This window comes from Maniola hyperantus, chromosome 27 (genome assembly GCF_902806685.2).
Source record: "Maniola hyperantus chromosome 27, iAphHyp1.2, whole genome shotgun sequence".
In the NCBI taxonomy this organism is placed as follows: domain Eukaryota; kingdom Metazoa; phylum Arthropoda; class Insecta; order Lepidoptera; family Nymphalidae; genus Maniola; species Maniola hyperantus.
The window spans coordinates 5,670,005-5,742,093 of record NC_048562.1 but is presented as its reverse complement, the minus strand read 5'-3'; the positions used below and the strand labels follow the sequence as shown (position 1 = coordinate 5,742,093).

The 72,089-nt window shown below is 37.7% G+C and overlaps 2 protein-coding genes and 1 long non-coding RNA gene across 3 annotated transcripts; all 3 read right to left on the bottom strand.

Annotated features, from left to right (window-relative positions):
• Positions 1 to 17,600: 17,600 nt before the first annotated feature.
• On the bottom strand, positions 17,601 to 23,354 carry LOC117994606 (uncharacterized). Its single transcript, XM_034982539.2, has 8 exons — positions 23,317 to 23,354; positions 22,786 to 22,855; positions 21,939 to 22,044; positions 20,913 to 21,020; positions 20,232 to 20,348; positions 19,067 to 19,206; positions 18,610 to 18,693; positions 17,601 to 17,738 (listed from the first exon to the last, which is right to left on the bottom strand). The coding sequence occupies exons 3-8, from the start codon at positions 21,994 to 21,996 to the stop codon at positions 17,601 to 17,603; spliced, it is 645 nt and encodes a 214-aa protein (XP_034838430.2). The 5' UTR covers positions 21,997 to 22,044; positions 22,786 to 22,855; positions 23,317 to 23,354.
• Positions 23,355 to 24,543: 1,189 nt separating this feature from the next.
• On the bottom strand, positions 24,544 to 54,776 carry LOC138404338 (uncharacterized). The gene is made up of 14 exons (XM_069508047.1): positions 54,773 to 54,776; positions 54,616 to 54,710; positions 54,084 to 54,122; positions 52,534 to 52,595; positions 52,229 to 52,447; positions 50,031 to 50,083; positions 49,123 to 49,151; positions 29,786 to 29,885; positions 28,405 to 29,293; positions 27,685 to 27,883; positions 27,061 to 27,256; positions 26,292 to 26,510; positions 24,859 to 25,682; positions 24,544 to 24,549 (listed from the first exon to the last, which is right to left on the bottom strand). The coding sequence occupies exons 1-14, from the start codon at positions 54,774 to 54,776 to the stop codon at positions 24,544 to 24,546; spliced, it is 2,934 nt and encodes a 977-aa protein (XP_069364148.1).
• A 483-nt stretch (positions 54,777 to 55,259) lies between these two features.
• On the bottom strand, positions 55,260 to 58,425 carry LOC117994729 (uncharacterized). The gene is made up of 3 exons (XR_004675405.2): positions 58,364 to 58,425; positions 56,742 to 56,819; positions 55,260 to 55,362 (listed from the first exon to the last, which is right to left on the bottom strand). It is a non-coding gene; the product is annotated as an uncharacterized lncRNA (long non-coding RNA).
• Positions 58,426 to 72,089: the final 13,664 nt, after the last annotated feature.

The following is a 72,089-nucleotide window of genomic DNA, read 5'->3' as shown; positions in this document are numbered from 1 at the left end:
AGCGGAGTCTTAGTAATAGGGTCTCGTTTTACCCGTTGGGTAGGTACGGAATCCTAAAAATTGCGCAATTTTTAGTCAATACTTCTCAAGTCAAAATTAATTATCTCATAACGAATTCCGCTGAAGGAATTGAGCTACCGCAGGCACACGAATATTTCCTTAGGTTTTGCAATAAAATAATAAAAATAAGAAATATTCCCGCCGCGAAGTTAGTGAAATATTCATAATACTGAAGGCCTGAAGGCTGGCGATATTGATTTTTCAGTGCTTGAATCCAATTGGCTTTAGATGAACACGCCTATTGAAAAATACAATGATAGATAAAGAGTAGTCTGCCGGTTTTTTCGTTTGGATGTGGCATGCAGAGGCATTGGCGCCGATTCTGTTGTGTTTCTCTAAACTAAATTAAGAGTATCTGCATCTTTTTCTTTTTATTATTGCTAAAAAAGGACGGAACATGAATTTTACATTTAGAGACTAAATTTTAGTGCACACTACAAATTTAAACGATACGCTCGCGACTGGCAGCTAATGTCACGAGGTTTTGACGGCTCTAAATTAAACTTAAAACTGTCAAACTGTGTCTGTCCTTTTCATATTATATTAGTAAGAAGAGGATGTGAATACTCTAAAATTTAGGTGTGCTCAGAATCAGTAGGTACCATTATTTGCTCACTTTTAAAGCACAAGTTTAAAGAATCTATTAAAAGTGTGCTCCTAAAAAAGCTAATATACAGTCGAAGAAGTGAATAAAAGAGTTCGGATTTGACTCGCTCCAGCAATGCACGGGGCTCAATTGCTTGTACAGTATGGTATAATAATATTGTAAATTGATCACTTGAAAAGAGCAACCGCCGAGTTTCTTGCTGGTTAGTCTCGGTAGGAACGGCATTCCAAACAAGTGGTAAATTAAACTAGTTGACGATTCAAAAGCACTTGTAAAAGTTTACTTGAATAAAATTTATTATATTCTATTCTATTCATGTTTAACCCATAGCTGCACGGCTAGCATGGGCCGAAGATAAAAATTATATCCCCCGATTTTATCCACTGCACAGGAGATAACATTAACTTCTCCACCCCTCAGAGCACGGCAACAGGGGAGAGGAGAAGTTTATCCCCGTTTGACATTTCACGGGGACTCGGGGGACTATTTATCCACCGTCTATAGCATGGGGCCAAATAAAAGAAGATAAACTGTCCTTTTTTGACATTTGAGAGGGATAATTTTATCCTCGAGATTTGAGGTGGGTATAATGCTCATAGAACTTTAACTCAATTATTAAAAGATCAAAAAACATGTCTCGCGCTTTTTTTATTAGTTTGAAATAGAGAATTTAGAACGAAAATAACATGAGCACGTAATTAGTGATGGAAGTAATCCCTTTGAATTTCCCGACGCTGAGTTCCGACACTTGTTTCGGATGGACAAATATTATGTGCTGTACTTGTGCGAGCAGCTTAATGAAGCACTAAAGCCGATTAATTCGATGGATGGATTCATAAAAGTAAGTACCTAAGTACTTACCTATTACCTAAAACCATCTTGTGCAAACGAATAGGTACCTACTTAGGTAGGTAGTAGGTACCTACAAATAGGTCCTACATGCGGCTATTATCTATTTATTCTACGTCCTCACATCTATAAGACTCTTGGCAGATGGTAGTTACCAGTGAGATACAAGTCAAGGTCATGGGATGACTATTGCCCGCGACTTCATCTGTGTGGATTTAGGTTTTGAAAATCCTGTGAGAACTATTTGATTTTCCAGAATAAAAAGTAGCCGGTGTCCATCCTCGGGATGTAAGCTAACTCTGTAGGTACTAAATTTCATCTAAATCGGTTAGACTGTTGGGCTGTGAAAAGCTAGCAGACAGACAGGCAGACACACTTTCGCATTTATAATATTAGTATGGATTATTGGAAATATAAAATAACACAATGACTCATTATAATAAAATCATTTATTTGAACAAAATAGGCAGGAGTCTAATTTAACAAAACAATTCTTAAATTAAAATACACACCTATATCATAGTTAAATACATAATGATACACAAACACAATAACACTTTACAAATTATAATGGTTCATCATAAGTGTTTTGTAAGAGTAAATATGTTAGCCTATTATACTTTATAGACTATTTCAGTATATCCTCTTACTCTTAATTTATTATTATTGAAAATCATTAATGTATAAATTGTATGTTTCAGAATTCCAATGGAACAACCAAAGGACAGACTAGAAAATGTAACAAATAAAGAAATCTCACATATCTATGGATCAAACCAGACTGCTAACTGTTGCCCGACAATAAAAGGGAAAAAGGGATGGAATAATAAATACATATTTGCATTAAAATATATTTCTTTAAGTACCTATTACCTAAAACCACCTTGTGCAAACCCATCCTTATATCTACTACTACTACTAGGGTTCTGTAGGGTACCAATGGGACCCTATTACAGTCTCAGCTCTCCATCTGTCTGTCTCCTGAAACGTAACAGGTTAAAGTTGAAATTTTGTACTTATTTCTATTGCTGCTATAACAAAAAATAAGTTTCTTCAAAAAATAATTTTGCTTTAAGTACTCTTTCTGTGTGATTGAGTAACAAACACAAACTCTTAGGCATAATATTAGGAATACCAATTAAAACAATGCTTATTTGGATGTACACAAATCTCTGATGTTAACTTAACAGATCTAAAAGTAGTGCTATTATCCTTAAGAAAAGGAAGTAACAAGTTTAATGTTCAATCAAACCACACTGCCATAGAATAACTTCCTATATTCATAACTATTTACAAATTACAAAAATGTACATATCCTCTACTTACTTTTTATTTATTTATTGGCATTTATAGGAAAACTACTCGGGGCTATTGGTTTTATAAAGTACCCACTGTGTACAAAGTGGGTTAAACGACAGTCTCACCATAGTCCACCACCGACACTTCAAAGATTTCCTGCCATAAGATAAAAAACATTGGCTTGACATGCTTATAAAGAAATTAGGTTAGTTTAATAGCTCAAACCATACCAGCTTAACCAATTTTAAGTGATATTGAACTCTTCTCAGTGCAGTGTGCTAAACTGTTAGTTTTATCATCATCTCAAACAATAATGAAAATATTTTATGTTGATAAGATGTGTACCTAACTTACCTATTCCAATAGGTAGGTACCTAAAGTTATTTTGAGTTTGTTATAAAAGACACACATTTAATAGAACTAAATTAATACACGCATCTCTCTGGCTGGCCCATTATGGAGTCTTCAGGTCCAATTCCTGTTGAGCATTTATGCCCAACAGTGATAATTAATATTGAACACTTATGTGCTCATATATGTGACCGACGGCACTATTGAGACATTTCCCGGTGGTCCTACATCCCGAGCTGCCTCATCATACTTGTCAGTCAGTGGCCAGTGCCCTTCTTCAAGTACATATTTCCATGTCTGCAAATAAAACAACAATTTATGCATTTCTTTGTCGCTAACAATATCAATATATTATCACTTCAATTTTGTGTACTGACTAACACAAATTGTCTTTGTGATACTTACTGTGATAGCTAGGAATTTCAACTATTCGATTATTTTTTAATTTGGATAATTCAAAAGTGGAGTTAGGTTAGGTAAACACAAACAATAACAAAGATAACAATACTTACGTGCATAATCTTCTGTGAATGTTTTTTAAACTATTTTACGGCTCCGGCTTCTAGCTCTTTTAAAATAAAAAGCAGCCACAGACGAGTTACGAGTAACGAAAACGAGCAAAATCAAAAGCACAGATAAAAAATAATAACACTTTGACATTAACCGAGGACTAGTCTTTCCCCGCCTTATCACCGGGGATAATTATATCCAACCCTGTGCCCATGCTCGGAGAGTGGAAATAACTATCGGAGGGGATAAAAATTTTATCCTTTCCTCGGGGAGAAAATTTCCCGGCCCATGCTAGGCCTGCTGGCTTACTTCAGGGCACGGGTCTCCTCTCAGTATGAGAAGAGTTTTGGCCATAACCACGATGGCCAAGTGCGGATTGGTAGACTTCACACACCTTTGAGAACATTATGGAGAACTCTCAGGCATGCAGGTTTCCTCGCGATGTATTCACATAGCTTCGAAGAGGAACCACTATAGGCTCTCACGGTATTTCCAATTTATTTATTTATTTATTCAGATACAAGTTAGCCCTTGACTGCAATCTCACCTGGTGGTAAGTGATGATGCAGTCCAAGATGGAAGCAGGCTAGCCTGGAAGGGGTATGGCAGTTTTTAATAAACCCATGCCCCCTTGGTTTCTACACGGCATCAATACAACGCTAAATCGCTTGGCGGCACGTCTTTGTGGTTAGGGTCAACAAGCCACGGCTGAAGCCTCCCACTAGACCAAACCCGGGACCTCATACTAATATGAGCCCTTGCCCACGGCGACTTTTTGTAGCGATACAGTAGCGATGCTGTCGCGCGTCCGCATCGATACAGTCGCGAAGCGGTCGCTAGCTGTGTGCTCTCGCCCACGGTCTCAGATTCAGTCGCGATGCAAACGCGATATTGTCGCGCTTCTGTGTCGATGCAAACGAGAAAAAATGTTGCACTGATGCTCGGTTCTCTATTCACGCGCCACCCTCCCTCCGTTCTTCCCCCGATGTCATCCGACAAAGTCGCGCGTTTGCATCGATACAGTCGCGATGCAGTAGCACGTTGCAAATGCGACTAACACGCGTTAGTAGTGATGCTGGCGTGCGTTTAGTAAACGCGCGACAGCATCGCTACAAAAAGTCGCCGTGGGCGAGGGCTCTAAGACTACAGCGCTTAAACTGCGCCAGGGAGGTCGTCTTTGTGGTATAAATTGGCAGGCAGTCTGCCATCTCTAATCTACCGCATCCAAAACTTTTCAATCATCCGAGTTCTTCCCACCACGCCCCTCCATAAGCCCCGCCCACCCGGGTGGGCGTGCCCACATCCGTACATAAAGAACATAAACTGTTTGTATGTATGCCATCACATAGCTACATAACTGTCTTGCCTGTGAAAAGTTTACCTTTTGTTTTGTTTTTCATTGTAGTATATTCTAGTAGTTTTGTATTGTATATATACATTCCTAGCTATAGACATTGACCGAGTGACTTTGGGGTCTCAAGGTGCTGGAATGGTGACCTCGCACTGGAAGGCACAGCGTTGGAAGACCCCCCAGGTGGACATCATCAACCGATAGACTGATGTCTTTGTCTGGTGGGAGGTTTCGGCCGTGGCTAGTTACCACCCTGCCGCCAAGCGATTTAGCATTCCGGTACGATGCCGTGAAGAAACCAAAGGTGGCTTTAATAAAAACTGCCATACCCCTTCCAGGTTAGCCCGCTATCATCTTAGACAACATCGTCACTTACTACCAGGTGAGATTGCAGTCAAGGGCTAACTTGTATCTAAATAAAAACCAGTCAAGTGCGAGTCAGGCTCGCACACTGAGGGTTCCGTACTACAGTCGTATTTTTTCGAGAATTTGCACGATAATTCAAAAACTATGATGCATAAAAATAAATAAAAATCTGTTTTAGAATGTACAGGTGAAGACCTTTCATATGATACCCCACTTGATATAGTCACTCACTTCGAAAGTTGAAAATACTAATTATTAGTTCATGACCACAATTTAATTTTTTTTTTGTGTGATCTAACCCTAAATTCACGGTTTTCAGATTTTTCCCCAAATACCAGCTATAAGACCCATCTACCTACCAAGATTTCATGATTCTAGGTCAACGGGAAGTACCATGTAGGTTTCTTGACAGACAGACAGACAGACAACAAAGTGATCCTATAAGGGTTCCGTTTTTCCTTTTGAGGTACGGAACCCTAAAAATAAAAAAAAGACGTCCACTGCTGGACATAGGTCTCTTGTAGGGACTTGAACACGCCACGGTCTTCCGCCGCCTGAATCCAGCGGCTCCCTGCGACTCGTCTGATGTCGTCCGTCCACCTATAGTGGGGGGTCTTCCAACGCTGCGTCTTCCGGTGCGAGGTCGCCATTCCAGCACCTTGGGACCCCAACGTCTATCGGTTGTACGAACTATGTGCCCTACCCATTGCCACTTCAGCTTCGCAACCCGTTGAGCTATGTCGGTTACTCTAGTTCTCCTACGGATCTCCTCATTTCTGATTTGATCACGTAGAGAAACTCCAATTATTAAAGCAATTTTTGTTGTGTATTTAAAATTATTTTTGAGATTCCTATTCACTCTCGCTTTGAAGGTATTGGGAGGGTTGATGATGACGAAGAAAACTGTCAAATAGAAAAAAAAAACCATCCACGTGCGAGTCAGGCTCGCGCAACGAGGGTTCCGTACTACAGTCGTATTTTTTCGACATTTTGTACGATTATTAAAAACTATAATGCATAAAAATAAATAAAAATGTTCTAGAATAAGTTTGGTATTTTTGTTTTTTGTAATTTAATAATATATAAGTAACTATAAAATAAAATAAATAAGCACTTAAATCCGTTTATATAATTTATATAATAAAAATCCGTTTTAGAATGCATAGGTGAAGACCTTTTATATTATAGGTACTCCACTTGATAGGTTTAGTTATCTTACTTCGGAAATTGAAAATACTAAATATTAGTTTTTTTTCTGTGATGTAACCAAAAATTTACGGTTTCATATTTTTCCCCGAATGTCTGCTATAAGACCTACCTACCTGCCAAATTTCATGATTCTATAGGTCAACGGGAAGTACCCTGTAGGTTTCTTGACAGACCGGCAGACAGACAGACTGTCAAATAGAAACCTTCTCAAGTCTTAGCGAAGACAACATTGACCTGTGTGGTATCGATCAGCCAATAAACGTGTTGTTCGTGTAAAATATTAACACTTGCCCCACGGGCAAAGATAATATATACAAGTAAGATCGCTAACGTCATACATTCATTTAAAGCTTGCGTAAAACTCCTTTAAGTCGCCGGTACCTTGTAGGTCAACTCCTTATAGTGTGATGGCATTATTGTGCAAGCTAAAATGTGAGTTATCGAATTTATTTAGTGGCATCTATCGAACAGCTGATGAAACTCAATTTTATTTAGAGCCAACTCAAATTTTACTCAAATAATAAACGAAATCCAAAATCACAGGCAATCATCAAAGGGTCCGCTATCAAGCGTAGGTCAGCAGTTTGGCATCATCAAAAATCCAGGAGCAAGCACAAGTAACCGGGTTAGCAGAATCTCGGAGTCCATATAGCAGAAACAATTCACAAACGAAATAGGGAAAAGAAATAAAAGCACTCATAAAATTGTAACACACCGTCAAATTCAACCGTCACCAATCCAAAGGCAAAATAATAATTTTATTTTCAAGTAACAAGTCATTTTGTTACGCCATCTACTGGAATTTTGTAATACTACTTCAGCTATCCAAAGCAAAATGCTATGGATATCGTAAAGTTCAATGAGTCAATAATTAAAATTAAGAATTAACTTTTTCCGATGGTGATGTTGTGAAAATTTTGTATTTTGTTACTAAATATAAATAAATTTGATGAACCAGACAAGTAAAATATGATATTTCGTCAAATCCATAAAAAATATATTTCATACGAACCAAGTGACGCCATCTAGTAATAGTCTTGAACTAGTGACAATTTTAAATAGAGAGTTAGCGATCTGTACTTGTTTAATATATTATCTTTGCCACGGGTCAGCTCGTAAACACGGGTAATGGCGACCTCAGGGGCTTGTGTGACGAACGAGAGAGGAACTACTAGAAACTTCTACAATCTAGTACAGTAAAAACTTTTTCTTTTTTTAATTTATTTATACTTCCGGTGCTAGGTCGCCATTCCAGCACCTTGGGACCCCAACGTCTATCGGTTGTACGAACTATGTGTCCTGCCCATTGCCACTTCAGCTTCGCAACCCGTTGAGCTATGTCGGTTACTCTAGTTCTCCTACGGATCTCCTCATTTCTGGTTAAAATTATACCATAAAGATTTTATACAAATTACAGATTTTCTCTAATAAAAAAAATATTTATCGTCAAAGTTTGAAAATATACAGTCGGTCCCATCTGTACGTGGATATTTTTTATTCCTCATTTTATTGCCCAAAGTTAAATACGTTCATTTAACTTTGGATGTTTTCGTTATATTTAATCTATATCTATTACTTGCATAATAATTAAGCTCACTCAGAAAGAGTTTTAGTCACAACTAGTTATTATGCTCGCGACTTCGTCCGTGTGGACTACAAAAATTTCAAACCTCTATTTCACCCCATTAGGGGTTGAATTTTCAAATTATCATAATAGCTATCTGCATGCCAAATTTCAGCCCGATCCGTCCAACAGTTTGAGCTGTGCGTTGATAGATCAGTCAGTCAGTCAGTCAGTCATCTTTTCATTTTATATATTTAGATAAATATATGATAGCCGTGATAGCCTGGTGGTTACGACTACGCCACCTATTCAGGAAGTCGAGGGTTCGATCCTGGCCACACACCTCTAACTTTTCGGAGTTAAATGTGCGTTTTAACATACAACAGAAAACATCGTGAGGAAACCTGCATGCTTGAGAGTTCTTCATAATGTTCTCAAAGGTGTGTGAAGTCACAAGAGTGTGCCCAGCGTGGTGGACTATGGCCTAAAGCCTTCTCATTCTAAGAGAATACCCGTGCTCTGTAGTAAGCCGGCGATGGGTTGATCATGAAGAAGGGGGTGAAATAAGGGTTGAAGTGTAGTCCACGCGAACGAAGTCACTGGCATAAGCTAGTTAAATTTAAAGGTGTGTGGGTTCTTGAAGAAGGCACGTGTGTGCCCAGCGTGGTGGACTATGGCCTAATCCCTTCTCATTCTGACAGGAGAACCGTGCTTAGCAGTGAGTCTAAATGTAGTAGTCTAAGCATGCTAAATGTAATAATTTTCTCACTTACTAACGTTTAGTTTAGCGTTGGTTCTATACACTATTTAGGTGGTAAGTGAGAACATAAACACAAACATACATGTTTATGCATAGACGTTGGAGCTCTGGCGTAAGGCGGCGCAGTTCAATTTAAATATACATCGTACTGTACGTGCTTGCTCATTACTGTATCTACAGGTTGATTATTTAAACACTTTTTTTTTTTTTTATTCAGATACAAGTTAGCCCTTGACTGCAATCTCACCTGGTGGTAAGTGATGATGCAGTCTAAGATGATAGCGGGCTAACCTGGAAGGGGTATGGCAGTTTTTTATTAAACCCATACCCCTTTGGTTTCTACACGGCATCGTACCGGAACGCTAAATCGCTTGGCGGCACGGCTTTGCCGGTAGGGTGGTAACTAGCCACGGCCGAAACCTCCCACCAGACCAGACCAGAAATTTAGAAATTATAAAATTCCAAACCCCTGCCAGGAATCGAACCCGGGACCTCCCACTATTAAGACCACAGCGCTCACCACTGCGCCAGGGAGGTCGTCATGTGTCACACTAATATATTTTGAGTGAAGTGAAACTTACGGCAGGTCATGACGTGTACCGTATGTCAGACGACTTATAGTATAGGATCCCGCTATAGAACGACCTTCACCGAGCTGGTTAAAGGATGAAACGTATTTTATATACAATTTAATATGTCAATTAATATATTGCATATGGGGGGTCTAAAAAATTTCAGTCCAGGATGATTAATTAATAATTAAATTTTTTTTTTTAATAATTCACAAATTCCATACCAGTCGAAAGTATGAAGCCCATGGAATATGCAAACGTTAGGTTAATGAAGTAATGTATATTTTCATTTAACTTTAATTCATTAACGCGGTGCAAGTTACTAGTATCGATTTTCCTGTTTATACCTGCCTACCCGGGGTAAAAATAACGTTTGCATATTCTATGGGCTTCAAACTTTGATTGGTATGGAATTTTTCAATTAAACAAACCGGTGAAATGATTAAAAAATTTTTTTTTTAAATTATTAATTAATCATATACCTACTGGACTGAAATTTTTTAGCCAACCCATATGCAATATGTATATTTATTGACTATATAAATGTATATGTATAAATGTAATAACATTACTTTAAAAATAATATTTTGAAAGACATAAATGGAAACCTTGGAACTAACGGGGTTTTAAAATCATTCTAAAAACAAGTGTTTTCATTTCCTGTGTTGTGTTTTTTAGTGAGATGTTAGGCAACTCAATACGCAATAACCCCACTATTTAGGGTCAAAAATACTATTTATTATTAATTTACACAGGAAAATCAATCCAAAGTTTAGCCCGCTTCTATCTTAGGCTGCATCATCGCTCAGGTGACATCAAGTGAGTTCCAGTCACGGGTAAAATAAAATAAAGATACGGATTCCGAGCAACCTGTATAATAAGAGCTGAGGACACGGTATCGAAAGTAACCGGCGAAGGTAAAGTGCTGTATTTTGTACGAAAATTATAGCACTGTGAGGAAATAGGGAGGAGAACTTACTACTTTATCGATAATGTCAAATTATATTTATCGATACGTCACTACCGATAATAGGTATAAATGCGAAAGTGTGTTTGTTTGTTGGTTTATTGGTTTTTCAGTTTGTTGGTTCGACCTTCAATCACGTCACTACGGAGCAACAGATCGATGTGATTTTTAGCATGGGTTAAAGACTTGGAGAGTGACATAATTATGTTACTTTTATCCCGGAAAATCAAAGAGATCCCACGAGATACGCTTCGACGTATGATGGCGTTCCTCTCACTCACCACTGCCTCATAGATTATTGAAAACTAGAGAGTTTTTATAATCTATGAGACTATGGTGAAGTGAGACCAAAACTATCTCCGAAACGTTGTATTGTGGTGTTACGTATTGAAATTAATTATTTATTTTATTTGAATACCCCCCCATACCCCTTCCAGGTTAGCCCGCTATCATCTTAGACTGCATCATCACTTACCACCAGGTGAGATTGCAGTCAAGGGCTAACTTGTATCTGAATAACAAAAAAAAAAATGTCGAGTGACGAAAATAGCAGCAGTAATTTAACTCCGGAAACTATTAATGCTCAAAGTGTAATAATCGATTTGCTCCCAGAATCTTCTAAAGACATACCGGTAGGTACCTATTTAGGCATACGAAGATTATGATTTTATTGTCTTGCGAAATGTGAAAAAGTAGAGTATTAAACTTGGGGGTAACATTGTCTTAGTCTTGGGCACCGCTAAGCCCCTTGCTTCACTCAGAATTCTAGATGCAACACCTTCGCTACGCTCGGGAGTTACTCTTGAATACCTCATTATGCTTGGGATTCTCTCGGCGCCCGTGACGAAAGACATTCCATTACCCCCATGTTGAATAATCTACTATTGTTTTTGCTACCCAGGATACCTGTAATACTCCTTCCAGATTATCCACTACTATCTTAGACTGTATCATCACTTACCACCAGGTCAGATTGCAGTCAAGGGCTAACCTGAATTTCAATAAAGAAATATTTTTATCGATAAAAGATAAAACTCACTCTACCATCTCTAACCTAATAGTCACTAAGTGCAGTCTCGGATCATAACGTCGATAATGTACAACACTAATTATTATTATTATATCGATAATGCATTGTGCATCACTACAGTCCGTAAAAGGGTGCTTTTCGACGAATAACTTGTATGTTTCATTTAAAATGTGTTCAAATATATAAAAGGAAAAGCTGACTGACTGACTAACTGACTGATGTATCAACGCACAGCTCAAACTACTGGACATGACATGAAATTTGGTATGCAAGTAGTTATTATGATATAGGCATCCGCTAAGAAAGGATTTTTTGAAATTCAACCCCAAAGGGTTACCCCCTTTACCAGGGGTTAAAAATTTGTGTTGTCCACGCGGACGAAGTCGCGGAAATAAGCTAGTTTAAAATTTGTTTAAATATGTTCAAAAGAGATTTTTTAGCATTTTTTAAAAATAAAATAAAATAAAATAAAATCTTTTTTATTCGAATAAACTTTTACAAGTACTTACGAATAGTTGGATGCATCTACCACTGGTTCGGAATGCCTTTCCTACCGAGAAGAACCAGCAAGAAACTCGGCGGTTGCTCTTTTCAAATATTATATTTAAGGTTTCGTACCTCAAAAGGAAAAACGGAACCCATATAGGATCACTTTGTTGTCTGTCTGTTTGTCTGTCTGTCAAGAAACCTACAGGGTACTTCCCATTGAAAGAAATTGAGACATTAGGGGAAAAAATCTGAAAATCGTGAATTTGTGGTCACACAAAAAATTAACTAATAATTAGTGTTTTCAATTTTCAAAGTAAGATAACTATATCAAGTGGGGTATCATTTGAAAGGGCTTTAAGTTCCTGTACATTCTAAACAGATTTTTATTTATTTGCATACATAATAGTTTTTTATTAATCCTGCAAAATGGTCAAAATACCCGAGTACGGAACCCTCGGTGCGCGAGTCTGACTCGCACTAGGCCGGTTTTTTTTTCAATTTACTTACACATTTTAAACAGTTAGCAATTGTTTGTTTATTTTAAGTCCTTAAGGCGCAGACTAATAAAGCCAACTATAAAAATATTGTAACTCTCAAAAGCTATAAACAGTGTGTATTAAACCCATTGATATACAAAAATGCACAGATATTCTTACCGTGTACAACCCGTTTACTAAAAAAATGGACCTGGCGTCGATTAAAAATTTAAAAAACCGGCCAAGTGCGAGTCAGGCTCGCGCAATGAGGGGTCCGTACTATAGTCGTATTTTTTCGCCATTTTGCACGATAATTCAAAAACTATGATGCATAAAAATAAATAAAAATCTGCTTTAGAATGTACTGATGAAGACCTTTCATATGATACCCCACTTGATATAGTCACTCACTTCGAAAATTGAAAATACTAATTATTAGTTCATGACCACAATTTAATTTTTTTTGTGTGATCTAACCCTAAATTCACGGTTTTCAGATTTTTCCCCTAAAGCCAGCTATAAGACCCACCTACCTGCCAAATTTCATGATTCTAGGTCAACGGGAAGTACCCTGTAGGTTTCTTGACAGACAGACAGACAGACAGACAACAAAGTGATCCTATAAGGGTTCCGTTTTTCCTTTTGAGGTACGGAACCCTAAAAAGCCCGTGATTCTTATAGAGTTGAGCCAGCCCGCTCTGGCAGTTTATTTTTGTACATCAATCGCGAAATTCAATACTGAAAGTGTAAAGTGGCAAATTGTGAGGTAAAAAAAGTGATAAAGTATAAAGTGGAAAAGTATAAGGTGGTATCAGTATAATAAATATTAATTACGAGTAGATTATGTTTTATTTCACTTTTAACTCTACATAGTATAAAATAAAGTCACTTCCCGCTGTCTGTATGTATGAACGCGTAGATCTTTTAAACTACGCAACGGATTTTAATGCGGTTTTCACCAATACATAGAGTGATTTAAGAGGAAGGTTTATAGGTACAGTTTAATATTGGTTTGTGTTAATTTGTTGATATATGACGATATTTGAACAAAATGCCGAAAGAAATCAAGCTTCCATCGAAAATTAACAAATATTACGCGCAACAAAACGAGACAGAGGTGGCGGTGGTCGCATTTATAATATTAGTAAGGAAGTGACACTACATAAGTATCTACATTGCCACCCATGCGAAGCCAGGGCGGGTCGCTAGTTAATAATAATAAAATAGTCGAAGATCCCCTGAGATCACAAAATGTAGGAATTTGTCGGAGTAATCTAAAATGGTGCCGACATCTTCGGTATTGTGTATCAATGGCAGTGGACCTAAATGTTTCAGTCGTCTGCAGTAGGCAATAAAATGCAGCCGAAGCCTGTATTATTTAGTAGTCCGTGTCCAGAATATGAGCCGATGTTTTGGCTATAGTTTCGACGAACACAGGGGTTGTAATTAGATTGCCTTCATCACAATAAAATTAGTTTTATCGCTGTCCAAATCTATACCTAAAGAAAAAAAATCGACCAAGTGCGTGGCGGCCCACGCGCAATGTAGGGTTCCGTAGTCACAATCCTCGAAAAACAGATATAACTCCTTAACCTGTGAACCCTACTTAGCCATGATAGTTTTCCTTTAAAATTTATTATAAAGGTATACTACTGCTGTGAATTTTTTCACGTTCCTATATATACTACCATTTGGCTGATAAAGGGGGGGGGGGGGGGGACACACTTGACTCTAATAAAAATTAGCACTTTAAAACATCAAAAAATGATGTTCCCACACCTACAGTATTTTTACGGACATGGCGAAACTATAAGGGTTCCTTGTTTACTACGGAACCCTAAAAGGACATACTTACCTACTTTTCATTTTTGACCAAAAGCCCAAATATGAATTTTCACGGATATAGCTGGAAAAGTAATGGACCCTTCAAATGGGTAATGGAGGCTTCCTGAACTTTTGAACTTTGGAAACCAAATTAAAGCTGTTATCTCGAGGTACTCTCTCTGTTAATCTGGATAACTTAGCAAGCAAGGGAAATAACGATTGCATGTTAAAAAACACTAAAGGACTTACTGTTCGACCTATGTAGGGTGACCATAATGTACTATGATTCTAAGGCGCCATCTCCACAGGCGAGGGGATCGCAACGAGTAAGAACTACTATCATCGGCGATAGTATATTTAGTAGATTTTATACTCTGTGCCTAGTTTTTCATATGCGTACTATGCCTGTGTGTTGTGGACATCAGTGGCCCTACCGCGGTTGTTTGACAGCTACAATGTCACGATCGCAATCATCTCTGATTGGTTAACGCTCGCTCACTATTGGCCACAATGTATTGTTGCTCATTGTTGCAACAAGAATCGCACAAATTCAGCCAATCAGAACAATTGAGATTGCAATAATGATTGATGCAGGTTTTAGACAATCGCCCCGCTGATCAAATGGAAGGAGTTGGTACTGGGGTGCTCCAGCCCAAAGGTGAGAGCAGTACTCCATGTGTGGGCGGACTTGCGCTTTGTAGAGTAGGAGCCTGTACCGCTTAGTTCTGTTGAGCACCCCAAGATTTTTTGGGGTTTGCTATTTATAAGATTTGTATCGAATTTGGTGGCACAGCGAGAATTTCACCGCGATTCTCTCGTCCGTGAAGATGGCGCCTGATTGAACGACGCCTGAAACTTCGTTTGCGTGGGTTTATGTTTTTAGAAATTCTGTGGGAACTCTTTGATTTTTCCGGAACAAAAACGTTCCGATCCTAGAAATAGAATAGAAATAATATTTTATTCAAATACATTCTAATAAGTGCGTTTGACTCGTCAAATAATTCATGTAACACTGACTGGTTCGAAAGACTTTCTATCGAGAAGGGCCAGGTTGACATGGAAATCGGGATATGAGGTGGGGGGAAGCCTCGCACTCCCGCACGTGACTCACGCTATCCCGCAACGGGTTAACGTGGAGACTGTGCGGGTGTGCGGGGCGTCACCACCACGATTGCTATGTCAACCTGTTGCGAACTATACCGATGTATTGCAGTACAGTACGGGGCCAAAAGTAATGTACATCGACCTTTAGAATGTAGAGCACTCTCTGTCGTTGAGACCGACAAAACGTCATATAGGTATGAGGGACAGAGACAACGCTCTACAAAGCCGAAATGTCATTCTAAAGGCCGATGTACATTACTTTCGGTCGTGTACTGTAATTCTAGTCTAGCGCACAGACAAATAGACGAACAGACACATTTTCACATATATGATATTAGTACGAAAGTATTGGTGATTTTGATTGTCGTCAGGCGTAAGCCTATTGCCTGCCTTAGAGCCTCAATAGCTCAACGGGTAAAGGAGTGGACTGAAACCGAAAGGTCGACGGTTCAAACTCCGCCCGTTGCACTATTGTCGTACCTACTCCTAGCACAAGCTTGACGCTTAGTTGGAGAGGAAAGGGGAATATTAGTCATTTAACATGGCTAATATTCTTTATATAAAAAAAAAATGCTTATGGTTACCCTAGTGCATGCAGTAAAGAGCCCTTACATCCCATAACATAAGAATAATATATGTTATTATGTACTTGTAATTTTTATTGACTATCTCGAAAATTCTATTTGGACTCTGATGTTTAGGGTTCATTCAGTTTTATTTCTCACTTTTACGGTCCGTTTTTGTATCAATGAAACAGATATATGGTAACTTTTTGGTACGTAAATATCATTGACAAAATTCGGTGCGACTATAGTTTGCATAGCCTAGTGATAGCCTAGTGGTTAGGTTGTCCGCCTTCTAATCGGAGTCGGGGGTTCGATTCCGGGCACGCACCTCTAACTTTTCGGAGTTATGTGCGTTTTAAGTAATTAAATATCACTTGCTTTAACGGTGAAGGAAAACATCATGGGGAAACCTGCATGCCTGAGAGTTCTCCAAAATGTTCTCAAAGGTGTGTAAAGTCTACCAATCCGCACATGGCCAGCGTGGTAGACTATGGCCAAACTTTTCTCACTCTGAGAGGAGACCCGTGCTCTGTAGTGAGCCGGTGATGGGTTGATCATGATGATGATGATAGTTTGCATCCTGGAGACGGGGACATAGATTAGAATACTTTTTAGCCTAGAAAAATCAAAGAACTAAGTATACAGAATTTTAAAACCTAAATCCACGCAGACGAAGTCACGGACATCGTCTAAGTATTCCTAGTATCGATTGTAAATTAATCTAAATAAAAAACCAGCCAAGTGCGAGTCAGGCTCGCGCAATGAGGGTTCCGTACTACAGTCGTATTTTTTCGACATTTTGCACGATAATTCAAAAACTATGATGCATAAAAATAAATAAAAATCTGTTTTAGAATGTACAGGTGAAGACCTTTCATATGATACCCCACATGATATAGTCACTAACTTCGAAAGTTGAAAATGCTAATTATTAGTTCATGACCACAATTTAATTTTTTTTGTGTGATCTAACCCTAAATTCACAGTTTTCAGATTTTTCGCCAAATGACACTATAAGATCTACCTACCTGCAAAATTTCATGATTCTAGGTCAACGGGAAGTACCCTGTAGGTTTCTTGACAGACAGACAGACAGACAGAGAGACAACAAAGTGATCCTATAAGGGTTCTGTTTTTCTTTTTGAGGTACGGAACCCTAAAAACGCAAGTTTATAAAATGAAACAAAAATATAAAATAAAATTCATTTATTACATAGTTTAATTATTATTTCAAAAACATAATATATAACAAAACAATACAATTAATTATTTCAAACAATAAATTACCTACCTTTTTTTTTTTTTTTTTCAGATACAGGTTAGCCCTTGACTGCAATCTCACCTGGTGGTAAGTGACGATGCAGTCTAAGATGATAGCGGGCTAACCTGGAACGGGTATGGCAGTTTTTAATAAGCCCATGCCCCTTTGGTTTCTACACGGCATCGTACCGGAACGCTAAATAGCTTGGCGGTACGGCTTTGCCGTTAGGGTGGTAACTAGCCACTACAATAAAACTTACGATCTTTTAGATAAAGAGTTGTTGCTTTGACACCCTATCCGCAGAATTATCGGATGGGCCGTGAAAAGCTAGCAGACAGACAGAGAGACACATTTTCGCATTTATAATAATATTAGTATGAATTTTCTATGGTTGTCCTAAGTTGGTGTTGTTAATTTCATCTGATTTGACGGCTCCAGTAGAAACTTTTGCTTTATCTTGCTTCTTAGTACTGGTATCTCTTCTTTTACGCTGAAGTTCTCCTTTTTCATACAATTTGAAGATCTAAAAATTTTTAATTAAGCATTTAATTTTCTTTATTAGCAACTAGATAGCTGTGATAGTCTAGTGGTTAGGACGGCTAGTGTCCAGCTTCTAATCGGAGGTCGGGAGTTCGAGCCCGGGCACGCACCTCTAACTTTTCGGAGTTAACACGCGCTTTAACGGTGAAGAAAAACTTCGTGAGGAAACCTGCATGCCTGAGAGTTTGCCATAATGTTCTCAAAGGTGTGTGAAGTCTACCAATCTGCACATGGCCAGCGTGGTAGACTATGGCCAAAACCCTTCTCTCTGAGAGGAGACCCGTGCTCTGTAGTGAGCCGGCGATGGGTTGATCATTATGATGATTAGCAACTAGCATATGCTCGCAACTTCGTCCGCGTGAACTACACAAATTTGAGACCCCTATTTTACCCCCTTATGGGTTGAATTTTTAAAAATCCTTCCTTAGCGGATGTCTACGTCATAATAGCTATCTGCATGCCAAATTTCAGCCCGATCCGTCCAGTAGTTTGAGCTGTGCGTTGATAGCTCAGTCGGTCAGTCAGTCAGTCACATTTTCCTTTTATATATTTAAATTAAAGAGATTTTTTAAAAGTTCACAACGATTTGCAAATAAAACATTTGGCTGATGTTAGAGGTCAATGAACGTTGCGTAGTAGATAGATGCCACTGGTTCAATGCCCCGCCGTTGGTGGGGCATTGACCCCGAGCTTTGCACGCTATACATTGCTGGTTTGCAAAATACTAAATCACTAAAACTAAAAGTATAAGGCAAATGGTTATTGGTGTTGGATTGTGTTTAGGTAGTATAATAAAAGCGCTAAGTTTTTGCTAACATTCAAATTACACCCAGTATTTAATAGTTTTTTCTTACGTTTGGATCATACAAGTAATTCAGTTTATTGTTGAGGAAGAGCAGTTGGTTTTCTAGATATTCTTTGACTCCAGTCATTTTACTCTGTAACAAATTTCATTCATTATTGAGAGGGAGGTGGAGAGGGAGGGGTAGATGGAGGGAGGGGGAGGGGTTAAGCACCTAAACCCCCTGGTGTACAGCTGGTACTTGGCCAGTATAAAGGCCTAAATCCTTCGCATTCCTGAAAGGAGACCCGTGGTAACTTCGGCGACATTTAAAAAAAAAAAAAGAATATTAGCTATGTTAAATGACTAATATTCCCCTTTCGTCTCCAAATAAGCGTCAAGCTTGTGCTAGGAGTAGGTACGACAATTAAATAGTGCAACGGGCGGGGTTTGAACCGCCGACCTTTCGGTTTTCAGTCCACTCATTTACCCGTTGAGCTATTGAGGCTCGATATATAGTCTGATCTTACCTTGTCTTCATCAGTCATGCCCTCATACTGCAGTATCAGGTCCTGCACTGCGCGGATTGTGCCCAAACACTCGGTCCTGTCGTCCTGGTGGGTGTCTTCGGTTAATGTTGTTGGGTAATCGAAAGGTTCCGTAGACTTCACTGCAGACAAAATTTTACTCGAATATAATCACCAGTTGCTTACAGATCATAGAGGCATAAAACCACTGCTTCATCATCATCATCATCATCAGCCTGTGGACGTCCACTGTTGGACATAGGCCTTCCCTAAAGAGCGCCACCACACCCGGTCCTCAGCCTTCCTCATCCAGCCACTTCCCGCCAGCCTCTTTATATCCTCGGTCCATCTTGTTGGAGGTCGTCCCACACTACGCTTGCTTAAAACACGGTCTCCACTCGAGGACTCGTAGATTTTACTTATTTTGGAAGATCCTCTATTTAATCATCATGATCAACAAATCGCCGGCTCACTACAGAGCACGGGTCTCCTCTCAGAATGAGAAGGGTTTTGGCCATAGCCTACCACGCTGGCCATGTGCGGATTGGCCACTTGCTCAAAAAAGTGACATTCAATGCCACAAAAAGCGAACATAACAATATTCATTTTTAATCTTTGGAGTTATGTGTGTTTTAATTAATTAAATATCACTTGCTTTAACGGTGAAGGAAAACATCGTGAGGAAACCTGCATGCCTGAGAGTTCTCTATAATGTTCTCAAATAATAATAGAGAATAGAAAAATAGAGAACTCTCAGGCATGCAGGTTTCCTCACGATGTTTTCCTTCACCGTTAAAGCAAGTGATATTTAATTAATTAAAAACGCACATAATTCCGAAAAGTTATTTAATATTCATTGAGAAATAATTTATTTTTGCTGTAGTCAAATACCCAATTATGATTGTGTGATTTGCAATTTTGCCAACATAACGTCATCGGACAACCGTCTTTTTTTTATTTAATATTCAGATACAAGTTAGCCCTTGACTGCAATCTCACCTGATGGTAAGTGATGATGCAGTCTAAGATGATAGCGGGCTAACCTGGAAGGGGTATGGCAGTTTTTATTAAACCCGTACCCTTTTGGTTTCTACACGGCATCGTACCGGAACGCTAAATCGCTTGGTGGCACGGCTTTGCCGGTAGGGTCTGATACAGGTTGTCTTACCATAGCGGACCGGTTCATTGTAATCATAGACAACCGGGGGCCAGTCATCAACCTGAACCTTATCCTCATTAGGCGCAGTCAGCCATTCCAGGAAATTGTACAGATCTGATGGTAGTTCTGCAAATTTCGAATAATACATATCACATATCATCATCAACATCAACCTATAGACGTCCACTGCTAGACATAGGTCTCTTGTAGGGACTTCCACACGCCACAGTCTTGCGCCGCCTGAATCCAGCGGCTTCCTGCGACTCGTCTGATGTCCTCCGACCACCTAGTGGGGGGTCTTACAACACTGCGTCTTCCGGTGCGAGGTCTTGGGAACTTGGGACCCCAACGTCTATCGGTTGTACGAACTATGTGCCCTGCCCATTGCCACTTCAGCTTCGCAACCCGTTGAGCTATGTCGGTTACTCTAGTTCTCCTACGGATCTCCTCATTTCCTACATAGGTAAATGCATCCAAGACATGGTCGCTAACTAATTTAATGTAATTTACTAACATAACTAACTCCCGCACAAAATTTAATAGATATAATGTAAATAAGTGAACACTTAAAAGGCATTTGTACAAACTAGAAATAAGTAGCTAAGTAAAAATGTAAAAGCTGTTTGTGTTCCAATAAACAGAATAAAAAAACTATGGGTCTGATTAAGAAAGTTGAGACGCGTTACTTACTGGAGCAAGTCTTCTGCTGCACCTGGATGTCTACGAGTTCTGACATCATTCGGACTAGATTTTGCATAAGAGATGTCGCTGCTTCGTCTTCTTTGCTATTTTCCCTCACTTTAGGATGAAAATAAATACAGTCAGCAAAAAGTTTGTTATTTTTAGGAAAAGGATAAACCCTTATAGGAGTACTTTGTTGTGTCTGTCTGTCGGTCTGTCAAGAAACCTACAGGGTACTTCCCGTTGATCTAGAACATTGAAATTTAGCAGGTAGGTAGGTTTTATAGCTGACATTCGGCGAAATATCTGAAAACCGTGAATTCTTGGTTATATCACACAAAAAAATTAAATTGTGACCATGAACTAAAAATTAGTATTTTCAATTTCCGAAGTAAGATAACTATATCAAGTGGGGTATCATATGAAAGGGCTTCACCTGTGCATTCTAAAAAAGATTTTTGTTTATTTTTATGCATCATGTTTTTGAATTATCGTCCAAAATGTCGAAAAAATACGACTGTATTACGGAACCCTCGTTGTGCGAGCCTGACTCGCACTTGGCCGGTGTTTTTTATTTTTCCATTACATGTTAGTCTTTAGCATCTCAGAGGTGGCAATTATTTTTTCTATTAAACCCTAAATACCAATTATTATCGGTTTCTATAGGCATCGTACCGGAACGCTAAATTGCTTGGTGGCAAGGCTTTGCATGGTCAATAAAATATCCATCACATGCTTTAACGGTGAAGAAAGACATCGTGAGGATACCTGCATGCCTGAGAGAGAGCCACACGTACACACACACACACACACACACACACACACACACACACACACACACGCACGCACGCACATATAGGTTATGTTAACCTAAGTACATGTTTTTCATATAGGTTTTTCAAAATGGAGTTTGAGCTAATTTTCGTTTTGATGTTCGTGATAAGAAGGTCTTAATACGTTATTATGCCTTTCAGATTCATCAGCGGTATACACTTTTCGGAAGTTTATCCAAAAAAAATTACACATAAGACTAACCTTCTATATTCTTTGTATCTTGGATAGCCTTGGCAGCTTCTTGGCAAACCTTCTTCATGTTAGCGTTCAATGCTGCGAAACTTCTCTTTATGTTCTTCTTATCATTCTGCATTTCAGGAAACTTCCATACTAATATTATAAATGCGAAAGTGTGTCTGTCTGTCTGTCTGCCTGCTAGCCTTTCACGGCCCATCCGTTCAACCGATTTTGACAAAATTAAGTATAGCGGCTTGCAACCCGGGGAAGGACATAGGCAACTTTTTATCCCGGAAAATCAAAGAGTTCCCACGGGATTTTTAAAAACCCTAAACCCACGCGGACGAAGACGCGGGCATCATCTAGTAGTCTATACTCTGTAGTTGTATACACTGAACTTGCTGACCCGCCCCGGCTTCGCTCGGGTGGAATTTAGAAAATCGAGGTGGGAGTTGAATTTCCAAAAATCCTGGAATATGTATTTCTTAATTTGTGACCGACAACCCAAATACCAATTTACATGCAAATAACTGACGAATTTTCATATAAATTTCCATCCCTTATTTAACCCACTTAGGGGTGGAATTTCGAAAAATACTTTCTTAGTGGATACCTACTCTTTACAAAGAACACACTCTCAAAATTTTATGTCTCTAGGACCAGCGGTTTAGACTGTGCGTTGATATATGAGTTAGTCAGTCAGTCAGTCAGGACTTTGAATTTTATATATATAGATAACTAATACCATACAGCTTAAACCTAGAGGACCTAGGTTATTAGCTACGCTGTATAGCGTAGCGATTGATGATGATGCGGGGGGATCAGCTAGTTATTATAATTTATAACAAGTTATAACTGATTTTATACTCACGATATCACTATTTCTAACATATCGTCCTTTTATAACTTCTGGAGGCTTGCATGTACCGTTGTATAATTTTCTGTAAAGTTACTTTCTACATTATTATAATTTTTATAGAAAGAATATTCGTTCTGCATTCGCAGATACCGTATTTCGGCAGGGTAATCGAATTTTTTATTATTGCGTGGACTATACAAACTTTAAACCCCCGTTTCACCCCTTTGAGGGTTGAAGTTTCAAAAATCCTTTCTTAGCGGATGCCTACGTCACAATAACTATCTGCATGCCAAATTTCAACCCGATCCGTCCAGTAGTTTGAGCTGTACGTTGATGGATCAGTCAGTCAGTCAGTCACCTTTTACTTTTATATATTTAGATTTTATTACAGCTTGTTTTTTTTCTCTCTCAATAAGAGAGGCATACTTGCGCCCCTTGCCGTTTTCAGCCCTATCCGCTGAAAAATAATTCTTCCAAAAAAAACCTACTTGTTACCTCTTATCAAATAAATATTGCTGTCTAGACTTTAGACTTTATACTTACTCTAATATCTTGTCTGTTGGATTTGGAGTAGATTTTTTCTTAGTTTTGGATTTCCTCCACAACTTATTTCTAGCATTACTACACTTGTCAGCCAACCAGTCTCTCGATTTGTTAAGGATATTTTTAACTTTCTTCACTGCATGTTTGTCTCGAACACTGTCCATGTAATCGACTTTGACTCCGTATTCGTCATCGTCATACAAATCGTTCCAAAATACTAGATTTTTGTCTGCATTTCTTTTCTTTATAGTTTTGTTTGTTTGGTTTGTAGCGTTGTTTGCTAAGACCAGAGCAATTGGTAGCACGTCATCTATTTCTAAAATAAAATAAAAATATTTTTTACTAGTTGATGCCCGCGACTTCGTCCGCGTGGAATTAGGATTTTCAAAAATCCCGCTGGAACTCTTTGATTTTCCGGGATAAAAAATAGCCCATGTCACTCTCCAGGTCTTTATCTATACCAATGCAAAAAATCACGTCAATCTGTTGCACCGTTGCGACGTGATTGAAGGACAAACCAACAAATCAACAAACCAACAAACAAACACACTTTCGCATTTATATAAGGGTACGGATTCAATTAAACTTTTACAAGTACTTTTGAATCGTCAGACGAATCTACTGCTAGTTCGGAATGCCTTTCCTACCGAGAAGAACCAGCAAGAAACTCGGCAGTTCTGAAAGTAATTGACTACCGACAGAACTAAAAAAACCAAACTTTATAAGACAACAATAGAATAAAGAAATCTTTATTTTTTGTGATATAACCACAAATTCACGGTTTTCAGATTTTTCCTTTACTTGTGCCGATTTTCATGATTCTAGTTCAACGGGAAGTACCCTATAAGTTTTGATTCCCCCGAACTGACAGACAGACAACGAAGTAATCGAATGAATGTTTCTTTTTTGCTTTTGACGTACGGAACCCTGAAATAAAAGGTAGGCAAGGAAGCACGGTCTATCTCCATAAAAGATCTCTACCAGTGACCCTTGGTAGAATTACATGAATCAACAATTTGAATACCTGAAACCACAGCCTTTTCAGTATTTGATTTAGAAATGTTGTTCTTTACAAGTTTATCTCGTACAGTCTTATCATCGAATGACAGTAAAACTCTTGATCTATGGCCGATGTTATCTACCATTTCAACATCGTATGATGGATATAAAACATCCTTTGTTATATTCTCTTGTAAATATTTCTCCCTTGTTCTTGGCATGGTTAGGTTATTTCTAAAAAACACGAATAAAAAGTACCTATGCATTAACCAGATTTTAAGTATTATAAAATACATACTTAAAACTCTTATTCGCTTTAGATTCTTCCTTAAGTTCTCCATTCCCAATTTCTCCAGATAAACTAGCCATTGTTCGAAACCAATCTGACCTCATTGAGATAAAACTTATAATACCATCCGTTGTGTTGTTAAATCTTCTATTGGTTTCATTCGTTTTGGTTAAATTTTGTGTACTTACTTCATCATTTATTTTGATAAATGCATTTAGATTTAATGTATTAGCTTCAGTTATTATTGAACTAACTCGATCTTCCTTAGTAGAATTTTTATTATTATTTGAGACATTCGTTTTAGCTAGATTTATTGCACTCTTATCAAAAATTCTATTAACAATAACATCGTCTACAAAATCTATAGATTTAAGTGCCCTTAAACTTTTTCTTATATTAAAATCATTTGAATTTTCATTTGGGATTTTATCATTTGTTGCATTGAATGCATAAGTTCCATTTATTTTATTGTTAGCTTCATTTATATTGGTTTCACTGGGTTCGCGTATATTATTATTCTCTGTAGTTGTATTGACTGCAAGAGTTTCATTAATTATATCAGCGTCTTCACTTCGATTTTGAAATTTAGTTGCGTTTATTTTATCATCAATTTCATATGAATTTAGTGTAGTCTCTTCATTCATTACATCATTAATTTCATAAGCCATAATGTCAAAATCAGTAAGATTCATAACTTCATTTATTGTATCATTGACTTCATTTATATTTGATTCGATAGCTTCATTTATATCTTTATTATCTTTATTATCTTCATACGTCATATCGATAGATTTAAGCGTTCTTAGACCATTTCCTTTTTTAATAGTGAAAATAAAAGATCTATCTAGATCTGTAGTCTTCAATAAATCTATAGTGGTGTTTAGTAAATAAGTAGGTGTAAATAATTTGTCATATTCATAAGTCATATTGCTTATATCAATGGGAGTGATGCTATGATCTCCGTACGAGTTTTTAAGGAATTCGAAATGTTTTTGAAAGCCTTCACCGAATCCTTTGTTGTTTGATGCACTCCCATGGTTTATTTCAAATCTGAAACCTTCAGTGTCACGTGTCGAACCTGTTTAGAATAACTACAGTCATATCAGCCCTTTCATGGCTTTGTTATTTTTATTTCAATACAAGTTAGTGGCTTAACTTTAATAACTTATTTTAATGTAGATAACAGGACACCATTAATTTGTTGGTATTTTTCGTTTTATTTTATATCTTTACCTACATTATTATTATCTACATTAAATTATAGATTATCTACTTTATATACATAGATTTAATCTATATTATAAATATTGATTGTTTATAGTAAAATATGTCGTTAGACCACGAAATAAGCTTAAAATGATTATTAAACTGACTGTCTGTACTCTGCCTTGATTTTGTATGAACTATGAACTAGATGGATATAATTTTTGACAATTCTTGCTTAATTCGCGTCTACATCACAGATAAAATTTAGGTTTTTTTAAAACTACCCTTAGAATTTTTCAAATTCTCTTCCAACCTAGGGTTTCCTTATTACGTTATGGATATAGCCTAGATAGATACGTGCAAAATCTCTTTCTAGATGCATTGGTTTGAATTAAACAATGATAATATTATGTAAGTCAGCCAGTTTCTATTCTCACTTAAATAGATTTTTCCCTTATATGTGTAAAGACAAAACTATAACCTTTTAGATATCTTCCAAGAGGTTTTTGTGTGTTGAAAAGTTTCTTAAACCTTTTCATATACGACGATTTCGTTCCTTTATCATTAAAATTCATATTCCCTTTGTTGTGTAGCACTCCATAATCGCTGTACGCTTGAGCCATTTTAGCTAATTTATCGTACTTCTTGTCGGTGTAATCTTCAATATATTGGGTGTCGCTCAGTGCACTTGCTTTTTCATCTATTAATAAATTAATAATTTAATTGCGAATTAAAACAATTAAATTAGCTCCAGTCTTGTTCCTAAGATTAATTTTTTAATAGGTTAAGGACCTCCTAGTGCAGTGGTTAATACTGTGATCTTATAAGTGGTTGGTCAGATGAGGACTCCGCATTATTGCTGCTTGTTTTGGAAAACCTGAGCGTTTGTATTTTATCGGGACCAAAAGAAGCGATATATCATAATTCATCAATAGCATTATCTTTTGAACACGCGTCTCCTCTCAGAATGAGAAGCGTTTGGCCATAGACCATAGTCCATCGCGCTGGTCAAGTTTTGATTGGCAGGCTTCACACACCTTTGAGACTCTTTGACCTTTGAGAATTAAGGAACTCTCAGGCATGTGATATTTTAAACACTCACTTAAAACACACATAATTATGAAAGCTAGATGTACTCGTACTCCGGACCTCCCGAATTGCGGTCGACATCTTAACCAGGCCTTAACTTAGGCCTATCCCTGTGAATGAGCGATACGCACGACCTCAATTATTATAAAGTTTTACAGTACCTATATCCCTTTTCACTTTGCTATCCCTTGTACTCAAAGGTGCATGCATGTATAGATTCTGTAATGCTGCCTGTTTTATCATAGCGTTAAGTTCATCTGGGTATAGAAGCATTGGCTCCTTCCAATTAAGATTGATTGCATTCAAAGGACTCTGCTTATTTTGATTGAAATCTTCTGGTATTGCTATCTTTTCTCCCTGTAATAAAAGTTCATATATCCCACTCAACAACGAAGATGAAAAACTGTCAAATAGTGGAAATAACTTTGTAAAAGCGATTTTTAGCATAGTTGTACGGAATGATGTCTGAAGCATTATACTCAGGGGGGGGGGGGCGATATCAAAAGAAATAAATAGTGTTACAATACAACTCGCGATTATCTTAGTGAAGAAACTTTTGAAAGCGAGGAATAGACGCAAAAAAGAAGACAATATGGATGAAGAATTGGTTTAGTAGTAGGTATAACGATGTGCGAGTTACGAGCAAACATGAGCTACTGGCAGAACCTCGACACACATGCAAGTAGATCGTTCTTGCTTATAACTGGCATGCTTTTGTGCGAGTAACTATTATAGCATGTGTATCACGGGCATTAGTCCAAAACAATACCATAAAAATTAGATACATAGTCTCTCTTTTTCCTTTCTCCATGTCTTTCCATATCGTCATGTCCCTCTTTATCATCAGCCAGTACTTCCTTAAGATCATCGTAAATAAGGTCTTCTTTTACTTCGTCTTCTTCATCGACTTGCAACAGGTTCCTCTGACCTAAGTGTTGGTGTTTTGGTAACTTTTGCTTTAATACTTCTCTATCCATTGGAATTCTATAATAATGAAAGGGTCATTCATTTAATAAATTAGATTTTTATGCATTGTAAAACTAAAAAAACCGGCCAAGTGCTAGTCAGACTCGCGCACCGAGGGTTCCGTACTACAGTCGTATTTTTCGACACTTTGCACGATAAATTAAAAACTGTTATGCATAAAAATAAATAAAAACCTGTTTTAGAATGTACAGATAAAACCCTTTCATATGATACCCCACTTGGTATATTTATCTTACTTTGAAAATTGAAAACACTAATTTTTTTTTCATGAACACATTATTTTTTGTGATGTGCTCTACAAATTTACGGTTTTCGGAATTTCCCCTTTACTTGTGCAATAAGACCCACCTACCTGCCAAATTTTATGATTCTAGGTCAACGGGAAGTGCTCTACAGGTTTTCTTGACAGACATGCCGGACAGACGGACAGACATACAGACAACGAAGTGATCCTATAAGGGTTCCTTTTTTCCTTTCGAGGTATGGAACCTTAAAAAGGATATATAGTTTGTACATACATGAATGTGGATACGCTCAAAGCCAGGTCATACAAGGGCGCAGTTGAGAGAAACTTTTCCATATTATAATCAAAATCACTAGATGTGTCACTCGTTTCACCATCTGTCACATCCTTGACCTTTGTAGTGGAAGTTGTAGTAGTTGTTTTCAGATGATGATGATGATGATGAGACAAACCATCACTCTCATAATTAAATCTACGATATTGCGGCTTCTCTTCAATTCTCCTTTCATAATCATTCATTTTACTATTTCCACGATCATAAGATTCAGTATTAGCTCTTATCAAACTCTTTTCAAGAGCATTTTTGTCATCACTTTTAGTTTTGGCTGTTTTCATGATTGGTTCAGTTACATTTTCATCATCATCTTTATCATTATCAGGTTCAGTCTTTGAACTCCCAGTTATATCATAAGCTACATCAAAATTCTCAGTTGTAGCATCAGGTTTCTTGTCAGTTTCAAGCTGTTCGTCGTCTCTTTGACTGTGTTTGTAATATGGGTGTTTTAATTTGTTTTCATGAGACTTTTCTTCATGTATATGGGAGCATTTCGGGAAATTCTTTTTTTTATCTGTATTATACTGTATGACTACTTCTTTAGATTCTATTACATAACCAGTTACACTCACATTATCGTCTGTTACAGACCTTTTGTAATCTTTTTTAGGTGTTACCACTGTTTCTTTACTGGTATTCATATTGGTGTGCATAGTTACTGTAGTCTTACTAAATTTAGGTCTAAAACGATGTTTACCTTTAATCTTTCTGACTGATCTTTTGAATCTGTCCGTAATAGGCTTCAAGTTATCAATTCGGTAGTTGTTGTTGATTGTTTCTTTTAGTTTTCTGATTTGTACGTCTGTTTGTATGAGCTTTTTGAAAAAATCTGAAAATTAGTTTTAAGTAAGTAATTTAATTTCTTCAATTTCCTTTTGGTGTGAATTACGAATTTAATTTGCGTCAATAGGGCACAGTTTATTTCGCCAGTCACTTCATAGATAGATAAAAAATATTGGATTTAGATTCTTAAAAATCGTGGATTTAGATTCTTAAAAATCGTGGATTTAGATTTTTTGAAACCCCGTTGGAACTCTTTAATTTCTCGGGAAAAATTTATTATATTTACAACAAACACTGATTTCGTGACTTTCGTGCTTTCGTGATTCCTTTCGTCAAAGGTTGCCTGGAAGAGATCGCTTTAGCGATAAGGCCGCCTTTGCATGCTACAGCTATTAGATTAAGATCCTGTATTGTGTTTTTTCAATGTTTACTTTGTGTTGTGTGCAATAAAGTGTAAATAATAAAATATAATAAATAAACACTTTCACATTTTTAATATTAGTAAAGATACAATAAAAACTAAATTGATCTGTTATACCTTTTAACCTTTGATTATTTTGCCCTTCCATCATTTTCTCGTTGTCCAAAATGCTTTCCAGGTCTTCACTCATACCGTTTTCTAGGTCATCCATGATATTCTGCAAAGAAAATAAATACTTACAAGAAAGAATAAGCTTTTTTGCTATGTAACCACGAATCCACGGCTTTCGGACTTTCTCCTTTAGTTGTGCCATAAGACATAACCTGCCTGCCTGCTCTAAAGTAAGCCTACTTTTCTTTGATTTTAGGTTTTTGGGTTTAATAAAAACTGCTATACCCCTTCCAGATTAACCCGCTTTCATCTTAGATTGCATCATCACTTATACCACCAGGTGAGATTGCAGTCAAGGGTTAACTTGTATCTGAATAAATAAATAAAAACTGAAAAGTGTTGGTTTTAGGACCTTTTTTCACGTTTACAAAAGAGATTGCCCATTTTCTTAGGAGCTTTGGGCCCCCCCTAACATAATTGTTATGTCACCATGGTTTTAATTTTATTTTGAAGACAAAAAATTAACTCTTTATATTCTGCAAACGATTTTTATATTTTATTCACCCTGGTTATAAAGAAATCTTATTTTTTATATTGCTGATATTGAGGTTATATTTAATTAATACTTCTTCAAAATAAATGCATGTTTACGATTCTAACTGTAATTGTGGATATTTTCAATAATAGAGTGAAAAAAAGTCGTTATAAAACATAATCGTAAAAAAATAACACATTAAAAAAAAAAATTTTAGTTTTGACACGACGCCACAAAAGAGGGTCCGTTCACGGGCGATCTCCTTTACATTAAAAGAAAATATCTTTCTAATAATTTAGTTTTGTCAAAAAATCCATTACAAGCCATTATAAATGAAACCCATGCGCGACGCTGAAATTAAAAGTGTTCATTATTTAACACTTAAACGGCACGAAATAATTCTCGCGCTAAAACACCACCTGCTCACTTTTAAATAACATCCAGACATATTTATTGTGAAGGGTTAATATAGAAAATGCTTGGGGTCTTTAAGACCGGGGCGTGTTACATTGTATAAGACGTAGCGATCGATTCTCTTCTCAGCTCTGGGCGCGTTTGGAACCCTCGTAGCTTTAGTTTTAAGTACGTATTAATTATCACCACTATATCATATCATTTTCACTTTTCAGTCGGCTCGTTTAACCGTGAGCTATCGAGGCTCTAAGATTTTTTAACAAATCTTATAGTCTCGATAACTCACGCTATAAGCATAAGGGGGACACACACACACACACACACACACATTTTACTCTCGCGTTTAACTGTTTTTTTCTATTTTTATGTGCATATCGTAATGCTGATCACAGAATACATCTACTTACCAAGTTTCAATAGTATAGCTCTTATAGTAGTATGGCTGTGACAGACAGACAGACATAACAAATCTATATGGGTTCCGTTTTTTGCCATTTGGCTACGGAACCCTAAAAATGAATAAAATCATGATTTTTTAAAATTATTCACTTTAATAATGAATTCTAGCCCCATAAACTACCGCTATACAAAAAATCACGTCATTTCATTACTGCAGTCCAAGACCCTATTAAAAGCGAGTCAAGCTTTCCGCTATCGCTTATGTAACATGCTCTAACGTTTGTATTTCTATTAGAGCGGGATGTTTATGTAATTTCAACTTTCTCGATTAAGTCACCTGTTTCTACTGCACAGTCTACTTGCCGATAAGTGGTCAGCGAAAATGTGTTTTGAATTAGTTATTCTTCTTCTAGATGTGATAGCCTTACAGTCATCATCATCATCAACCGATAGACGTCCACTGCTGGACATAGGTCTCTTGTAGGGACTTCCACACGCCACGGTCTTTTGCCGCCGCCATCCAGCGGCTCCCTGAGAGCCGTACGCGGCAAAAAATAATGTACATCGACCTTTAGAAGGAGACAGCGGATTTGTAGAGCATTGTCTCCGTCTTTGAGACCGACAAAACGTTGTATAGGTATCGTCAAAGGGTGTTTAGGATATAAATGTGATAAGGCAATTATCACTTGCTTTAACGACGAAGGAAAATATGAGTAAAACCTGAATGTTCTCCATAATGTTCTCAAAGGTGTGTGTAGTCTGCCGATCCGCACTTGGTCAGCGTGGTGGACATTGGCCTAAACTTTTTTTTATTCGAGAGGAGACGCATGATTAGCAGTGGACCGGCGATGTGTTGAGAATCTTAAGATGATGATGAGGTTAGTAACTAGCCACGGCCGAAGCCTTCCACTGTTTAGGAATGAAAAACCCAAACTGACTCTGCCTAGAATCGAACCCGGGACCATAAGGAGTCCTAAAGTAACCGAATTAACTGTTACATTCATTACAAAGCACTCTAAAACCAATAAACAAACATACATAAATACATACACACATATAAAAGGTCATTATAGTAATTCAGTCAACGTACCAAAAATTGATATCCTCCTCCCTCTCTAACTAATAGCGTTTGAGAGGGTAGGGTAGTAATTTAGTGGTTTAAACTCTCTTTCACACTTTAGGGGTTAGAAAGGGACGGGGTGTGATTTAATGTTACGCGTACGTCACATGTTAGTAACGACGCCTTAATTTGGTGAACTGTTAAGGGGAAGTGATGAAGTATTATTTACGTAATTATTTTGTTTTAAACTTAGATCAAATCTTTGTGTAAAGATACACAGCCAGCAGTCACATACAAAATCTAAATATATAAAAGGAAAAGGCGACTGACTGACTGATCTATCGACGCACAGCTCAAACTACGGATCGGGCAGTATATGCTCGCGACTTCGTCCGAGTGGACTATACAAATTTCAAACCCTTTCACCCCCTTAGGGGTTGAATTTTCAAAAATCCTTTCTTAGCGGATGCCTATGTCATAATAACAGCTATCTGCATGCCAAATTTCAGCCCGATCCGTCCAGTAGTTTGAGCTGTGCGTTGATAAATCAGTCAGTCAGTCACCTTTTCCTTTTATATACATATTTAGATTCAAAGTCAAATTATTTATTTTAATTGGGTACACTTTTAGATTGTGAATTTTTGAAATTGTAAGATAATGATGTAATGGTGATAATTAATTGCGTAAACTAAAACTAAAGCTACGTGGGTGCCAAACGCGCCCAGGTCTGAGAAGAGCCCACAACAAATTCAGCCACACATTCACACACATTTCCTTCTGTCTGTGTTTTTTTGTTCTTTTATGTAATCCTTCTTATGGTGGTACAAATAAAGAGTATAATAATAATAATAGTTTTTACTATCACCACTTCACAAAATCACTTATACTTAATAGAACTATAAAAGTTGTCAAAAAACTCATTCCCAAGCTTTATTATCAGTTAAATAATCCTTGACTGTAGTAACTGTTAGAACTTTATAACAAGTATAACACCTAATGTACCTACACAGTTAATGCAATAAAATTTATTCTATTCTATTCTATTCTATTAACATTTTAATCATCATCATCATCATCATCATCATGATCAACCCATCGTCGGCTCACTACAGAGCACGGGTCTCCTCTCAGAGTGAGAAGCGATTGGGCCATAGTCTACCACGCTGGCCATGTGCGGATTGGTAGACTTCACACACCTTTGAGAACATTATGGAGAACTCTCAGGCATGCAGGTCTCCTCACGATGTTTTCCTTCACCGTTCAAGCAAGTGATATTTAACTAATTAAAACGCACATTACTCCGAAAAGTTAGAGGTGCGTGCCCGGGATCGAACCTCCGACCTCCGATTAGAAGGCGGACGTCCTAACCACTTGGCTATCACAGCAAGCTTTATTATCAGTTAAATAATCCTTGACAGTAGAAACTGTTAGAACTTTATAACAAGTATAACACCTAATGTACCTACACAGTTAATGCAATAAAATTTATTCTATTCTATTGATATTGTAATAGGATTTTTCAATAATTAATAAAACAAAATAGTTAAAATAGTTTCACACACACACACACACACACACACACACACACACACACACACACACACACACACACACACACACACACACACACACACACACACACACACACACACTCACGCACTCACTCACACACACGCACACACTGCACACACAAAAACATGCTCTTAGTATACGATATTTAAAATAAAAAAATTATTAGCAATTATAAGTACCTACTTAGTTGTTTTTAATTTTTAAGTAGTTGTCAATGTTTAATATAAATAATATTAAGATTATGGGAAGACACTGCCTCCTGAAACACAGTTTACACTACCTCAGGAGGCAGGGCCTTACACTAAAGCTTGTTAAACTACATGTTTGTTAAGATATTAAAGATTTTATTTATTTATTTATTTAATAAATAAGCTTCCCCTTAACTCACTAGAACTTCATTATATTACTGGATATGCGTTTCGTACAATTTCCTCAAGTTTCCGAGAACAATTTACATATTGCAGTTAAATATATTGATTCCACATTAAATGTATGAATTTATTTTAGTTTCGGGAAATAGTTGACTCGTAAATTACTGTCAATATAAATTAAATTAATTTGAAACTATAAGTTTTGATTTTGCTAAGCTTTGCTTTTATTATTCTATGATGTGTATATTTTAATTAACTTACTTAAATTAAATTAAACTTCAAGTAGGTAGGTACTTATTAAGTTAAATTTCAATTACTTTATAACAGTGAAGGAAAACATCGTGAGGAAACCTGCATGCCTGAGAGTTCTCCATAATGTTCTCAAAGGTGTGTGAAGTCTACCAATTCACACTTGGCTAGCGTGGTAGACTATGGCCAAACCCTTCTCATTCTGAGCGATAAGTTGATAATCATGATGATAAATCTAAACAAAGCATCATCATCATCAACCGATAGACGTCCACAGCTGGACATAGGTCTCTTGTAGGGACTTCCAGACGCCACGGTCTTGCGCCGCCGCCATCCAGCGGCTCCCTGCGACTCGTCTGATGTCGTCCGTCCACCTAGTGAGGGGTCTTCCAACGCTGCGTCTTCCGGTACGAGGTCGCCATTCCAGCACCAGCAAACAAAGCATGCTAGAACTGAATTACGATCGAATTGCATACAACAGAGTAATGTATATCCATACTAATATTATAAATGCGAAAGTGTGTCTATCTGTCTGTCTGCTGTCTGCTGCTGATCCCGAAAAATTAAAGAGTTCCCACGGGATTTTCAAAAACCTAAATCCACGCAGACGAAGTCGCGGGCATCATCTAGTCTATAACATTCTAGTTGAAAACTAAAAGGGAAACAGTCCAAGACATAAAGTCAAGTTAGTACATTTAAGTGCAATATAAACAAGCACTAAGTCTAGAACGCCAGAGCGCGCTGTCTGGCCGAAAACGCGTTTTTTGTACGTTTCATTATGATGATGTAGTCTAAGAGTCTGTGCCCACTTTATTCAGTTTACAATTTTAAAAAAAACAATCAAGTGCGAGTTGGACTCGTACACGAAGGTTGAACTTGTTGTTGAAACTTGTTGCAAAAACTTGTTGCGAAAACTTATTGTTTAAACTTGTTAACGAAACTTGTTGCAGAAACTTGTTGTTCAAACTTGTCGTTGAAACTTGTTAACGAAACTTGTTTCAGAAACTTTTCTCAGATTGTACACATGATAAGATAAGATGGTCGAATTCAATGCAATGTACACCAAAAGGGAAACAGTCCAAGACATAAAGTCAAGTTAGTACATTTAAGTGCAATATAAACAAGCACTAAGTCTAGAACGCCAGAGCGCGCTGTCTGGCCGAAAACGCGTTTTTTGTACGTTTCATTATGATGATGTAGTCTAAGAGTCTGTGCCCACTTTATTCAGTTTACATTAAAAAAAAACGGCCAAGTGCGAGTCAGGCACGCGCAATGAGGGTTCCGTACTACAGTCGTATTTTTTCGACATTTTGCACGATAATTCAAAAACTATGACGCATAAAAAGAAATAAAAATCTGTTTTAGAATGTACAGGTAAAGACCGTTCATATGATACCCCATTTGATATAGTCACTCACTTCGAAAGTTGAAAATACTAATTATTAGTTCAAGACCACAATTTTTTTTTTTGTGTGATCTAACCCTAAATTCACGGTTTTCAGATTTTTCTCCAAATATCAGCTATAAGATCTACCTACCTGCCAAATTTCATGATTCTAGGTCAACGGGAAGTACCCTGTAGGTTTCTTGACAGACAGACAGACAACAAAGTGATCCTATAAGGGTTCCGTTTTTCCTTTTGAGGTACGGAACCCTAAAAATCACTTCATTTTGTTACTACAGTCTAAGACCCTATTAAAATGTTGTAAAAATTAAAAATGTATATTTCATACAACATACAAATAATGTGTATTAGCTTAACTTTCTTTACGACTTATGCTTTTCACATAGGGAACATTAAATAAGCCTTAAGAACTGACAATAAACTTTTGTATCTTTTCATACAAAAATACATACAATAACACAATAATTTCGAAATAAAAATAATTACAATAGAAAGATTCTTATAATGCTTATTAGAATTACACAGCAAGGGAAAACAATGAAAAGAAAAAGCCTAAGCATTCTTTGAAAACCGCCGAGCTGGAAAAATAATTCATAAGACCCCGTTGAATCGTAGAAAGGACGTCTGGCTCTTGTATTATAATAGTTTAAGAGCTGATAGAGCATTTGTTTAAACTGATCTCTTTTTAGGTTCGCGTTTGATCGATTTTTAGCCGACTACGGCAAAGCCAAAAGGAAGGGTTATGATTCTTACAGTCTATCTATGTATGTATGTTTGTATCTATGTGTGTTCCACTGTAGCGGCTAAACTACTAGGCCACTTTTGATAAATGAGGTGTCAATTGATTTGTTGTTATGGTCCGGGTACATTTTATACGAACAAAGTCAATCTGACGGATGTTACATCCAAAAATAACATGGGGTTATAGTTAGATTATAACATGGGGTTATTCAATGGGCGGACCAACAAATTCCTAAAAGGCCGGCAACGCATCGGCGGCTCCTCTGGTGCTGCAAATGTTCATGGGCGGCGGTAATCACTTAACATCAGGTGACCCGCCTGCTCGCTTGCTCGCTATATCTATTAAAAAAAAAAAAAAAAATTGGGGGTATTTAATTTTTTTTTGGTATTTTATCGAGTTTGTTGTGGGCTCTTCTCAGACCTGGGCGCGTTTGGAACCCTCGTAGCTTTAGTTTTAAGTACGTATTAATTATTACCACTACATCATAATATCATCTTACAAATAAAATTTATGAAAATCAGGAAGCGTAAAATTTTATCAATTCTGCATAAATAATTTGAGTTTGAGTTTGAGTTTGAATTAAAATTTCAGATGAAAGGGACAAAAATACTGAGTTTATAAATATAAATATAGTATAGTACTACTATTAAAATATACCAAGCGACAGAAACCCAATTTTACTAAAATATTTCAGCGTTTATTAAGACGATCGTAATCGAGTTTTAGTTTTCAACTTTATCTTGTTAACTAGCTTATGCTCGCGACTTCGTCCGCGTGGACTACACAAATTTCAAACCCCTATTTCACCCCCTTAGGGGTTGAATTTTCAAATACCCTTTTTTAGCGGATGCCTACGTCATAATAACTATCTGCGTGCCAAATTTCAGCCCGATCCATCCAGTAGTTTGAGCTGTGCGTTGATAAATCAGTCAGTCAGTCAGTCACATTTTCCTTTTATATATCTTTCTTGTTAATTAATAGTAAATTTTAACGAACTCATTAAAATTTCCCCTAGCTCTTTGACTATAATAACTTGTCCCGTATTTTCTATGGAAAGTGAACCTTCAATGGGTAACGATTTTTTATATTTTTCAACCCCTTTGTTGGTCCGTTTTGTTGTTATGATAGTCTGTGGTCCCGGCCGCCATTTCGGAATCTATTTTGACGTAAAAATCGCGGGTACATTATCACTAAGGATATAAATACGAAAGTAAGAAATTTTGTTTGTTTGTTTGTACTTCAATTACTCCGCAACAGAGCTACGGATCGACGTGGTTTTTGCATGAACCAGCTTATGTGGTCGGCTTCGTCTGCGTGGACTACACAAATTTCACCCCCTTGGGGTTGAATTTTCAAAAATCCTTTCTTAGCGGATGCCTTCGTCATAATAGCTCTGCATGCCAAATATCAGCCCGATCCGTCCAGTAGTTTGAGTGTTACGTTAATATATCAATCAGTCACTCAGTCAGTCACCTTTTCCTTTTATATATTTAGACTAGCAGTTGCCCGCGACTTCGTCCGCGTAAAATTTCTGGTTTCTCATGAGATCTGAAATTTTCCCGCTGCAAAAGGCCTCACTTACCTACTCACTCAGTCTCACCTTAAGGCACGGAACCTAGAATACCCAAATGCCAATTTTCATATCTCTAACTTCAAAAACATAGGATTTTCATATAAATTTTCAACCCTCATTTCACCCCCTTAGCGGGAGAATTTAGTTAGATCCTTTGTTATCTGATACCTACCCCCTAGAAAGAACCTACGTTTCCAATTTCAAGAGAAAATAACAATAGTTAAAACTTTTCTATAAAAACTTTTCCCCCCTATTTGACCACCTTTAAGGGGAGAATTTCCCAAATTGAACTATACAGATTTTTATTATTTAAGCTAATAACCAAAATGTCGATTTTCACGTCTCTAACTTCAAAAACATAGGACTTTCATACAACCCCCTCTTTCACACCCTTAGGGGGGGGGGGGGGGGCAAAACCGTTTCTTAGCTGACACCTACGTCCTAGAAAGAACCTACCTTCCAAATTTCAAGTTTGTAGGCTTTATAGTTCCTGAGATTTCGTGATTAGTCAGTCAGTCAGTAAGTAAGTGAGTGGTATTTCGCTTTTATATATTTAGATTATTAGCTTCTAGTTATTTAATTTTTTAGATTGTAATAGGTTAAATTAAGCTGTTGATTTTCCTAATAAAATAAAATAAAATAAAATTTGAACACTCAAATTGGTAGTTGATGGTTCTATGCCTATTGCCTAGGAATACAATAAGATCTAGATTTAGACTCGTAGATAAGAATCTCCTCTCAGCCTAGACGCCGGTGTATTATTGTCTGCAATTGTAATATTATAGCTACAATGATATCTGCAGTGCATCTAAAAGTTGTCTGAACATTTTTAACTTAGGGCTTCTACAAACTGAGTAGATTATTTATTGGCATTATTATGCCATTATTTGGCATTGGCACCGATTCCGTTGTCTTTCTCTAAACTAAATTTAGAGTATCTGCATCCTTTTCTTTTTAACAATGCTAAAAAAGGACAGAACATGAACTTTACATTTAAAGACTAAATTTTAGCGCACGCTACTAATTTAAACAAATTTAAAATTATTTTAACATGTAAGGATTAAATTTAAAACTGTTAAACTGTGTCTGTCCTTTTCATATTACATTAGTAAGAAGAGGATGCGAATACTCTAAAATTTAGTTGTGCTCAGAATCAGTACCAATATTGCCACTTTTAAATAATTTCAATTTGGTGAAATTATTATTTTTCTTCACTATATTATGTTAACCAGGAGTCATGATCATGATCAACCCATCACCGGCTCACTACAGAGCGTGTCCTCTCAGAGTGAGAAGGGTTTTGGCCATAGTCTACCACGCTGGCCATGTGCGGATTGGTAGACTTCACACACCTTTGAGAACATTGTGGAGAACTCTCAGGCATGCAGGTTTCCTCACGATGTTTTTCCATCACCGTTAAAACAAGTGATATTTAATTAATTAAAACGCACATAATTCCGAAAAGTTAGAAGTGCGTGCCCGGGATCGAACCCCCGACCTCCGATTAGAAGGCGTACGTCCTAACCACTAGGCTATCACTGCTAACCGGGAGTATTAGCTAGTAATTATTAAGTTGCGGTTAAATACGCTCAGTGTTTAAGCTAGTTTAAGTTTTGTGCTAGACCATTTTTTTTTACCAACAGTAAGTAATACTTCTTTCTTAAAAAGTTTCGAGATATTTTTCACTTATATAACAAACTGTACAACATTTTTTTTTTTGGAAAATGAAATCGCAATACAATATCTATACTTATTACCTGGACGATTTCTGACGTAAAATACTTAATACTTATTTATCCGGAAACAAGCATATTACTAATGGTAACTAACCTTTTTTGGGACTCAGGATATCATGATCCGTTGTTGAATAAATTTTAGCCTACGAAGCGGTTATTGAAAATAATCACTAAACCGATAAAAACTGTTCAGTTTGCAATCCCCCTTATCCCCAACTACTAGCCGTGTTTTTTAATCTGCGGAGCGCCCGCGGGCACCCATTGTCGAGCCGGACTGTGGTCCTTTTCATGCGCCTTTGTATGCAAAGCTGTTTGTTTTTATTGTGGTGTAAAGGCGGCGACAGGCGGGCGGTTAAGACGCAGTTCTAATCAAGGGAGGGGTGGGATAGGTAGGTGATAATGGATTAGGTGCGGAGTTTTTTGTTAGAGTAGCTGTCCACTGAAGCGAAACAGAGTGGAGTGGAGCGGAGTGAAGTGGAGCGAAGTGGAGTGGAGCGGAGCGAAGTGGAGAGATTTTTTTTAGGGTGTATGTATGTGAGTTTCTCTATTCCTCCTGAATGTCTCAATGGCTGAACAGATTTGGATGTATGGGATAGCGTTAGCAAAAAAAAATAGCCAGTGTAACAAAATCCTTACATCATAATATGATGTATAGATTTTGTGACACTGGCTATTTTTTTTTGGCAAAATATAATATTGCGCCTGTTTTTGGTTTCACTTTTTAAACACAAATGCAGTGCAGCAACCACAGTCGGGTTTTTTGAAAACTTTTTAAAATATTTGCTTTTTTATCACTGCTATCAAAAGTCTGATTGGTCAGCTTTTTATGCGCCTTTGTTAAGCTGCTTACCATTCTAATCAAGGAAGGAAGGCGGGCAGTTAGGACGCAGTTCTAATCAAGGGCGGGGTGGGTTAGGTAGGTGATAATGAAGGATAATGGATGAGATGCGGATTTTTTTTTGTTAGGGTAGTTATCCACTGAAGTGAAGCAGACTGGAGTGGAGCGGAGCGAAGTGGAGATAATTTTTTCAGGGTGTATGCATGCGAGTTTTTTTTATTCCACCATAATTTCTCAATTCCTAAACAGATGATTTTAGATGTATTGGATATCGTTAGAATCCTTACATCATCCCGAGTGATATTAGCTTTAATTTTGTAGAAAAAAATTAAACATGTCGTCTGAATCGTCCTCTAAAGAAGCCCCTATCTAGCCTATGAATTCCGGTATTAAATCCACATGTAAAATTTCAAGTTTCTGTACCAATCACCAAGCAATTTGAGCTGTTGATATATTATGTTTGTCCTTTTATATATTACTAAAACAAATTTTTAAGGTACTTTTATAGGTAAAAAAAATTGGGAAATCTCTCCTTACTCAAGCGAGTACGCTATAATATAATAACATTTATCGAAGTTACGTATAAAACGTCAAAATTTATTAACCCAAAAATGCAGGAACAACCCCTATATAACATTTCCCTTAAGTAGCATAAGTTTAGAAGCTTTTAAATAGATATATTGGTAAGAACACCTTTAATACTCCAAACTCAGTTTCTTATACATCCAAATTTCAATCTTAAGTATTATTTAAATAAGGTTCAATTTTATTTGAGTAGAATTTTCGAGGGTTCCAATTTTCGGGTCTTCCATAAAAATTGTATTTAAAATTGAAACTTATCTCAATGTAATAAGGTTCAGGTTTTATGGCGTGGAGATCTCGGTAAGTTGGTTAAACTTAGGGCCCCTAGGCGATAAATATTAATATATTATTTCGATGCCCTAATGGGAGTCAATTGGTGAAGATACCACCGCAAATGTACAGGATGCTCCGAATCTGTAGATATTGCAATTTAAAAAAAATTACAGTTACCGGCGACTGCTGACAGAAGGGTAAACTTAAAACTATCAGTACCCTTATTATAAATGCGAAAGTGTGTTTGTTTGTTGGTTTGTTGGTTTCTCCTTCAATCACGTCGCAACGGTGCCACGGATTGAGATTGCCTGGGTATAGATAAAGAACAGAATAGAGACATAGGCTACTTTTTATCCCGGAAAATTTAAGAGTTCCCACGGGATTTTCAAAAACCTAATTTCAAGAAACCTATAGGGTTCCCGTTGACAAAGAATCATGAAATTTGGCAGGCAGGTATATGTTATAAAACACTTACCTAAAGGAATGAATCCGAAAACCTAGAATTTCTGGTTACATAATAAGCAAAAAAATTAAAATGCTTTCATGAACAAATAATTAGTATTTTCAACTTTCAAAGTAAGATGTCAAGTGGGGTATCATATGAAAGGGCTTTACTTTCACATTATAAAACAGATGTTTTTTTTTTTTTTTGTACAATATAATGTTTGATTTATCGTGCAAAAAATTACGTCGAAAAAATACGACTGTAGTACGGAACCCTCGGTGCGCGAGTCTGACTCTCATTTGATCGCTTTTTTGGCAGGGCAGTATGCGTTTTTAATTTTTATGACTTGATTTAATATATCGTATAGTCAAAGAAACTCACAATATAAATGCATAGGTACATGAGTGCTGGAAAATTATCTACCTACTTTTTAAAATATTTTACCAATTTTTTGTCTTTTTCGTAAAAGAAACAGCCTGTATATAGTGATACAACAAGACAACAACAAATCATAGCAAGTCTTAAGGCTGTATTTATTCCCCCCAGAGCTTTGTTTGATTTGTGGGGACTCGGATATAGAGACAACTCTTTTTTTAGGGTTCCTTATCTAAATATATAAAAGGAAAAGTGACTGACTGATCTATCAACGCACAGCTCAAACTACAGGACGGATCGGGCTGAAATTTGGCATGCAGATAGCTATTGTGACGTAGGCATCTGCTAAGAAAGGATTTTTGAAAATTCAATCCCTAAGGGGGTGAAATAGAGGTTTGAAATTTGTGTAGTCCACGCGGACGAACTCGCGGGCATAAGCTAGTTGTTATAGAAAAATGTATTTTACGTGATACTCTGCTCCGTCCTTTACCTATAATCTAGCTGATGCCCGCGACTTCGTCCGCGTGGAATTAGGGTTTTTTTAAAATCCCGTGGGATCTCTTTGATTTTCCGGGATAAAATGTAGCCTATGTCACTCTCCAGGTCTTTATCTATACCCATGCAAAAAATCACGTCAATCCGTTGTTCCGTGGCGACGGGATTGAAGGACAAACCAACAAACCAACAAACCAATAAACCAACAAACCAACAAACTTTCGCATAATTATATGAGACCAATGTACAGAACCCTCAATAACATTAATAAAAGTTTTTCTTAACAATTTTCTTTCCTATACGTCTCGCTAAAGTCATACTAAGATCCTTGCACCTTTTCCTATAAGCCAGGTAAGGGCTGTTTCCTTCCATAGAGAAGATATCGTTAGCGATATATTTGTATAGTACGCGGCAGGAAGTAATATACATCGGCCTTTACAATGACATTTCGGCTTTGTAGAGCGTTGTCTCTGTCACTCATCCCTATATGACGTTTTGCTGGTCTCAACGACAGAGACAACGCTCTACAAATCTGCTATTTTCTTCTAAAGGTCGATGTACATTACTTTTTGCTGCGTACTGTAGCTGCCATCACCATTAACATCTCACAAGGGTTTGGCTTTAAAGCCAACAGTCATAGCGGTATATTACGCAAAACACCTTTCTGTCACCAATATAATAATATGCTTCTTGGAGAAGAATAATAATATAAGTCACTAAGCATAAATCATAGGTACTTTAGTATAACCATATATATATATTGTAACACCACTTCACGTGTATTTTTTGCAATAAAAAATTATGAATTATGAATTATGAAAAAACCAAAAACACATTTTGTAAATGTTGTATAGAAGCAGACGTTACTTTGCGAAAATCCATGATATCCGCTGAAACAGGTCGAATCTGTATGATGCAATATGCAGCATGCAAAATGCACCGCCCGCCCTTCCACTGTTAACCATGCAGGAAAAGCAGCCACACGGCAAGAAATACGTGCGTATTGCTTGCCGAAAACTTCCTTGTAAATGTACACCTAAAAAAAACGACAGGATTTGGGTTGGGTGGGGTTGTATAAGTATGTTAAGTGGTGATGATAAAAAGAATACCCGGCTGAGTTTGTTGTGGGCTCTTCTCAGACCTGGACGCGTTTGGAACCCTCGTAGCTTTAGTTTTAAGTTTGCGTAATAATTATCACCACTATATCTTACAAATCTAACACCATACCAGACCATCAATATGAGTAATTTAATACCTATTTTGAATAAATCATTTGACTTTGACTTTGACTATGCTTTCGGTCTTATTGAAGCCTTTTAAACAAGCCTAATATAGCATAGAATGGTTTTACGAGCGTTTTACATATTATTAGCAATGCTATAAAATTGAGGTTATACGGCTCCAAAATTAGGATAGAACTAACTCTAGCTATGTCCTCTCTACAGGTGGAGGGAGGGCTTTAGTGATTTATGTCTAGTATATTTTATAGGTCTCAAGGCGTGAAGTGGCAGCGGGGACGGAAATCTATTACAGCGGGGATCCGATACTAATGGGGCACCAGCACGCCACTATGGGGAAATATCATCTGTTTTTGTACAGCAAGTAGTATGATCTATTGGTTACAAAAGTGTCGTGAAGTTTTACAAAACTACCTAAGTAGTATTTTTGAATTATAAAAAGTTACAGTTAAGCTTAAAGCCAATTATAGTCATAGCGGTATATTACGCAAAACACCTTTCTGTCACCAATATAATCCTGCTACTTAGAAAAGAATTATAATAGAGGTCACCAAGCATAAATCATGGGTACTTTTGTATAACATAACAGCTGAAAAAACGACAGGATTTGGGTTAGGTGGGGTATAAGTTAAGGTTCTACAGCTGCACTCAGAGTCGCTAATCGTTACTTAAGATTGAGTTAAAATTAGACAAATTTATGTGAGAGAACTCTCTGTCTCGTTTTGGCTAAACTTAAGTAACGATTAAGCGACTCTGAGTGCGGCAGTTAGTGTGCTTTCGGTCTTAATGAAGCCTTTAAAACAAGCCTAATCTATACTAATATTATAAATGCGAAAGTGTGTCTGTCTGTCTGCTAGGTTTTCACGGCTCAACCGTTCAACCGATTTTGACGAAATTTGGTACAGGGGTAGCTTGCAACCCGGGGAAGGACATATGCTACTTTCTATCCCGGAAAATTTCGGAGTTCCCACAGGATTTTTAAACACCTAAATCCACGCGTACGAAGTCGCGGGCATCAGCTAGTATTGCATATAATTGTTTTATGAGCGTTTTACATAAATTATTGGCAATGCTATAAAGTTGAGGTTTCGGCACAAAAGATAGGATAGAAATAACTCTAGCTATGTCCTCTCTACAAGTGGAGGGAGGGCTTCAGTGATTTATGTCTAGTATATTTTATAGGTCTCAAGGCGTGAAGTGGCCGCGGGGACGGAAATCTATTACAGCGGGGATCCGATACTAATGGGGCAACAGCACGCCACTATGGGGAAATATCATCTGTTTTTAGTACAGTATTGGAATTATTATGATCTATTGGCTATGGAATGCAAAAACTTTTTGAAATTAAACTTCTTTAACGTATTCATCATCGTCTCAACACATCAACGGCCCACTACTAAGTACGAGTCTACTGTCAGAACAAGAAAAGTTTATGCTGTAGCCTAAACTTTTGTGGCCCGGTTCGGATTGGTAGAATAGGGTATTGGACTGTAGTAATAAAATGATGTGATGTTTTGTATAGCGGTAGCTTTTGGGGCTAGTCCTGGCACAGTGATAAGCACTGTGGTATTATTAGTGGGAGGTCCCGGGTTCGATTCCTGGGAGGTTTTTTTTTTTTAAGAATATTAATCATGTCAAGTGATAATATTCCGTATATAAGGGTAGGTACCTACGGCAATAGTGCAACGGGCGGGGTTTGAACCGTCGACCTTTCGGTTTTCAGTCCACTCCTTTACCGGTTGAGCTATTTGGAATTTTGGAATTCGAAATTTGGAATTTCTGGTCTGGTCTGGTGGGAGGCTTTGACCATGGCTAATTACCACCCTTTCGGCAAAGCCGTGCCGCCAAGCGATTTAGCGTTCCGGTACGATGCCGTGTAGAAACCAAAGGGGTATGGGTTTAATAAAAACTGCCATATCCCTTCCAGGTTAGCCTGCTTCCATCTCAGACGGCATCATCACTTACCACCAGGTGAGATTGCAGTCAAGGGTTAACTTGCATCTGAATAAAAAAAAAAACTAACCATTCAGAAAATTAAAGAAAAGTGTTCCCTTCCAAGAGAAAATCATAAATGTTTATTTGAATAAAAAATATTTCTATTTCAGGGGTAGAAAAGTGTCTACCAACCATCAAAAAAATTAAAGAAAAAAAATCCCCATGCAAGGAAAAATAATATGATGTAAATTCATTTCCACGTTTTGGCTAAATTCTTGTATCTGAATAAATAAATAACAACTAACCATTCAGAAAATTAAACAAAAATGTTCCCATCCAAGAGAATATCTTAAATGTTTATTTGAATAAGAAATATTTCCATTTCAGGGGTAGAAAAGTGTCTACCAACCATCAGAAAAATTAAAGAAAAAAAATTCCTTACAAGGAAAAATATCATGTAAATTCATTTCCACGTTTTTGCTAAATTCTACACCCAGGTCACGCACAGCGCAGCGAGTATTGAGCGAAATAAGTATTTTTTTTTTGTATTTTTTTTTTTACAAAATCCTTCAAAACTCTACCCCGCCTAATACATCAGGCCTACTTTGTACTACAATACCGCAGGCAAGCAAATAATGCCTGCCGTCTAGATCTGAATGTAAGTACTGTTTGCAAAAAAAAATCTAAGAAAATCTATAATACAAAAATGAATCACTAAATGTGTTGCTCATCGCAAATCTCGAGAACAGCTGAACCGATTTCGCTAATTCTTTTTTTTATAATATTCCTTGAAGTACGAGGATGGTTCTTACGGAGAGAAAAATTAAAAAAAATTGAATCGATTGTTAGGCGGAACGAAGTTCGCCAAGGCAGCTAGTAATAAATAGTTGGTCATTAGTCTGAAAGCAAGTTCTAAATTTAATTAAAATATCACATTTGAAAATGGCACCATACCTACAGCTGCCATATTGATTTTTTTTATAAAAAAATTGTCACCAGTATCACTAAGAATGATGTAAGGATTCTAACGATACATAATAAGTACATCAATATCTGTTAAGGCATTTAGAAACTATGCAGGGATAAAGAAAATCACATGCATACATACATACCCTAAAACAATTCCTTTTGGGCAGCCTGGGCCGTGAAAAGCTAGCAGACAGACAAACATACACATTTCGCATTTATAATATGAGTATGTATACAGAAGTATGGATTTAAGTTTTAGAGACTTCCTAAAAAAGAAATGTCAAAATGTCAAAGATTATTTGGCGATCGAAAATCAGTCATGAAATTAATTTGTATGAACTTTTTTTGGCGACAGTACTTTAAGCCTTGGATGATCCCAGCATCCCGCAACAGGCTTTTTTTTACAAAAAGGGAAAGGAGCGTTACCATGTGTGTTTACGTTGATTTTGAGATTCGAGTTATTACGAGTAAATGCAGAAAAAATTGACAGTTAAATCTCGAAAATATGGTATTACAAATAAGGAATACGATTTCTCTCTTTATGGACGTACTAGATGATACCCGCGACTTCGTCCTCGTGGATATAGGTGTTACAATTTTCCGGGAACTTTTTGATTTTCTGGCATAAATAATAACCTGTGTTAGGTCAAGGTATAAGCTCAAGGTATCTTCATTCTAAATTTCAGTCAAATCCGTCCAGTAGTTTTTGCTTGACAGAGTATAAAAAACACACACACACATGCAAATTTTCGCCTTTATAATATTAGTATGATTTTTATACGAGTATTGCGCATTAAATTACTAATACTTAATAATATTTTTATAATGAACTATCTGCCCTGGCGAACTTCATTCCGCCTAACAGTCGATTCAATTTTTTTAACTTTTTCTCTCCGTAAGAACCATCCACCTACTTCAAGGAGTATTATAAAAAAAAGAATTAGCGAAATCGGTTCAGCTGTTCTCGAAATTTGCGACGAGCAACACATTTAGTGATTCATTTTTATATTATAGAAGATTTTGTTAAAATGCTTTATTTTTTGAATAAGTATGTTTTTCAAAACTTATGTTACGTTTACCCTAGATTAAAAAAAATAACGAATAAATAATATTATGTATAACTAGATCGTAACTCACATTTAAATTATTATGAATAAAAAAGTAGAGAGAATAAAAGAGTACCGTAGTAACGCCGTAAAGGTTGATTGATAAAAATATCTTACTGTACACTAAATCAAAGGGTTTACTGCAAAGTAACAAACAATAATAAAGTGTATTTCTCCTTAAAAGGAGTTTATTTGTAGCGCACTCCAGACAAACGTAGTTTGGGTCTCATTTGAACATTAACCAATCAAAGTCTGAATTTTTTATATTTACGTGGTAAAAATTTGTCTGTGGTTTTCCTGAATTCTGTAAAAATGTGTGGTTGTACTGATACATCATCATCATCATCATCATCATCATCATCATCATCATCATCATCATCATCATGATCAACACATAGCCGGCTCACTGCAGAGCACGGGTCTTCTCTCAGAGTGACCATAGTCTACCACGCTGGCCATGTGCGGATTGGTAGACTTCACACACCTTTGAGAACATTATGTAGAACTCTCAGGCATGCAGGTTTCCTCACGATGTTTTCCTTCACCGTTAAAGCAAGTGATATATTTTAATTACTTAAAACGCACATAACTCCGAATAGTTAGAGGTGCGTGCCCGGGATCGAACCCCCGACCTCCGATTAGAAGGCGGACGTTCTAACCACTAGGCTATCACAGATACATGGGCTCAAATAATTGCATACAAATGTTTGAGTCAGTGTGTGACTCTGAAACTAGGAACACATTTTTATGGAAATCTAGATTTATCGAGTTTGATTGGTTGATGTTCAAACGAGAACTAAACTACTTACGTTTGATTATGGAGCGATGGGGAAACTTATTCAAGGTTTACTATAATGTACATGTAACTCGTCGGTAATATCTGCGCACCTCGCTGGAATGCGCTTCCCTACATCTCGCCCGTTTTCGCCTATCCAATACCGGTGCCAACGCAAGCGCGTAGGATGACGTCACTAAGGCAGGTTCTCAGATATTTCCGACGGGTTGCAGTTATATTGGAAATATCGACTCACCGATCCTTTGTAGCTGTTTCCAGTGTATTCTGTAATAAAAAGACATTAAAACCGGCCAAGTGCGAGTCAGATTCACGCACCGAGGGTTCCGTACTACAGTCGTATTTTTTCGACATTTTGCACGATAATTCAAAAACATATGATGCATAAAAATAAATAAAAATCTGTTTTAGAATGTACAGGTGAAGACCTTTCATATGATACCCCACTTGATATAGTCACTCACTTCCAAAGTTGAAAATACTAATTATTAGTATTTTCCCACAACTTAATTTTTTTTGTGTGATCTAACCCTAAATTCACGGTTTTCAGATTTTTCCCCAAATGTCAGCTATAAGATCTACCTACCTGCCAAATTTCATGATTCTAGGTCAACGGGAAGTACCCTGTAGGTTTCTTGACAGACAGACAGACAGACAGACAACAAAGTGATCCTATAAGGGTTCCGTTTTTCCTTTTGAGGTACGGAACCCTAAAAAGAATCTGTTTTAGATTGTTAAGGTAAAGCCCTTTCATATGATACCCCACTTAGTATAGTTAAATTACTTTGAAAATTGAAAATACTAATTATTTGTTAATCAACACATTTTAATTTTTTTCTGTGATGTAACCACAAATTCACGGTTTTCAGATTTATCCTCTTATGTCTTCTATAACACCTACCTACCTGCCAAATTTTATCATTCTAGGTCAATGGGAAGTAGGGACCCTGTTGGTTTCTTGACAAACACGACAGACAGACACAACAGAAAGTAATCATGTCAGACTCCGAAAATGCAAAATTTTAGCTTTCTAGTCAGTGAGTCAGTGAGTGAGTTAGAACTTTTCTTTTTAAACTACTTCAAAAAATGAGGAGGTTCCCAATTCTTCGGAATCCGTTTTCTACATCTTTAGTTTATTTTACTTACCGATATTGGAGTAACTTCCAACCGGGTTCATCAACGAATCACTCCATTTACTCCTGCAGGAATAAAAACAGAATAGTAAGCCAACGAGCAGGCGGGTCAGTGGCGTGCACAGGTGGTTGAAGTCAGGGTAGGCATTAGTTAGATAATTACCTATTTACTGTCAGTTCCTAATAAATTAGCATTGAGATATGGAATTTTTCAGGGGATGCCTGAAAAACAGCGCTGAGGTAGTGTACCCACATACACTACTACAGCATTACGCTGAGGCAATTCCCTTTTTTGGGACAGCTATGCGCCACAGACACGCATTCGGGTTTATGTCAGACATTTATTTTATTTTATTTTAGATTAATTTTACTGTAATTCCATGCAATTCGGCTGGGAAAATCGCCGCCTCTATACACGTACAGTCGTACACTATCTATAGGAGCTAAGTAAGTGCGATTGTTTTCTCGGTTGAAATGCATGGAAAGCCGTACGTATTAGTTAAGTATTTGTGATCTTTTTGTCTTCATGCTCTGTTTTTTGTTGTGTTTTTTTTTGTTTTGTTTATGTACGTTTGTCTGGTGTTGTTCTGTTTTGTACTGTGCGCTATGGTCCCAAATAAAAGGTTATTTAATTTATATTTAATTTTAATTTAATTTAAGATATTTTAATAAGGGTAAGCAGCGCTTTTATGCTTCTATGAGCTGCACGCCACTGCGGGTCACCTGGTGTTAAGTGATTATCACCGCCCTTAAACATTTGCAGTACCAGAGGAACTGCCGATGCGTTGCTGACCTTTCAGGAATTTGTTGGTCCGCCCCTTGAATAACTCCATGTTGTAATCTAGTGAAGGAAAGAAGGATCTGGCACAATGGAGGATCGAAGTGCATCAGACACCCAGGTGGTGAGGGGGAAATTGCTTTTGGTGTAAAAAAGGAGGGTGGAATGAGGTAAAAAAACTCTTCAGAGCACCACTATAAAGGCAATAGAACACGCAAAGAGAGCTTACGCCTCTACGGTCCTCCAGGCTTTCCAACGAGCCGTTAGTTCAGGATCGTCCACAAGTGGAATAGCCCACCTTTAAATCCTATCAAATGGAAGGAGTATGGAAGGTACCTGAAGAAGCAAAGCCATGCCATCATCGATTTCGAGGTTTAGTACGACGGCTCGTAAGAAATGATTAGGGGTATGGGTTTAATAAAACTGCCATAACTCTTTCCATCGCTTGCTAAGTTACCCTGAGCTATTAAATATATGATATCTCTCACCCGGCTATACTGACGCGTTTAGTCGACGTAGATGGACCACAAGATCAGTTAGATGGTCGGGACCAAGAGGCACCAGAGCCAGAGGCAGGCCATATGCCAGATGGGTAGACGAAATAGTGGAGATAGCGGGTCGAAGGTGGCTAGCCTCAGCTAAAGATAGAGCCAAGTGGAAATCCTTGGAGGGCTTTTACCCGAAGGGGGTCCATACAAAAACTTTAATTTTACATCTATATATATAAAAGGAAAAGGTGACAGACTGACTGACTGACTGAATGACTGACTGACTGACTGACTGATCTATCAACGTACAGCTCAAACTACTGGACGGATCGGGCTGAAATTTTGCATGCAGATAGCTATTATGACGTAGACATCCGCTAAGAAAGGATTTTTGAAAATTCAACCCCTAAGGGGGTGAAATAGGGGTTTGAAATTTGTGTAGTCCACGCGGACGAAGTCGCGAGCATAAGCTAGTTATAATATAATTAGACCTACTTATGTAAATAATTTGTAATACTAACATACTAACCCTAATTTTATTTTATAATATTAACTAACTACTAATCATAATTATTTTAAGTACTTACTCACTGTAACTTTATGTCAAAAACTTTGTATGGAATTAAATAAAGCTTTATTATTATTAGTCGACGCTTGCCCGACTAGTTACGAACCCATGCGGGGTCCTTTTTAAAGGACTCATCAGGCACAGGCGTCGTACTTGTGGTTAAGACTGCGCGCCGCTGCCCGCACAGCCCGTTGTGAGGGTGGCTGACAGACAGACAGCTGCAGATCGTCTCCCGATAGTTCTTGCTGATCTTCATCGCTGGAGACGGCACGCGGAGCTAACAGTGTCCTATCCCACGACTGATGCCATTGTCTTAGTGTCAAAAAGTGGTTTCCACTCACGATAGTTTAAACGCTAAAATACCCTGATCTACTTACTTCTCCGTAAAATCGTATCCATAAATCTCAGTCAACTGCCGCTTCTCCTTCAGCATCTGAATCTTCTTCAAATTCTCCGATTGCGTATTCTTCTCCGTCAACTCTTCCATAGCAGGCATGGTCTTAAAGACCATAAGGAAGGCTGCCGTCACCGAAACGGAGAAAAGTATAAGCAGACACGCTACGCAGGTGTATTCTGAACTGCAAAACTTCTTTAGACTGAAATCGAAGTCAAAGTCAAAATCAAAATCAACGTCAAACTATTTTTACGGTTTTTTAAAAGCGTTTAAGGTAATGGAACTTACGCGCAAGAAACGCACGAGCAAGTGTCATCTGATTTATTTTTAGACGTAAACTTATTGTCTTTCTGAAAAAAAAGACACATTTAAATCAAATCAAATCAAATGGTTAATACAAAATAGGTAATAAATTACACTTTTTGAAAGTCGGTTGTTGCATTTGTAAGATGATAATTTTTACCCGAACTTAAAAACTATAGCTTCGAGGGTTCCAAACGCGCCCAGGTCTGAGAAGAGCCCACTTCAAACTTTAATATAAAGTAAGTCCCTATAGTAGGTATGCGACAGGTCGAGATGGCAATCGAAATCGGGGTGGGGATACCCCGCACACCCGCACAGCCTCCGTGCTAACCTGGTGCGGGATTCCGCGGATTACGTGCGCAGTTCCTCTCAGAATGCAAAAGGCCCATAGACCAACACGATTGCCAAGTGTAGATTAGCAGACTTCACACAACGCCTAGTATAAGTCCCGCAAATTGCTAATACGCGTGGCCGCCATTTTAGTGACGTCAGCACTAGACTGAAGTTTCGAGCTGATGGTATATTTAAACTTGCAGCTCCTGCCTTCCGCCTCAGGAAAGTCCAAAAGTCATTTGTGGGTATTGGTATTACCTTTTATAATAAAATCCCGCAAACTATTTTGGACTTACCTTTGGACAAGTTTAAAAAATTTATTAAAAATATACTCCTGAAAAAAGCATATTACACAATTGAAGATTATCTAATTGATAAAAAGAGCGTGGATTTGACCTGCAGCTCGTTCCAGCAACGCACAACACTGCAAATACTATTTTATACATGGCATAATCTTGTACCTATATCAAATATTTGAAAAGAGCAACCGCCGAGTTTCTTGCTGGTTCTTCTCGGCAGGAAAGGCATTCCGAACCAGTGGTAGATGCATCCGACTATTCGTAAGCACTTGTAAAAGTTTATACGAATAAAAAAGATTTTCATTTCATTTCATTTCATTTCACTTAAATATACGTCAAAATAATGACGTCATTTCGATGTTAATGAGACATGGTTCCAGCGAAACAGCAATTTGCGGGACTTATACATTATCGAGTTCTCTCAGAGCTTATCTAGTTGTAATCTATTAAGCTCGCTACCTACTCCTGCGCTCCGCCTACGGAAGGTGGGAAAGTCATTTGTGGGAATGAGTGTAATATTTTATAATAAAATTCCACAAGCAATTTTAGACTTGCCTTTACAGTTTACACAAGTTTGAAAAATGTGTTAAAAGTATGCTCCTAAAAAAAGCATATTTATACAGTCGCAGACTATGTGAACGATAAAAAAGCTTGGATTTGACTCGCTCCAGCAATGCACGGGGCTGCAATGGCTTGTATAGTACGGTATAATAACATTGTAAATTGAAAAATTAAAAAGGGCAACCGCCGAGTTTCTTGCTGGTTCTTCTCGGTAGGAGAATTTTCCGAACCAGTGGTAAATTAAAACTACCTGACTATTCATAAGTACTTGTAAAAAGTTTACACGAATAAAAAAACATTCTATTCTATTCTATTCTATTCTATTAATAAAACTTTACTAACCCAAAACCGCCAACTCTCTTTTCTACTATCAGCAAAAGCCTGAAAAGGATTAACCAATTGAATCAGCACTCAAAAAACCAAAAAATCTGATGACTTAAAGATTTAATAAAGAAGAGAAAAATAGGTTCGTAGGTACGTTGTTCAATTGTTCATCTTGGAATTGAAAAAAAATATTAAAAAAACCGGCCAAGTGCGAGTCAGGCTCGCGCAATGAGGGTTCCGTACTACAGTCTTATTTTTTCGACATTTTGCACGATAATTCAAAAACTATGATGCATAAAAATAAATAAAAATCTGTTCTAGAATGTACAGGTGAAGACCTAGGTGGGCAGTAACCTGCAGCATCAGGATTGAGTATTTGGATCTAGAAATTTTTATGGGACCATCACGGAAATATCCTCTGTTGATTAAGAAATTTTTTTTGCAAATCGGTCTAGAAACCTCGAAAAGATCGATGTACGTACCTACATACAGACCCGTGCTCAGTAGTGGGGCGGTGGGTTAATCATGATGACGGATTGTTTCTACATACCGAACTGCCAGATCTATGATGGCTAGGATTTTCGTTTTTGTCCTGTTGAATATTTTGTACGGTTATTTTGCCTTGCTTGCTAGTTTTGTGAGTGCCTCTGTCAGTGCTCGTGGATTCGTATGATCTCTGAAAAAAACCGGCCAAGTGCGAGTCAGACTCATGCACCGAGGGTTCCGTACTACAGTCGTATTTATTTTTTACGATAAATCAAAATCTATCATGCATAAAAATAAATAAAAATCTGTTTTAGAATGCACAGGTGAAGCCCTTTCATATGATATTCCACTTGATATAGTTATCTGACTTCGAAAATAGAAAATAAGTACTAATTTTTAGTTCATGACCACATTTTTATTTTGTGTGATGTAACCACAAATTCACGGTTTTCAGATTATTCCCCTCATGTCTGCTAAAAGACCTACCTACCTGCCAAATTTCATGATACTAGGTCAACGGGCAGAACCCTATAGGTTTCTTGACAGACAGACAGACGGACAGACGGACAGACAGACAGACAACAAAGTGATCCTATAAGTTTTTACTTTTGAGATACGGAAGCCTAAAAACTCGGCCAAGTGCGAGTCAGACTCGTGCACGGAGGGTTCCGTGCACAGTGGGTAGAGAGTTAGTGATTTGTGATAAGAACTAACGTTATCAGTCTTTGACCTTGAATCCGAGTAATATTTCCGCTTTTTCTCCCTCAGTTTATTTTTAGCGCTTTTCAGTAAGTTAGTCTTTTCAGGGTCTCTGAAAAACAAATGAAGATGCATGGATGTTGAATGGAAAAGCAATTGGGCTTATAGTTTATACCCTAAGAACATGAGACTCCTATTTGAGGGGGTCAGAGGCCGGGTCCCGGGTACGCACCTGTAACTTATTGGAGTTACAACCCGTCGGAAATATCTGAGCACCTCGCTGGATTGCTCTTCCCCTCGCGCTTCTCCGCAGCTCGCCCATTATCGCCTATCCAGTACCCAAAGAGAATATAAACACTATGTTCTACCAGTACCGTTGCTTGACATAATTTAATTTAATTTAATTTAAAACAACTTTATCTAAATATATAAAAGGAAAAGGTGACTGACTGACTGACTGACTGACTGACTGACTGACTGACTGACTGACTGACTGATCTATCAACGCACAGCTCAAACTACTGGACGGATCGGGCTGAAATTTGGCATGCAGATAGCTATTATGACGTAGGCGTCCGCTAAGAAAGGATTTTTGAAAATTCAACTCCTAAGGGGGTAAAATAGGGGTTTGAAATTTGTGTAGTCCACGCGGACGAAGTCGCGAGCATAAGCTAGTTGTTACTAAAATTACAGAGAGTAAGAATACAGGATACACTTAAAAAACAAAGGGCGACCTTATCACTAAAGTGATCATTAAGCCAGGATCTCAGATATTTCCAACGGGTTATAAGTACGTGCATTTAATCAATTCAATACCATTTGCTTTAACGGTGAAGGAAAACATCGTGAGGAAACCTGCATGCCTGAGAGTTCTCCATAATGTTCTCAAAGGTGTGTGAAGCCTACCAATCCGCAATACGCCAGCATGATGGAATAGACCAGAGACAATTTAAAAATTATAAATCCCCAAATGGGCCCAACCAGGAATCGAACCGGGACTTCGCAGCGCTCACTTCTGCGCCACGGAGGTCGACAAACCCTTTTCATTAATCTTATTGGTAAGTAACATTTCGTGGAAATATTTGTTTTCGAATGATTTCAAGACAACTACCTAAAAACATCCGTCCAGTAATTTGAGCTGTGCGTTGATAGATCAGTTAGTCAGTCACCTTATCTAAATATATAAAAGGAAAAGGTGACTTATTGACTGACTGACTGATCTATCAACGCACAGCTCAAACTACTGGACGGATCGGGCTGAAATTTGGCATGCAGACAGCTATTATGACGTAGGCATCTGCTAAGAAAGGATTTTTGAAAATTAAACCCATAAGGGGTTGAAATAGGGGTTTGAAATTTGTGTAATCCACGCGGACGAAGTCGCGATCATAAGCTAGTCCTTTTATATATTTAGATGTTTGTCACACGGACAGCCTGCACAAAACTATACCTAAGGTTCCCTTATTTCTGTACGGGACCCTAAAAACTTACGTCTTCTCTTTTTGCATAATATCCTTGAAAATTTTCAATATTGGTGACTGTGTTTCTTTGTCTGATTTCCTCCCATGACTGAAAAATCAAACAATTTAATATCCAAAAGCCTAGTTTTATGAACTATGTGCCCTGCCCATTGCCACTTCAGCTTCGCAACCCGTTGAGCTATGTCGGTTACTCTAGTTCTCCTACGGATCTCCTCATTTCCTCATTGATGACGTAGAGAAACTCCGCACATAGCTCTCTCCATCGCCCGCTGAGTGACTCTGAGCTTTCTTATGAGGCCCATAGTTAGCAACCATATAATTCGTAAAACCGATAGACGTTGGGGTCCCAAGGTGCTGGAATGGTGACCTTGCAACGGAAGACGCAGTGTTGGAAGGCCCCCCCCCACTACGGACGGACGGCATCAGACTAAGGGTAGGTTGTTTCAAACCATTGGTCTTCGTAAGATACGTTCGTTAAAATTTAACAGACGTAGACGAATTTTAACATCTGTTAATTTAAGAGCGTTGCTTCATTATACAAAACACTGCTCGTCATTGTTAGTCTGGTTACGAAACTAACCCTAAAAATTAACTTACTTTTCCGTATCCTTTTTTATTTCAGTTTATATTAAATTATATAGTTATTGATATTGCTACTTCAAATTTTAAACACGTTTTCTTTTTTAAAAATTCTCTTTCATCTTCAAAAAAACTACCATTAAAAGCATTGAATTCAAATGATTCCATTATAATTTGTAAATAAAATTTTCCGTTTGTAAGAAGTATGAAGTTACGAACTGATTTGACGATCACCAATGGCGCCAGCACTGGTTAACGTAAACGTAACTTTTTAACGAACGTTAGCGCTAATAGATGCTGAATCAACGCTTTTTCTTTTCTTACGTTCGTTAGCGCCATATTTAAAGGTTACGTGTCCGTCAAAATTTGTTGAAACAACCGGCCCTTAAAAGGCAATTGTCTAGTGGTTATGACCTCCTGTCTGCTCGGTGACCTCCTGTTCGATGAGCTAGGCTAGGGTAAATTTAGAAATTATAAAATTCCAAAGCCCGGAATCGAGCCCGGGACCTCCCACCACAGCGTTTACCACTGCGCGAGGGAAGTCATCGTGTGAAGTCTGCCAATCCGCAATTGGCCAGAGTGGTGGACTATAACCTAAACACATCGATGCCTAAACCTTTATTCTGAAAGGAGACCCGTGCTATGCAGTGATTGCATGACGATGATGATGATAATGATGACTGTCTTTAGATAATGTACATCATCATCATCATGATCAACCCATCACCGGCTCACTACAGAGCACGGGTCTCCTCTCAGAGTGCGAAGGGTTTTTGGCCATAGTCTACCACGCTGGCCATGTGCGGATTGCTAGACTTCACACACCTTTGAGAACATTATGGAGAACTCTCAGGCATGCAGGTTTCCTCACGATGTTTTCCTTCACCGTTAAAGCAAATGATATTAAATTAATTAAAACGCACATAACTCCGAAAAGTTAGAGGTGCGTGCCCGGGATCAAACCCCCGACCTCCGATTAGAAGGCGGACGTCCCAACCACTAGGCTATCACAGCTTATAGATATGATAATGTACAGGTATAAGATATTGTTACCTTTTATTACTCAAACCCATAATAATAGTCGATTAATATTATGCGAAAACATTGTAAAATCCCATTCTCAAAATATTAACTCTTTGTGTCAAAAAATTATGACAGAATCATGATAGAAAAGTCAAGATTAAAAAGTACAAAAAATCTGAAAAGTTTTTACTTTTAGTAAAAGGTGACCTCGCACCGGAAGACGCAGCATTGGAAGACCGTTACCGCCCACTGAGATTTTTGGCTTTATCATTTGTATGGGATTATATGACGTAACAGAGGCAGGGCACATAGTTCGTAAAACCGATAGACGTTGGGGTCCAAGGTGCTGGAACGGCGACCTCGCACCGGAAGACGCAGTGTTGGAAGACCCCCACTAGGTGGACGGACGACATCAGACGAGTCGCAGGGAGCCGCTGGATTCAGGCGGCGCAGGACCGTGACGTGTGGAAGTCCCTACAAGAGACCTGTGTAGTTAGTGATTCACTCAAATTGTTATAGTTTTAGGTTAACGTATCGATGTGATTCTTTGCTTGGGTATAGTTAATAATAAATAATAAATAAGCCTTTTATTAACTAAAAAAATATAAATAGGTATACAGAGTCTAATTTTTCTAGTAGCTAGGTACTCACACTTTTCATGCTTAGTTGAAACAAAATTTATGTTCTATGCTTATTTCCTTATTTTTAAACTTTCAGTGATTTTACAACTAATCAAGATAAAGGATACACGATTTATAGACGTTTTACCTCATTGTTACCTAGGAAGGTACATCAAAACATTAGAGAACTTTTGTAATCAATGAGATAAGTTGAACTTGTAACAATGTATTTAGATGACGTAAATTATTCTATTTTATATAGGAATATTAAATAATATTTGAATCTAGGACGACATATTAACGTTTTTAGAAGACAACTTAAATTATGCGATTGTAGAATAATTTACATTTTCAACATAAAATCTTTTATTTACTTATTTCTAACACAATAGATACCTACCCATTACATTTAAGCCTATATAAAAATTATTACTTATCTAAACTATTTTTATATTTTCACAGATATTTTAAAAAGATTTGTACATTTATTTCAGTAAGTAAAGTAAGTAGGTATAACACAAATATTTGTGATTATAATAACATTTTTCAGTGTAGATTCTATGTTTGGTACAATATTTCTTTTTGACAATAGGGTATAGTTAAAGACCTGGAAATTGACATAGGCTACTTTTTATCTCGGGAAATCAATGATATTTTTAAAAATCATATCCACGCGTACGAAGTCGCGAGCATCCGCTAGTCTACACTAATATTATAAAGAGGAAAACTTTGTTTGTTTGTTTGTTTGTTTGTTTGTTTGTTTGTTTGTTTGTTTGTACTGAATAGGCTCAAAAACTACTGGACCGATTTTAAAAATTCTTTCACCAGTAGAAAGCTACATTATTCCTGAGTGACATAGGCTATACGGGATCTTTAAAAACCTAAATCTACGCGGGCGAAGCCGCGGGGATCAGCTAGTCTAAATATATAAAAGGAAAAGGTGACAGACTGACTGACTGATCTATAAACGCACAGCTCAAACTACTGGACATATCGTGCTGAAATTTGGCATGCAGATAGCTATTATGACGTAGACATCCGCTAAGAAAGGATTTTTGAAAATTCAACCACCAAGGGGTTAAAATAGGGGTTTGAAATTTGTACAGTCCACGCGGACGAAGTCGCGAGCATCCGCTAGTCTAAATATATAAAAGGAAAAGGTGACTGACTGACCGACTGATCTATGAACGCACAGCTCAAACTACTGGACAGATCGGGCTGAAATTTGGCATGCAGATAGCTATTATGACGTAGACATCCGCTAAGAAAGGATTTTTGAAAATTCAACCCCCAAGGGGTTAAAATAGGGGTTTGAAATTTCTATCTATTCTATTTAATCTATCGCATGTTTATAAGCAATAACTTATTATTACAGCAGTAATTCTTATAAAACATAAGTAAGTGAAATAAAACGGGCCACTTCGGTTCAGTTTAACTGTTTATTACATGTTTAGTACGCTTGTACCTCAAAAACAACATTCAATAAACTTTAATAAAAGGTGATAAGCGTGAAACCGTTATAGCGATTGGTTCCGTGTACACTTTTAAATCTATAACTACTGTTAGACGGCAAAACTAGGTTTAAAATTAATCTGTGACTGCTCTGTGGAGTAGCGAATCTATTTTAAGCGTAAGTCAGAAAAGCAGGTTAAATTTAATTAATTTTATAAGTTATTAAAATGTTCCCTCATATAAAGCTTGCACGTGGATATAGAATATAGATCACAACGCGTAGAGGCTAATCGAGAGATTTAATCTTTTTTATAACCTAACTGCAATATTAACTTGATTAGGGCACAATTGCTATTGTAACCACTTAATCAAAATATCGACCTAAACACAAAAGTATTTAATAGTCGTCGAGTCTCGAGTCGGAACGAGACTGGCTTAAAAACCTTCAAACACTGGTATTTATACAAATCGATTCAAGATGGCTTCCCCGCCACAGATCGCGTGACATCGGATGAGTCAAATATTGTCTAATTCATTAAACTAACTTCAATAAGCTAACACTATGTAAAACGTCACTCTCTGAAATGGCGCGTAGAAATAGGAGTTTTGGTCTTGTGCTTTTAGTGGTTTTCATTCTAATACTACGTTAATAAAATTGAAGTGTTTGTGACTGACTGACTGACTGATCATCATTGCATCCCTGCACGCGCAGCTCAAACTAGAGCCTCAATAGCTCAACGGTTAAAGGTGCGGACTGAAATCCGAATGGTCGCCTGTTCAAACCCAACCCGTTGCACTAATGTCGTACCTACTCCTAGCACAAGCTTAACGCTTAATTGGAGGGGAAAGAAGAATGTTAGTCAAGGGCCGGCTAATATGCTTTTTAAAAAAAAATTAGCTTCTGCGCGCGACGTCTTCCGCGTGGACTACTCAAATTTCAAACCCCTATTTCACCCCCATAGTGGTTAAATTTTCATAAATCCTTTTTTAGCGGATGACTACGTCATAATAGCTATCTGCGTGCCAAATATTAGCCGGATCCGTCCAGTAGTTTGAGCTGTGCGTTCATAGATCAGTCAGTCAGTCAGTCATCTTTTCCTTTTATATATTTAGATTAAAAAACTACTCACTGGATTGGGCTGAAATTTGGCATGCAGATAGCTATTATGACGTAGGCATCCGCAAAGTTTCAACCCCTAAGGCCGTTTGTGCACTTATCCGTATTCGATTCGTATCCGTGATTCTTCGATGTGGCCGTCATACAAATACGTACACGATTCGTATTTTTGTGACGGATCCGTGAAATCACGGATGAGTGCACAAATTCCCTAAGGGGGTGAAATAGGGGTTTGAAATTTGAGTAGTCCACGCGACATAAGCTAGTAGGTAAGGATGGTAAGTAAGAATGGATTTGGATTTTACTGCGGAACCCTAAAACTTCAGTATCACTCAAGGAAATTGCGCACCTATACCACATTACGTTCCCGGGGCAAGCAATAAAACGATATTTGATGCGTTACTTTTGCCGCCAAAATAATTGCAGTAGCCTTCCCGGGGGGGTTCACGAGCTATGGTGGTAGATGATCATACTTTATGGGCTATGGCCAATTTCAAGTATTTATATAGGTACATTCATCATCATCATCATCATGATCAACCCATCGCCGGCTGACTAACAGAGCACGGGTATCTTCTAGGCCACATCATCACTTTCCATCAGGTGTGATTGTGGTCAAGCGTATACCTATAATAAATTTAAAAAAAACCTTTTATAAATTTAGATGTAGACTAAGAAAAAGAGTACCTACTTCGACGATTGGGTAGGTATGTCCAAGATCGTAAGCTTAGCGACAAATTTCACTCTCGATGTACCTAGGGGTGTATCCAACAGCGCCCCAGAGGTTAACCCATAAACCTGTTACCCCAAGTTACCCCTCGGTAACCTGCGCGGGGTTCAAATTGTTTTATTATGTTTTACCCCACTTTTTTCCCATAAAGTAAGTAATTTCGCTATAAAATTAGGTAACTAAAAAACTGTGATAGCCTAGTGGTTAGGACATCCGCCTTTTAATCGGAAGTCGGGAGTTCGATCCCGGGCACGCACCTCTAACTTTTCGGAAAAGTATTACTTTACTTTGCTTTAACGGTGAAGGAAAACATCGTGAGGAAACTGAATGCCTAAGAGCGCTCCATAATGTTCTAAAAAGTGTGTGAAGTCTACCAGAGGCGCCTCTAGCCCTTGTGGCGTCCGTGTGCAACCAGTACCCTGGCGCCCTCTAGTCTAGTAGGAGCAGGGTCCAAATGGAATACTAACAGTTATATTTTCAAACGGAAATTCGGATGCAAATGGTGCAATTTTAAATGATTTTAAATGATGAGGGCGTCGGCCATAACACGAGCGCAGGGTCTTTGAGAGCGCCGGCATCGACGCATCTTTGGAGGTGTCGCATTAGAGGGCGCTCGGTGCCCCCTTAGACCCGGCGCCCGTGTGCGCCGCACACCCTGCACCATAGGTAAAGACGCCTCTGAAGTCTACCAATTCGCACATGGCCAGTGTGGTACACTATGGCCAAAAACCTTTCTCACTATGTGTTTTAAAGATACCCGGGTTGTAATGTAAGGTAAATGGGATTGACTGACTGAGGACTGACTGATCTATCAATGCACAGCTTAAACTACTGGTCGGATCGGGCATAGGCTACTTTTTCCCGGACTATCAAGGAGCTCTCTGATGATGTGATAGGAAAGTCTTATAGCACAAATAAAGGAAGGAGGGAAGAAACCTACAGTTTAGTTTAATCCTTTAAATTTTTCTCTCCGTAAGAACCATCCTCGTACTTCAAGGAATATTATAAAAAACTAGCTTATGCTCGTGACTTCGTCCGCGTGGACTACAAAATTTCAAAACCCTATTTCACCCCCTTAGGAGTTGAATTTTCAAAAATCCTTTCTTAGCGGATGCCTACGTCATAATTGTTATCTGCATGCCAAATTTCAGCCCGATCCGTCCAGTAGTTTGAGCTGTGCGTTGATAGATCAGTCAGTCAGTCAGTCAGTCATTCAGTCAGTCAGTCAGTCACCTTTTCCTTTTATATATATAGAAGATTAATTAGCGAAATCGGTTCAGCTGTTCTCGAGATTTGCGATCAGCAACACATTCAGCGATTCATTTTTATAATAGAGATTAGAGTTAGTTAGAGTTTTTGATTTGTCGTGCAAAATGTCGAAAAAATACGACTATAGTACGGAACCCTATGTACGCGAGTCCGACTCGCACTTGGCCGGTTTTTCTAGTTAAAAATAACTGGCACACGCTTATCGTAGTATTTCTTTACCTTTTTTGAACCAAAAGTTTCAAGAATCAAATTTATTAGGCGGGGGATGTAATTTTTCAACCCCTAAGATGTTTTGAGGTTAAGTCGGGGTTTGGGAAGCATAGTGTACGTGGCGAATGTAAATGTCGGGTACTGATAAATAAAGAAAGAGGTAAAATGCTTGAGGTGGGCGGTAAACAGGCGCTAGGGGTGCACATGACATGAAAAACGAAAAAAAGTGAAACGTAAAAACACTTACTTTAGTGAACACTTTTTAAAACTAAAATCCACGCGGATAGAGTCGTGTTACATCACGATTTATGTCTGACTTAAGTAGTCTATCATTGCTCAACGTGAGTCAAAACTTAGACTTGCTCATATCACGACTATTGCATACTATTTTACGGTTTGTCTCGTAATTTAGTTAACTTTAAAAAACAGTGATTTTTCCAAATTGTAGTATTTATTTTTAATTACAACACAGTAGTCAAAAGTAGTAAGTATATTGAACGCGGGGGTAATGCAGTCTTCGTCTTGGGCGCCCCTAAACCCCACGCTTCATTCATAATCATAATCATAATCATAATCATTTATTTATTTTGCTCAGATATGGTAGGTACATGTATATTATTTACATGGGGTCTTAAAAGTTAGGTAATCAGTTACATATCCTGCCAAGCATGGCGTGCAAAATTATTTCTAAATTATCTAATTTCATTAATATTGTTATGTCATCATGTACTCATACTCATCGTGTAAATGTTTTTAATAATTCAAATATCTATTTCTATGCATGCATTATTTAAAATTTGTCATTAAAAAAGTCATTAACACTATAATAAGTTTTATTTAGTAGAAAATTAAATAAATAACTTCTAAAAGATCTGAGGTTCATTCCATAGCTGTGCGACGGTAAATGGTTATAAATACGTATTGCCGTACAGTACACATTCTTGGTATATAAAGCCAATCTTTGAACTGGTAAACAAATTTTATTTTTATGTCTGCTCGTAGGTTTCAGAATCCTAGGTGCAACACCCTCGCTACGCTCGGGAGTTACTCTACGATACCTCATTACCCTTGGAATCCATCCCGGCGCTCGTAACGTAAGACATTACTCCCATATTCAGTAATCTATTATTACAGGTTGTGTTCCTAGGTTGTTGGGATCCCAAGCTGCTGGAATGGCGACCTCGCACCGGAAGACGCAGTGTTAAAAGACCCCCCACTAGGTGGCCGGACGACATCAAACGAGTCGCAGGGAGCCGCTGGATTCAGACGGCGCAAGACGGTGGCGTGTGGAAGTCCCTACAAGACACCTATGTCCAGCTGTGCACGTCTATCGGTTGATGATGATAGGTTGTGTGACCTAAATCATACATAAGTCACGGATAAGCTTTACATGAGTGCAGACTTAAGTCACACGTGCTATAAACAAATTTCCCTTGAGTGGCAGCCCTAGCAGCTAATATGTGAGTGACAGACGGACATAAATTACAGGCGTCGCATGATGCCCGAGGGCCCACGTTCGATTCCCGCTTTATTGCCCATACCTACTATAACTCCGTGCCCGAATTACTGGCGACTTGTACCTACTTCGAGAAAAACATTTTAAAATCTTTAGCTCGTATCCTCGTTGCTTTTATTATATTAGTATTTATTTAAGTAAATTCTATCTCTAGTCTATAAAACATACAGAAAAACTTATCACAAAAAAAATTATAAAATAAAAATAAATAAATAGCCATTTATTTCCAAAATACATAATTACAATTGTTATCTAAGTAGGTACATTATTAGATTATTTGTTATCTGTCTAGTTTGTAAGATCTATATAAATTTCTTATGTCATTGCTTCAATTAAATTATTATACAAAGTTGGTAAATTATTTATTAAAACTAAATTAAGTTATTTCAGTACAGACGTGTCTAAGCAACAAAATAACATATATTTAATTATTCTATTATTTAATTCGTGTTATTCATTCATATAATATTAGGTAATGTCATCTTTCTATTCAATTTATATTGCATTGTTATTATTATTATTACTTTCCATTAATAGTATTAATTATCAAAAAATTTAAAAGATGTAACATATTATTTAAATCAAAGGATGCACCTATTATTTAGTTTGGTTGTATTAGTTTATATTTTGGGTACCCATCTTTGGGTGTAGGCCTCCTCCATATTGAAAATCCTCCAAAAAAATTATATTTACAAAAAATATACGCCGTCCAAATGGTCATTTATGGGCTTTGCTTTAGTTTTAAGTTTGCGTAATAATTATCACCACTATATCTTACAAATCCAACATCTGACTATCAAAAAGAGTAATTTATTACCTATTTTGAATAAATCATTTGACGTTGACTTTGATTTCTTTTTACGCGACTGCCCAAAAAAAACCGGCCAAGTTCGAGTCAGGCTCGCGCAATGAGGGTTCCGTACTACAGTCGTATTTTTTCGACATTTTGCACGATAATTCAAAAACTATGATGCATAAAAATAAATAAAAATCTGTTTTAGAATGTACAGGTGAAGACCTTTCATATGATACCCCACTTAATATAGTCACTTACTTGGAAAGTTGAAAATACTAATTATTAGTTCATGACCACAATTTAATTTTTTTTGTGTGATCTAACCCCAAATTCACAGTTTTCAGATTTTTCCCCAAATGTCAGCTATAAAATCTACCTACCTGCCAAATAACATGATTCTAGGTCAACGGGAAGTACCCTGTAGGTTTCTTGACAGACAGACAGACAGACAGACAGACAGACAGACAACAAAGTGATCCTATAAAGGTTCCGTTTTTCCTAAAAAGGAGTGAAATGTTTACCTATGTGAGTTTCTTCAGTACCCTTATTATAAATGCAAAAGTGTGTTTGTCTGTTGGTTTGTTGGTTTATTGGGTTGTCCTCTAATCACGTTGCAACGGTGCAACGGATTGACGTGATATTTTGCATGGGTAAAGACCTGGAGAGTGACATAGGCTAGTTTTTATCCCGGAAAATCAAAGACTTCCCACGGGATTTTTAAAAACCTAATTCCACGCGGATGAAGTCGCGGGTAACATCTAGTCTAAATATATAAAAGGAAAAGGTGACTGACTGACTGACTGACTGATCTATCAACGCACAGCTTAAACTACTGGACGGATCGGGCTGAAATTTGGCATGCAGATAGCTATTATGACGTAGGCATCCGCTAAGAAAGGATTTTTGAAAATTCAACCCCTAAGGGGGTGAAAAAGGGGTTTGAAATTTGTGTAGTCCACGCAGATGAAGTCGCGAGCATAAGCTAGTATTACATAAAAAGAAAAGGTGACTGACTGACTGATCTATAAACGCACAGCTCAAACTACTGGATGGATCGGGCTGAAATTTGGCATGCAGATTTGACAGCTATTATGACGTAGGCATCCGCTAAGAAAGGATTTCTGAAAATTCACCCCTAAGGGGTTGAAATAGGGGTTTGAAATTTGTGTAGTTTCCCGATACTAGGCGAACGTCTTATCCACTAGGCTATCACGATTTTTATAATAAGTAATAACACGTAAAATAAAAATTCTACAACAGAATCGAATACGGGACCTTTAGATACAAAGTGCGTCGTGAAATGTATTCAATTACAGGTGAAATGAGCCAAAAACCAATATTTGGTGTGCCCTCGCCCGACGGATAGATGTCTCGTAAAATGCCTGGTTTACACTGAGGGGACATCTGGGAAACAGGGGTAGAAGTCATAAGACACTAGCGACAACAAGGGTACAATAATAGAATAGACGAAAAACCGGCCAAGGGCAAGTCAGACTCGCGCACTGAGGTTTCCGTACTACAATCGTATTTTATCGACATTTTGCACGGTAAATCAAAAACTTAATCTTACTTTGAAAGTTGAAAATAGCAATATTTATTCATGGACTAACTTATGCCATGAATACATAAAATAAAAATTCGATTTACAATATTATGCCAAGTTATAATACACTGGCTTATTTCCACGACTTCATCCGCTTGGACTAAACATGAAAAGAAAAGCCCTAAATCACTCACTGACTCATTCATCAACGCCTAGTCAAAGCCCTTTGGCATCGAAAGCTGAAATTTAGCACAAATGTTCCTTTTATAATGTAGACAAGGAAAATGGCCAGATTTTTTTAAATTCTCATGGCAGCAAAGTAGCAGGAGGTTACCAGTCTAAATCTACAGAAGGAAAAGATAAGGGAAAAGGACTGATAAACTGACTGCTCTATCAACGCACAGCTCAAACTACTGGACGGATCGGGCTGAAATTTGGCAGGCAGATAGCTATTATGACGTAGGCATCTGCTAAGAAAGGATTTTCTAAAATTCAATCCCTAAGGGGTTAAAAATAGAGTTTTGAAATTTGTGTAGTCGCGGGCGTAAGTTAAACCGTACTAATATTATAAATGCGAAATTGTGTCTGTCTGTCTGTCTGTCTGTCTACTAGCTTTTCACGGCTCAAACGTTCAACCGATTTTGACGAAATTTGGTACAGAGGTAGCTTGCAAGCCGGGGAAGGACATAGGCTACTTTTTATCCCGGAAAATTTAAAAGTTCCCACAGGATTTAAAAAAACCTAAATCCACGCGTACGAAGTCGCGGGCATCATTAAAATCGCTTCCGCCTATGTCTTGGGCAGCGTTTAATGGCGAGGTATCGATGGGTGACCCCGATGGAGTGAGACAACGTATTTTTACGATTGTGGCTTTTTTATATCCGTTGTACTGACGATGTGGATTGGCTCCTTCGATTTTTTTTATTAGAAACCGAAAGCACAGTTCACCACAGTTAGGGACCTTCTAACAAAACGTCGAGGCTTCGACGTCACTGGTAAGCGTCAAATTTTAGTACATTTTGACGCAGGTAGCCCTAAAGTAGCCCTATTTTTCTTTGATTTTAGGTCACCATAGCCTAATATTTGACATATCGTCGATTTAGGATCAAACCGAGAGTTTCCTCACTCTAGTCTAAATATATAAAAGGAAAAGGTGACTGACTGACTGACTGATAGATCTATCAACGCACAGTTCAAACTACTAGACGGATCGGGCTGAAATTTGGCATGCAGATAGCTATTACGACGTAGGCATCCGCTAAGAAAGGATTTTTGAAAATTCAACCCCTAAGGGGGTGAAATAGGGGTTTTAAATTAGTGTAGTCCACGTGGACGAAGTCGCGAGCATAAACTAGTTCACTCATAAACCTTCAGATAAGCAAAGCTCACAGGCGAATGCTACACACTCGGCTACGATTGTTTTTTTTATAGAATATTAAATGATGCCCGCGACTTCGTCCGCGTGGATTTAGGTTTTTGAAAATCCCGTGGGAACTCTTTAATTTTCCTGGATCAAAAGTAGCCTTTGTCCTTCCCCGGGATGCAAGCTATCTCTGTACCAAATTTCATCAAAGTCGGTTAAACGGATGGGCCGTGAAAAGACAGCAGACAGACAGACAGACAGACAGTCAGATGGACAGACAGACAAGACACACTTTCGCATTTATAATATTAGTATGGATTAGCCATGTTAAACGACTAATATTCCCCTTTCCTCTCCAACTAAGCGTCAGGCTTGTGCTAGGAGTAGGTACGACAATAGTGCAACGGGCGGGGTTTGAACCGTCGACTTTTCGGTTTTCAGTCCACTCCTACCGGTTGAGCTATTGATGCTCTAAATTTTGAGAATTGAGAATTGACAGCGGAGGCTTCGTAACAGGGTCCCGTTGGCACCTTCCGGGTCCGGAACCCTAAAAACATCGTAGGTACCAATGTACACTGCCTGTAGTATACCCAAATCTTCTAATATGCAGTTGGGATATCAAACGTATACACGGTTCACCCTTTTTTGTTACATGTAATCTTGTAATACCGTGTAATATGCTGTAGTACGATGTAGGCTTTACCTAACTACGTACTGAAAAGATAATAATATAACATGTATAATTGAACTCCTCACGCGCCATTTTAACTTTTTCTGTAAAATTTCAAAATTTCTTTTTGTATCAAAAGTACGATTTATACCTTATTTTCAAGGTGATGGTGATTCGTACTTTTGACATGACAGTCGACCCATGGAGTTAAAATGGCGCGTGAGGAGTCGTTTTATAAGGGTTTGAAATTCTTCAGTCCACGCGGACGAAGTCGCGAGCCTATAAGCTAGTTTATATTTATTTTAAAAAGCAAGGAATTGCACCTTTATTGGAAGACGAAATTCGTGTAAACAGTGACAAGTGTAAAGTGCGCTCGTGGGAGGGATATGTATTACATCTAAATATATAAAAGGAAAAGGTGACTGACTGACTGACTGATCTACCAACGCACAGCTCAAACTACTGGACGGATCGGGCTGAAATTTGACATGCAGATAGGTATTATAACGTACCTAGGCATCCGCTAAGACAGGATTTTTGATAATTCAATCTCTAAGGAGGTGAAATAGGGGTTTGAAAATTGTGAAGTCCACGCGGACGAAGTCGCGAGCCTAAGGTAGTTTATATTTATTTTTAAAATCAAGGAATTGCACCTTTGTTGGAAGACGAAATTCGTCTAAAGACGAATGTTTTGAAGACGAATTTCGTCTAAACAGTGACAAGTGTAAAGTGCGCTGGTACCGTCGTGGGAGGGATATGTATTACAAATCTATTACTCCCCCATCCTCAGTCACGCTCTAATTGCGGAGGGCCGGCGGAGCCCTGGACGGTGCTATGCAACATGAGCGTGCAGGTCATAAAGGCATAAATGCAGTGCTTACCCCAGTTGTAATGGCTCAATGCATATTCTTCATTATGACCTGCCATTAAACAGGTTTTCACCTAACTAATGCCTGGCTTCAAACTCTGTGCACGCGACTGAACATGAGCCAGTTTCTCCTTTCTACTATCGTACCGCAAGCATCGCCAAGGTCTGCCCCCGTACGTAGTCGAAATTCCACGGATACGTACGAAGCGATTTGCCTCCTCATTTCTAATTCGAACCGCTGAGATTTGGAACACCTTTCCAGCATCAGTTTTCCCCTCCAATTATAACATGGGTACCTTCAAGACAAGAGTGAATAACTGAATAGGTATCTTCTAGGTGAACGCACTCCATCTTAGGCTGCATCATCACTTGTCATCCAGGTCTGATTGCAGCCAAGCGCTAGTCTAAATATATAAAAGCGAAATACCACTCACTCACTCACTCTCACTGATTCACGAAATCTCAGAAACTATTAAGCCTACAAACTTGAAATTTGGTAGGTATGTTCTTTAAAGGACGTAGGTGTCAGCTAAGATATGGTTTTGATAAATTCCCCCCCTAAGGTTGTGAATGGGATGGGGGGGGGGGCTCGAAGGTTGTATGAAAGTCCTATGTTTTTGAAGTTAGACACATGAAAAACGACATTTAGGTTAGTAGCTTTAAATAATAAAAATCTGTATAAGTCTATTTGGAAAATTCCCCCCTTAAGGGTGGTAAAATAGGGGGGAAAAGGTTTAATATAATTTTTTTACCTATTGTTATTTTTACTTGAAATTTGAAACGTAGGTTCTTTCTAGGGGGTAGGTATCAGATAAGAAAGGATCTAACTAAATTCTCCCAATAAGGGGGTGAAATGGGGGCTTAAAAGTTATATGAAAATCCTGTTTTTGAAGTTAGAGATATGAAAAGTGGCATTTAGGTATTCTGGATTCCGTGCCTTAAGGTGAGACTGAGTGAGTAGGTAAGTGCGGCCTTTTGCAGCGGGAAAATTTTCAGATCTCATGAGAAACCAGAAATTTTACGCGGACGAAGTCGCGGGCAACTGCTAGTCTATAATATTAAAATGAATGGCTGAATGTGTTGCTGATCGCAAATCTCGAGACCAGCGGAACCGATTTCGCTAATTCTTTTTTTATAATATTCCTTGAAGAACGAGGATGGTTCTTACGAAGAAAAAAATTTGAAAATTGTAAGTATTAAAAAAAAAAAAAGAATTCATTGTTAGCCGGTACGAAGTTCGCCGGCTCAGCTAGTAATATTTAAAAAAAAGTCAGATCTAGTTTAAACGATTATAGTTTTAATAAAAAAATTGAGTTCATATTGCATAACAGCATCCAAAAAAGCATCGCCATGAATTGTTGGGAGCTTTTAAATCCCGTTTAGCAAGCTTCGTCGATTGTGCAGCGAATATAAATAATGCGTGCTCGCAAATACGGGCGCGGCCGGGAGGCGAGCCGTGTTTCACCAATATTTTATTTATTTTTACCATTTTTACTTTATTTTATTTTGTAACATAGTGGTATGTGGGTGACGGAATACTTTACTATATCCATGCAAAGAATCACATCGATACTTTTTTTTTTTTTTAAAGAATATTAGCCA

What these genes read in the sequence shown, in the direction of transcription:
- LOC117994606 (XM_034982539.2), bottom strand. Translation starts at nt 21,996, where the DNA reads ATGAAGAAGGTTTGCCAAGAAGCTGCCAAGGCTATCCAAGATACAAAG. An exon ending in GCAGCAGAAGACTTGCTCCA is followed by an intron (nt 20,349 to 20,912) that starts GTAAGTAACGCG and finishes CGAAATTTGCAG; the next exon opens with AACTACCATCAGATCTGTAC. An exon ending in ATTACTTGTATGATCCAAAC is followed by an intron (nt 17,739 to 18,609) that starts GTAAGAAAAAAC and finishes AAAAATTTTTAG; the next exon opens with ATCTTCAAATTGTATGAAAA.
- LOC138404338 (XM_069508047.1), bottom strand. An exon ending in AAGAGAGTTGGCGGTTTTGG is followed by an intron (nt 52,596 to 54,083) that starts GTTAGTAAAGTT and finishes CTTTTTTTTCAG; the next exon opens with AAAGACAATAAGTTTACGTC. An exon ending in CAAAGTGAAAAGGGATATAG is followed by an intron (nt 26,511 to 27,060) that starts GTACTGTAAAAC and finishes ATTTATTAATAG; the next exon opens with ATGAAAAAGCAAGTGCACTG.